This window comes from Salvia splendens, chromosome 8 (genome assembly GCF_004379255.2).
Source record: "Salvia splendens isolate huo1 chromosome 8, SspV2, whole genome shotgun sequence".
Classification (NCBI taxonomy): Eukaryota; Viridiplantae; Streptophyta; class Magnoliopsida; order Lamiales; family Lamiaceae; genus Salvia; species Salvia splendens.
The window spans coordinates 18,490,303-18,562,391 of record NC_056039.1 but is presented as its reverse complement, the minus strand read 5'-3'; the positions used below and the strand labels follow the sequence as shown (position 1 = coordinate 18,562,391).

The following is a 72,089-nucleotide window of genomic DNA, read 5'->3' as shown; positions in this document are numbered from 1 at the left end:
ATTGAATTCAAACGCGAATTCAATCGCGAATGAATGAATGAATCGCGAATTCAATCAGATTTGGAATGAAAGAATCGCAGATTTGGAATGAATGTGAATATGTGATCGCGTAAGATCGCATGTTTAAATTCATATTGTAATTTCCTAAAATACCCTCAGCATATTTTCTATAATTAAAATAAATAATATTTATTCCATTAAGATGTGTGGCTGAGATTTGTTCTCTAGTTATACACTTAAGATTAGTTATATCTTGATCACTATCCTATATATATATATATATATATATATATATATATATATAATATGTGTGTGTCCCCCGCCAAGATTTTATAGTGAAGCCTCTGCCAAGATTTATTCCTGCGTCCGCCACTGCTCCATCCCATAATAATTGTCACTTTTATCATGGATATGAGTTTTAAAAAATGTAAATGAGAGTTTGTTGGAAAAGTTTGTGGAATATGAGACCCACTTTTTTATATTAGTTTCGTAATAATACGTGAGTGAATTGAGTTAGTGGAATGTGAAACCTACTTATCATTTATGGTAAAAATAAAGTGTGACAACTATTATGAGACGGAATGAAATGAAATGAAATGAAAAGGAGTGACTAAATTCTTGAAGTAGCTAGTGTTTGGAAAATCGTGTCTCTATTGAGACACTTTTCTTTTTTTTCTACAAAAACTAAATACATATGGGTGTTAGTTTAGAGAAAAAAATTAATAAGAAAAATTAATAGAGTACATGAAAAAAAAATCAACGGTGATTTTTTCCCACTTAGACTATAATATAATATTTAATTCGTTCCACAAAAAATATGTATTTTTATTAGACACAGATTTTAATGTATAATTTATAAAATAAGATAGATAAAAAATAATTAAAGTATTGTTAACGAAGAATGAGTCTTTTGTCATTAAAAAAGACTTTCTAAAATTAAAAATTGCATACTTCTTATGTGACTAACTTAAAAAAAGAAAGAATGCATTCTTTTGTGGGATGAAAGAATAATGGAGTAGTTTGGAGGAAATATTTAATAATACAAAATAATGGAGCATATGACATGATTTTGGAGATTTGTTTATAGAATTGCAATAATCGTGATATTAAAAGATATACTCTTTCCGATCCCCAACTGAAGCCTCATACTCTCTCTATTATATAATAGATGACATACTTAGGTAATGGTACGAGATTTTAGGATACGTAATTTTGTGTGTTAAATGGAGAGAGAAAATGTATTATTTAATTATCAAAGAAAATGATTAATGATTGTTTTCTAAAAAAGAAAACTAAAAAGAGAGTATGACATCTATTATAGGACGGAAGGAGTATTTGATTGGTATGGGTTTTAAAAAATTGTTTGACTTAGTAGCGTAATGTGCTCCTACTTCTTTATATTCCATTATTTTTTCACATTGTGTTTGCTTATTATTTATAAGATCTTTCTCAAATATTTGAATGTATAAACTGTAAATAAGTATATAATTCTTCTGCATTGTAGACTGGTCGTGAAACATGCCATCACAGAATGTGGCATAGACGGTCTTTGCATAAAACAGTATTACACAATTAAGACAGGTTTTGGCTACTTAATCATGTAAAGTTGCAGTGTCGGCATGCAAATTTCATTATGTAGGAGAACTCACGCCAGTGGTGCAGTATAACATTGAATGAATCAAACAGTAGAGATAAGTCATTTTGACTATTTACTGAAAGACAAGGTCTCGGTGATTGTTATTTTTTTTATATTTTTTGACATAACATTAAGAATGCGATATTGGTTATGCACTACTTTAATTTATTAAAAGGTGCAAGTTTTTCATGATCCAAGAATCTTGATATCTTAGGTAGCGGCGATCAATATCTAGTAGTGCTAGTATTGTAATTGCAATAAATCGTGTAATGGGAGAGCCTAATATCCTCACGAGAAAGAGGTTTTATTATCTAGGAACCTTGTTGGTTGGAATTTATTCTACGAATAATAAAATATGTTTTTGAATTAGACCACCCTTGTTAAAAGATACTCCTCTATCTCATTAAATATGAAATACCATTTGTTTTTCGGAACGAAGTTTTTTATATAGTATTGTTTTGTGAGTTAATAATGATAAAATAAAATAATAACAAAAGAAAGTGGATTATGTTGGATTTAGGGTTAGCATCAATAAGGTAGGAAATTCATAAAAATAAAAGTTATCTTTATGTGTATTTCTAATAATTTATGCCCAACAACTAATTAAAAATACTTCATCCGTCCCAACTAAGTTGAGTCGTATTCTTTTTGGGGATGTCCCAACTAAGTTGAGTCATTTCCTTTCTTGATTAAAAACAAAACATCTCATCACTGTTATTTTTTCCGTCACCTACTTTACTCCCTCTTTCTTTTCTATTTTATTCACCTCTCTACTTTTCAACACAATTTCTTAATGTCCGTGCCTAAAAGTTTTCTATAACTTAGTTGGGACGGAGGACGGAGGAAGTACATGATTGCAATCATATAAAGCAAACAAAATATTAAAAAATTGCTTCCCAACAAACTCCTGAATTGAAACTAGTCCTCTTGGCAGTGGACTTAAAACTAACAAACAAAACAAGCCATAACTATAAATACCTAATGTAATTCTTTTTAGATCATATTTGATGAATGCTATAAACATTTAATTACTCTTTTAAGAGCTTTGATCTTCTCCTCTATGGGAATCTAGCAATTCCATTTTATTTTGATCTAATTGATCTTCAATTTGATTTAAAGGAATGCCTTCTGGATTGAGTGTTGCTAGATAGGTGAGCCAATTTAGGTAGATTGCTTGGTGAAAGTTGTCTCATTACCTTCATTTTCATTGGAGGAGGTCCAAAGGTCTCAAGTGGAATTCATAACCCAACACTCTGCTTCATTTTCTTTTCTGTCTCTATATTTTTTGTTCAATTTCTTTTACCTTTGTTAATTAAGCTTGGAAGTTAGAATTACATGACGTGTCGTGAAAAGTCAAATTCATGGTTCCAAGGTTCGCATCTATATTTGTATGTGCCTATACATTGTATCCTCATTATATTTATTTTTTATAGTAAAAACTTATTTCTGAAATTTTTGTCATAAATATTGTTTTCACACCACTTAGTATCCTCTATTTGATTAGTTCATTGATTGAACTAGAGCTCTACTTACCTTGGAATTATTTGTATTTCTGTGTAACATCCCAAACTTTTGTGACTTCTTTTTATGTAATTGGAATTTTGGAATTTTAGAAACGTTTGCTTCTATGTGATTTAAGTGACCTTACGTGGAATGAATTATCGTGTTTAATGTGATTGATGAGCTTGAGTTTTATACTTTTCCAATGTGGGAAAATAATTAATAGAATCATGCATTTATCCTTTCTCGAGTCGATTCATTGAAATATTCGGCCCTTCCTAATTATTGAAATAATACTTCTTCTTGTGGATTTAATTAATTATTTTGGGATACTTATCCAAATTAAATTCAAACCAAATGACCCCTAAGTTGTACTACATGAAATTCGAACTCCATTTTATTTTTCCTTGGGAGTTTCCGAAAATTCCCTATAGGAGAAAGAATTAATTTCCTTTTGATTTAATTGGTGCTTTATTGACTCCCTTCCTTTGAATTTAATCCAATTAAATCATGTGATAATGTATTTCTTCACCCAAAATAAATAGAGAGTTGGGATATTTATCCTTGGCTATTTAGCCTAGCATTTTCGGCCCCCTCCAATAAAATTGGAGAATATTTTAATTGTTTCCTAATTTGTGGGATCCCTTTTTATTCAAATAAATTCCTATGTCTAATTAATTGGGGATGTGAATATTTTTTTCTATTGTTCCTCCATATCACACGCCCCTATGCATTATTTCCTTTGTGGGAATTTAATTAATTATTGCCTTTTTATGGGAGCCTTTTTCCATAAAGAAATTACCTAATTTAAATCCTATTCTATTTAATTGGGGATTTAAATAATTTCCTTGTACAAATTTCCTCTTGAAATTTTCGGCCCCCACCATATTAACTCCTACTTGGAGATTTAATTTATTTTTGTTCCCTTGTTTATGGAATATTCACCTTTAATTCCTAATTTATGAATATTCTCTCCAAGTAAAAATTTGCTATATTTCCTTGTAATTAAATCAGCAAATTTTGGCCTCTTTTCCCTCAAAAATCACACGCCTACTTTGTCTCATGATTGTGGGATTTGTATTTAATTTATTCCTTCCACAATTTATTTATTAATTGGGTGTAAATAAATCCTAGTACATAAAATAAACTAACCCCTAACCCTAGCCCCCATAACATCACACGCTCCCTCATTCTCTCCCACACGTCTCCTCTCCTCTCCCACTCTCCCATCTCCAAGAACCTTCCATTCAAGCTTTGATCTCGCATCCGTTGAAGTTAGCTTCGAGAACCTCCGACGAATCGCTCCATTCCACGTTTCTACCGATTCGTTTTGTCAAAGGAAGGTATAATCGCACACTTTTCCTCCTCCTTCGCTTTTGAACCATGTTTTGAGTCCTACATGCATGTAGAGAGTGTAGGTTTGATAGATCGCGAGTTTTAACGGGGGAAATCGTGTGTCGTAAGAACTTGTTTGATTTTTGCAATTGTTGGTCGAATTCACGTGTGATTGGATCGAAATAATTGTGAAAAATATGAGTTGGTATGCAAATATGTGTTTGAGGAATGTGTAAGCATGATGATGTGTTTTCGAGCATGAAGAATCGGTGTTTTCGTTGTGGAAATTTAAAAACCCTATTTTCGAATTTGAACCAGAATTCTGTGATGCTCGACCAGTGATTTATGATCTCTATTCGACCCATCAAACGAATGAATTTTACTACGAAATTTTTACTGAGTAAACTTCAAGATGTTTTCTGTGTCTCGTGTGAATTTCAGCCTGTTTTATCGAAAAATGAATTTTTAATAAATATTTGAAGTCGACTGCGCAAATCTGCCAGAAACGTGAGTTCTCGCCATGAATGTTTCGTTTTCTGTTTGACTGACCAAATGAACTCCGATTGATGTAATTCTTGAACTATATGAATATTTGAAGTGTCTTCTGTGTTTTGTTAAATTTTCAGCCTTTTTGGGCATCGTATGAATTTATGGTGAATTTTTTAAATGAACTGCGCAATACTGTCAGAAATTGTATGTTCCGACCAGAGAGTTCAATATGTGATATGACTGACTAAATGACGTGATTTCGGTATGAAAATTTTCATGGATGAACTTGAATGTGTCCTCTGTATCGTGACCAAAATTTAGTATGTTTTGAGGTCGGGTGAATTTAAAGTGATTTTTACAAAACGATCGCGCAATTCTGCCAGTTTTCTGCCTTGATTAAATGACACTTAGTTTCAAGTTTAAAAGTGTTATTTGATGCATGTATGTGCAAGGAACGTGTTTAATTGTTGAAATCACTTGCGATAAGTTGAAAGGTGTTACGTGTGTTTTATACCCTTGTGATGCATGTTGGGTTTTGGGATTGAGGAGAACGATGAGAGAGAAACGATAGGACATGCATAGTGATATGTTGTTGTGTGAGACTGACTTGTGTTGTCGTTGACAAGGGTGTTGTGTTTTCGTGAACTCGAGGATCGAGAGTTGCTAGGTTGGGTTGTGATTTTGCTAAGAGAACGAGGTGGGCTTTCTTTTCAAACCTCTTTATTTTTCCGAAAAATATTATGTGGAGATACAAGGGTGGTTTAACTGTTACGTCATGCCATGGACTGTTTTGTTATGAGATTGTGTGCCTGATGCCTAGTTCGTATGAGTTTACTCCGTTAGGCTATATGGCTGTTTTATGAAACGAATTCGGGTCCGAGTAGGGCCGTAAACCCTATCGGGCTGTGTACACTGGTGGGATCGTGAGCCGTCCTTGCAAGTCGGCCGGTCTCGTGGGCGAATAGTGTGGCCACACTATCGTCGCACTGTGGTTGTGACTGTTGGATTGATGTGAAAAGTGGGGAGATTATTTGACTGGCCAGTCTATGAAACATTTTTGTGTTCTCGTGATATTTTCTTTACTGCGTATAAAACTCGAGATCACTGGTATGGATGACATAACTTGATAAATGTTTTCGGCATGAGCCCATTGAGTACAACAAGTACTCAGCCCTTCAAATTCTTTTAAAAATTTTGCAGGTTGAGCGGGATGTTGCGGTGGATGTTGAGTTGGCTAAAGACCCTAAGATACCTTGACTCTCTTGAACCTTATTTATCCGCTGCTATGTTTTAAATTGTGTCTTAAGACCTTAATCTTTATGTTTTTGTGTTTGAACATGTATGTTGGTGATGAGTTGTAAACAAGTTTTACGTTCCCCTTTTTAAAATGGTATTTTTCGAGATTTAAGTTTAATGTTTGTTTTACTTAAATTTTTAATTGATGTATTGCTTAAGTCTAACTGTTCCGTTGTCCTTTTCTTTTAAAAGGAGTTATTCTTTTTCTTATCTTATGTCTTTTCGAAAAAAAAAATAAAACCTTAAAATCTTTAAGCTATGTTGTTTTCCTTTCTTTAATTCATTCAAGCTGTTCTTTTTAATTGTAATCCATGCATGTCGGTCACGATCGCCGCGTTTGTGGTACCCCTTGTATGGGCGGTCGTGACAGAGTGGTATCAGAGCTTTGTTCTTTCGCTCTGGTCCGAGAGTCTTCTTTCACTTTAAGTCTAAGTTAGCGAACCCTCATTGACTAGAAGTGTCACGAAGGCTCAACATCCAAAGCATCACGCTCAACCAAGGAAAGTGAGGTATGTTTTAAATTGTTGATGAAATGTGTGAACGATGTATAAAATCGACGATATGATGAGGATGTTTTGGGCAAAAGAATGCATGAGCATGTAATTACGTGATGATGTGAGGTTATTTTCATGTTGAAATTCGAGAATAAATGATATGATGACATACATATGTTGAATGTGAGCACGATGATTTAAACGCGTGTATTATGGGTGAAAACAATATGAGCATGAATTGAGAAGATGATTTAAGCACGTGTTGTATGTGCGAATATGATATTGGTATAGTATGATTATGTGGGACATGAGCAAGATTGGTATGATGACTTAAGTATGTGCTATGTGTGTGAAAATGTTATGACTTAAGCATGTGATTATGGGAAGATGGCGTGTTTTACATGAAAGATGGAAATTAATGAGTTGTTTTGAGAATGTTGAATTTTTTTTTTTTTTTTTTGAGAAAAGATGAGTAATCTAAAAATGTTGTCTCAAACATATATGTGAAGTGCATGAGTGTTTTGGTTGGAATGCAAATGTGTTATGAGTTTTGCAATCTTAATGACTAGTTGTTCTAGTGGGAAAAATATTTATGTTGTGGAAAGTTGTTGGAACTTTTTGAAAAAAAAAAAAATCTTTGAACTTTAAATGAAAATATGTTAGTTCTTTCTTTTGAGAAAATTAATTGATCAATGGAAATTGTTGTGTTTATTGTTCAAAAAAAAATAAAAAATAAAAATGAGTTTTGCAAAAAAAAAAAAAAAAAATTACTTCGTTTGGAAAATTGAGCTGTGGAAGTGTGATGTTATGTATGTTATGAGGTGCGAGGTATGATGTGTTATTCTATGAAATGTTTTATACGAATGATGAAAGTCGATGCGAAACTACGATTTAGTTTGAGTCAACTTTTACTTTAAAAGTGAGATGTGGAAAAAAAAAATTTTGGAAAGTGTGAAAGTGTAAAGAAATTTTGTTTCAAAAGTTTTGAATATGATGTGAAGTTCGAAAGTGTTTTGCTATGGGATGTGAAAATGTGGTTTGTTTACCTTGAGGTATGAATGACGTAAATTAAGTAGACGATGATCTATGAGATGATGAATTGTGTTGTGAACTTAGGGTACCTAAAATAAAATGCCTAGTTGACCGCGCGAATCGTAGCTTAGAGTTGAAAACTTAACAACTGCTTTTCCGAGCAATGAAACGTACGAGAATATGAAAGTTTAGGCAAAAGCTTAAGTCAAGGTGCGAGACAAGAAGAACCGATGCTAAGAGATATTTTCATGCAACGACGAGCGATCATACTCGCGATTTAAATTAGTATAGTTTAATCTTGCGTAAGTGGAAGCACGATGGAGATGATCTCCATACCCTGCTAAGGAGCACGAGGATGATAACCATGTCCTACGAGGATAGTCATTATGACAGGCAAAGAATTTTATGAAGATATGGATTCCAACTATCGTTATTAGCGGCAATGACACGAAGAATCTCAGCGTGGAATCCACGGTTCTTAGAGCGATGTTACCAGTTTCGGCTTGCGAATGATGAACAAGGAGGTGCGACTTTAATAGCTGGAACAAACTATTCTAATCAACAGTTCTTACTTGGATTATAAGAAGTTATCTTTCAGGACCTTTCAAATAGCCGTGAGCCATTGTCTATTTAACAGTTTGTTTCATTCACCCCTTGCAAGTGATGTATATTGTTTCTTTTCCTCCATTGAGTCATAACTCACTTTCAGTTCTTGGAAAGTGGTGTTGCCTTCATAACTTTGGACACTTGGATTGATTGTAGTCTTCTTTGACCTATTATTTATACGGATCATATTTTGACTTTGTGAGCCTTTGCTATTGACCTTCATTCCTAAGATTGCTTGCAGTTATGTCCTTCAATACGATCACGTTTCGTAGACATGTTTTTCTGTGGGATATTTCTCTTGGAACTTTTGTTCAACTTTTATTTTGTCACCATGTTTGTGTCAAGTTCTTTCTTACAGAGTGAAATTCTTTTTGGTTCGGTTCATGTATCCTTTCCGTAATAGAACCTTTCTTTCTACAAAATGAAGTTAAGGCCTACATTTTGTTCCTTGCCTTAACAAACTTAATCCACTTAATTTTTGTTTTCAATAGCCCATTTGACTTTGATTGCCTTTCACAAACTTATGAACCCATTGATGTTATTCTATCAATCCATATTATGATTTTCGTTGAACCATGATCAGTACCGCCTTGTGACAAATGCCTACATTTCTAAATCCTCATGCAACTGATCATTTCTTTTCCCTCAACCCTTTAAGTCATTATCCATTGATGTGTGGACCTTTCAAATTTGGTCGAGCAACTGAATTGTCTTTTGGTAGCCTACTATGAGAGTTGACATTAATTTGATTTCATCCCATATTCATGACCTATCTTATGTTCTTTCAAGCTCCGAGGGGATGATCATAACCAATTGTTACAATTCAAAAATCGGTTCATATCCAAGTTAAGACTGTTTGACTAAAGTTTGTGTTAGGAGAGTTAGGAGTAGTAGCTCGACTTTTACACGTCATGCCTTTGGGGAATGTAGACATAATCTTGGGAATGGATTGGCTTACCGAGAACCACGCAACGATTTACGGTAAAGAGAGGAAGATTTCCTTTCAAGCCCCGGGCGAAGAGTCGACTATCTTGTATGGGATCTCCATGAACCGACGAACCTCCAAAATCTCCGCATTGCAAGCAACTACAATGATAAGGAAAGGACGTCCGGCGTATCTGGTATACTTGAATGGGGAAGAAAAGAAAGAATTGAGGGTGGAAGACGTGGCAGTGGTGCGAGATTTTCCCGAGGTGTTCCCCGAAGCTTTACCAGGACCGCCACCCCACAGACAGGTGGAGTTCACCATTGATTTAGAACCAGGATCAGCGCCAGTATCAAAGGCGCCATACCGAATGGCCCCTAAGGAGTTGGCCGAGTTGAAGGTCCAGTTGCAGGAACTGTTGGACTTGGGTTTCATTCGACCCAGTGTGTCACCATGGGGAGGGCCAGTTCTGTTCGTTAAGAAGAAGGACGGAACGATGAGAATGTGCATCGACTATCGTGAGCTTAACAAGATGACTTTGAAGAATAAGTACCCACTGCCAAGGATTGATGACTTATTTGACCAGCTACGAGGAGCGGGCGTATTCTCGAAAATGGATTTGAGATCAGGGTATCATCAACTAAAGGTCCGACGAGAGGATGTGCCTAAGACTGCTTTTCGCACTCGTTATGGCCATTATGAGTTCGTCGTGATGCCGTTTGGTCTGACCAACGCCCCAGCCGTTTTCATGGACTTAATGAACCGAGTTTTCCACGAGTATCTTGACAAGTTTGTGTTAGTCTTCATCGACGACGTGTTGGTATACTCGAAGAACGAGGAGGAGCATGGACAGCACCTACGAACAGTGTTGGAAACGTTGCAAAGGGAGAAACTTTATGCCAAGTTTAGTAAGTGTGAGTTTTGGTTGGCTCGAGTGAACTTTCTTGGTCATATTGTGACGGCAAACGGGATTCAAGTAGACCCAGCAAAGGTCGAGGCTGTACAGAATTGGAAATCGCCGAAAACGCCAAGTGAAATCCGCAGTTTCTTGGGATTGGCGAGATATTATCGACGATTCATCGAGGGATTCTCTAAGATTGCAAGACCGATGACGCAACTGCTAAAGAAAGGAATTAAGGTGGTTTGGACGCCAGAGTGCGAGGCGAGTTTCCAATCATTGAAGGAGAATTGACTACAGCACCAGTCCTAACAGTACCAGAACCCGACAAGGACTTCGCCGTCTATACGGACGCGTCAAAAGTAGGACTAGGATGTGTGTTAATGCAAGATGGGAAAGTGATAGCATATGCTTCCCGACAGCTGAGACCGAATGAGTTAAATTTTCCGACGCATGATTTGGAGTTAGCAGCAGTGGTGCATGCACTGAAAATTTGGAGACATCATCTCTATGGAGTGAGATGCGAAATCTACACCGATCACAAGAGTCTCAAGTACTTCTTCGAGCAGAAGGAGCTAAACATGCGACAACGACGTTGGTTAGAGGTCGTGAAAGACTATGACTGCGGTATTAATTACCATCCGGGCAAGGCGAACGTGGTCGCCGATGCCTTGAGTAGGAAGAACCAACCTCAACTAGCTTATTTCCTAACGCAAGAGGAAGCTTTGATTCACGAGTTCGACAAGATGAGTTTGGAGATAGTGAAAGCGCCCGAGACAGTGGGTGCAAGTTTGGCGACGCTAGTGATTGAGCCAGATTTGAAGACCAAGCTCATAGAAGCCCAGCGACGTGATGGAAAGTTGGAGGAGTTACGTGCAAAGGTGAGAGCCGAAAAGCTTGATCATTACCGCGAGGAGGCGGATAATGCTTTGACGTACGATGGACGATTGTGCGTGCCAAGCGATGAGGTGCTAAAAGAGGAGATTTTGAGTGAAGCGCACGACACGCCTTACACCGCACACCCCGGAAGCATGAAGATGTATCGGGATTTGAAGCAACGGTTTTGGTGGAATGGAATGAAAGGGGATGTAGCGTCATTTGTGGAACGATGTCTAGCATGCCAACAAGTGAAGGCCTTACACCAACGGCCATATGGGAAGTTACAACCGCTCGAAATTCCCGAATGGAAGTGGGAGCATCTAGCTATGGATTTCGTAACGGGTTTGCCAAAGTCACAGAAGGGAAACACTGCGATTTGGGTGATCATCGATCGACTTACTAAAAGCGCGCACTTCTTACCAATCAAGATTACTTATGGCGCGGACAAGTTAGCTAAGCTCTACGTGAACGAGATTGTGCGATTGCATGGAGTGCCAAAGACCATTGTATCCGACCGCGATACGAAGTTCACATCAAAGTTTTGGATGAGTATGCAACGCGAATTGGGCACACAGCTGAACTTCATCACTGCTTATCACCCGCAATCGGATGGGCAGTCAGAGAGGACGATTCAGACACTTGAAGATATGTTGCGTGCAGTTGTCTTAGATCGAGGGGAAAGTTGGGAAACGGTTCTACCATTGGTTGAATTCGCCTACAACAATAGCTATCAAGCGACGATCGATATGGCTCCGTATGAAGCCTTGTACGGCAGGAAGTGTCAATCCCCACTTTATTGGGATGAAGTTGGCGAGAGGAAGATGTTAGGACCCGACGCTATAAAGGAGATGACCGAAATTGTGCATCAAATCCGTGCAAAGATTAAGGAAGCTCAAGATAGACAGAAGTCGTATGTGGACGTGCGTCGAACGGAAATCAAATTCGACGTTGGCGACAAAGTGTTCTTGAAAGTGTCCCCGACGAGAGGAGTTGTGAGATTTGGAGTGAAAGGCAAGCTGAAACCGCGTTTTGTGGGACCGTACGAGATCATCGACGAAGTAGGTCCTGTGGCGTATCGTTTGGCGTTACCTCCCAGCTTTGGGAACGTGCACAACGTGTTCCACGTGTCGCAGTTGCGCAAGTACGTGTTTGACCCCAAACATGTGATTCATCAGGAGGAAGTGATCCTAACCCCCGACATGAGCTACGAGGAAAGGCCCGAAGCAATCCTAGATCGAAAGGTACAAGAGCTACGAAACAAGTCGATAGCGTCCGTGAAGGTGTTGTGGAAGCACCATGGTCCCGAGGAAGCTACGTGGGAGTTAGAAGATAAGATGAAAGAAAAGTTTCCCGAGCTGTTTGTGTGATACGTTTAAATTTCGGGACGAAATTCCTGTTTAGAGGGGAAGGATGTAACATCCCAAACTTTTGTGACTTCTTTTTATGTAATTGGAATTTTGGAATTTTAGAAACGTTTGCTTCTATGTGATTTAAGTGACCTTACGTGGAATGAATTATCGTGTTTAATGTGATTGATGAGCTTGAGTTTTATACTTTTCCAATGAGGGGAAATAATTAATAGGATCATGCATTTATCCTTTCTCGAGTCGATTCATTGAAATATTCGGCCCTTCCTAATTATTGAAATAATACTTCTTCTTGTGGATTTAATTAATTATTTTGGGATACTTATCCAAATTAAATTCAAACCAAATGACCCCTAAGTTGTACTACATGAAATTCGAACTCCATTTTATTTTTCCTTGGGAGTTTCCGAAAATTCCCTATAGGAGAAAGAATTAATTTCCTTTTGATTTAATTGGTGCTTTATTGACTCCCTTCCTTTGAATTTAATCCAATTAAATCATGTGATAATGTATTTCTTCACCCAAAATAAATAGAGAGTTGGGATATTTATCCTTGGCTATTTAGCCTAGCATTTTCGGCCCCCTCCAATAAAATTGGAGAATATTTTAATTGTTTCCTAATTTGTGGGATCCCTTTTTATTCAAATAAATTCCTATGTCTAATTAATTGGGGATGTGAATATTTTTTTCTATTGTTCCTCCATATCACACGCCCCTATGCATTATTTCCTTTGTGGGAATTTAATTAATTATTGCCTTTTTATGGGAGCCTTTTTCCATAAAGAAATTACCTAATTTAAATCCTATTCTATTTAATTGGGGATTTAAATAATTTCCTTGTACAAATTTCCTCTTGAAATTTTCGGCCCCCACCATATTAACTCCTACTTGGAGATTTAATTTATTTTTGTTCCCTTGTTTATGGAATATTCACCTTTAATTCCTAATTTATGAATATTCTCTCCAAGTAAAAATTTGCTATATTTCCTTGTAATTAAATCAGCAAATTTTGGCCTCTTTTCCCTCAAAAATCACACGCCTACTTTGCCTCATGATTGTGGGATTTGTATTTAATTTATTCCTTCCACAATTTATTTATTAATTGGGTGTAAATAAATCCTAGTACATAAAATAAACTAACCCCTAACCCTAGCCCCCATAACATCACACGCTCCCTCCCTCATTCTCTCCCACACGTCTCCTCTCCTCTCCCACTCTCCCATCTCCAAGAACCTTCCATTCAAGCTTTGATCTCGCATCCGTTGAAGTTAGCTTCGAGAACCTCCGACAAATCGCTCCATTCCACGTTTCTACCGATTCGTTTTGTCAAAGGAAGGTATAATCTCACACTTTTCCTCCTCCTTCGCTTTTGAACCATGTTTTGAGTCCTACATGCATGTAGAGAGTGTAGGTTTGATAGATCGCGAGTTTTAACGGGGGAAATCGTGTGTCGTAAGAACTTGTTTGATTTTTACAATTGTTGGTCGAATTCACGTGTGATTGGATCGAAATAATTGTGAAAAATATGAGTTGGTATGCAAATATGTGTTTGAGGAATGTGTAAGCATGATGATGTGTTTTCGAGCATGAAGAATCGGTGTTTTCGTTGTGGAAATTTAAAAACCCTATTTTCGAATTTGAACCAGAATTCTGTGATGCTCGACCAGTGACTTATGATCAATATTCGACCCATCCAACGAATGAATTTTACTACGACATTTTTACTGAGTAAACTTCAAGATGTTTTCTATGTCTCGTGTGAATTTCAGCCTGTTTTATCGAAAAATGAATTTTTAATAAATATTTGAATTCGACTGCGCAAATCTGCCAGAAACGTGAGTTCTCTCCATGAATGTTTCGTTTTCTGTTTGACTAACCAAATGAACTCCGATTGATGTAATTCTTGAACTATATGAAAATTTGAAGTGTCTTCTGTGTTATGTTAAATTTTCAGCCTTTTTGGGCATCGTATGAATGTATGGTGAATTTTTCAAATGAACTGCGCAATACTGTCAGAAATTGTATGTTCCGACCAGAGAGTTCAATATGTGATATGACTAACTAAATGACGTGATTTCGGTATGAAAATTTTCATGGATGAACTTGAATGTGTCCTCTGTATCGTGACCAAAATTTAGCATGTTTTGAGGTCGGGTGAATTTAAAGTGATTTTTACAAAACGATCGCGCAATTCTGCCAGTTTTCTGCCTTGATTAAATGACACTTAGTTTCAAGTTTAAAAGTGTTATTTGATGCATGTATGTGCAAGGAACGTGTTTAATTGTTGAAATCACTTGCGATAAGTTGAAAGGTGTTACGTGTGTTTTATACCCTTGTGATGCATGTTGGGTTTTGGGATTGAGGAGAACGATGAGAGAGAAACGATAGGACATGCATAGTGATATGTTGTTGTGTGAGACTGACTTGTGTTGTCGTTGACAAGGGTGTTGTGTTTTCGTGAACTCGAGGATCGAGAGTTGCTAGGTTGGGTTGTGATTTTGCTAAGAGAACGAGGTGGGCTTTCTTTTCAAACCTCTTTATTTTTCCGAAAAATATTATGTGGAGATACAAGGGTGGTTTAACTGTTACGTCATGCCATGGACTGTTTTGTTATGAGATTGTGTGCCTGATGCCTAGTTCGTATGAGTTTACTCCGTTAGGCTATATGGCTGTTTTGTGAAACGAATTCGGGTCCGAGTAGGGCCGTAAACCCTATCGGGCTTTGTACACTGGTGGGATCGTGAGCCGTCCTTGCAAGTCGGCCGGTCTCGTGGGCGAATAGTGTGGCCACACTATCGTCGCACTGTGGTTGTGACTGTTGGATTGATGTGAAAAGTGGGGAGATTATTTGACTGGCCAGTCTATGAAACATTTTTGTGTTCTCGTGATATTTTCTTTACTGCGTATAAAACTCGAGATCACTGGTATGGATGACATAACTTGATAAATGTTTTCGGCATGAGCCCATTGAGTACAACAAGTACTCAGCCCTGCAAATTCTTTTAAAAATTTTGCAGGTTGAGCGGGATGTTGCGGTGGATGTTGAGTTGGCTAAAGACCCTAGGATACGTTGTGTCGTCATACATAGGCATGATCTTTGACTCTCTTGAACCTTATTTATCCGCTGCTATGTTTTAAATTGTGTCTTAAAACCTTAATCTTTATGATTTTGTGTTTGAACATGTATGTTGGTGATGAGTTGTAAACAAGTTTTACGTTCCCCTTTTTAAAATGGTATTTTTCGAGATTTAAGTTTAATGTTTGTTTTACTTAAATTTTTAATTGATGTATTGCTTAAGTCTAACTGTTCCGTTGTCCTTTTCTTTTAAAAGGAGTTATTCTTTTTCTTATCTTATGTCTTTTCGGAAAAAAAAATAAAACCTTAAAATCTTTAAGCTATGTTGTTTTCCTTTCTTTAATTCATTCAAGCTGTTCTTTTTAATTGTAATCCATGCATGTCGGTCACGATCGCCGCGTTTGTGGTACCCCTTGTATGGGCGGTCGTGACATTCTGTCACGCCACAAAATGGAGCTTCTTTTGGGTACTCAAGAAAGAACATTATTCACAAATAAATATGCTACTTCCGTTCATGATTATAAGTCAACAATAGAAATGACACAAATTTTAAGAAATGTAGTAGAAAATGAGTGGAAAAGGATTAGTGAAAGATGAGTTCTACTTTTATACACGCTTTCCGTCCCATAATAAGAGTCGCATTTTGTCATATAGGTCTGTCTCACAATAAGAGTCGCATTTCACTTTTATCATAAATCCTAATGTCATCCGCAACGCTGTCTCTTATCTGTCTCTTAATCGTCTCATCTCTTAACTATTCATGGGCCCCACTGTACTTTTCACTACATTTCTTAACTAAGAGCCAGCACCTGCAACCCTCCATCTCTTATCCGTCTCTTAACCATCTCATCCCTTAACTATTCATTCAATTTCATTTTTTTATTTTTATTTCCAACAAATTCAATTAATAAAAACACACTTCATTAAATAAAATAAAATAAAATTACAGCTTCAAATTCTAAAAAAATTTAAAAAACATATAATTAAAATACTAAAAAAATATTAAAATTACATAATTTTATTTCTTCCGCGCACTCTACTGGTTGCCAAAGTTTGCCCAAATGTGCTCCATTAGATCATCTTGGAGTTGGGCGTGGGCGGTAGAATTGCGTGTCCTTACCCGAATAGACAACCGATCTTGCATGGACGGATGCACTCCACTGCGAGGCGGACTACTTGCTGTAGAGCTTCTCGGGGTTTCAGGGTCGAACCAATTTCCCGCCTCAGGTCCTTCGTCGGCAACAATCATGTTGTGCAAGATTATGCACGTATACATGATGTCGACCATATTCTCCATAAACCACGTACGAGCCGGGGCTTTGATATTGTTGAAGCGCGCTTGGAGAACCCCGAACGCCCTCTCCACATCCTTGCGAGCAGCCTCTTGCTTCTGCGCAAAAAGAGCCTGTTTTTCGTTCACCGACCTGTTGAACGTCTTTACGAAGGTTGGCCACTTCGGGTAGATGCCGTCGGCAAGATAGTACCCCATTTTATACCGCCGGTTGTTAGCGATGAAGTTGATGGCCGGCGCTTTACCATCCAAAACTTCGGCGAAGAGGTCGGATTGGTTGAACACGTTGACGTCGTTGTTCAATCCGGAGACCCCGAAGTACGCATGCCAAATCCATAGCCGGTAGTCGGCGACGGCCTCGAGTATAACGGTGGGGTGGGTGGCCGCTCGTGTATGACCCCCTCCACGCCACAAGGCAATTCTTCAATTGCCAATGCATGCAATCGACGCTGCCAAGTATCCCGGGGAATCCGTGCACTTCTTCGTGAAGGTGGAGCAGAAACTAACCATCTGTCATGCTAGGCTTCCGGAGAAATTTGTTGGTGAAGGCTGTCCAGACGCCTTTGCAGAAGTTCATCAAGCACATTCTCCCAGTGCTTTCTCCAATGTGGAGGTATTAGTCGAACAAATCCGCCGTTTGTCCAGTAGCAAGCTGACGGATTGATGCAGTACATTTCTGCAGCGTCGTGTGGCTGGGACGGCCAACGACGTCGAACCCTTCTTGGAAGAACTCTTCCCGGGCTTCCAATGTATTTGCGATGTGCAAAAATAGCGGTTTCCGGCTGCGGAAACGGCGACAGAAGTAGGTCTCTCCCCATACCGAGTTATCACAGAAGTAGTCGCGTACTAACCTTGCACCGGCTTCCTCCCGATCATGTAACACCCGTACCTTAAGTAAGAAATTAATGTAATGTAACGAAATAATTGATAAATTATTCCAAGATGTTGTGCTTCTCGATAAATGTGATATGGGAAAAAGTTATGGTTTATGTGTTAAATGTGAAAAGGAACGTGCTTAAATGTTTAATTTGTGAACGTTGGGAGACATGTTGGAGGTCTCGTTGAAAGAATGACGATGAAATTGCTATTCTTAGCAAGACAAATGAATTTATGTGGAAAGGAATATATGTTGTTGGATAACGATGCGCGTAAATCGAGGTTTAGTCGAAGGAAGATTATGAAAAATAAAGTACTGTTCTTTCTTGGGCTTTTCATATTTAATTAGAGTCCAATTATTTTGGATTTCTAATTATTCTCTAAACTCATCAAATAGTAGTAGTTTTTTTTCTAACTTGGGCTTCCAATTAGATTGAGCCCAAACCAAATTAAATTAGTTTGAGCCCACAACATAGAGTTTAATTATTTCAAGCCCAAAAGCCTTTCTCTTCTTCTTTTTTTTCCATGGCCGACGGCCTCCCTTCATCTTAGAGGAGACTCTCCATCTCCAACACCCTTCATCTGCTACCATTACTCCCATAAATCCAAGAGTCACCACTACTCCTTCATTACCCTCCCCACTAACTCCTCTTATCATCCACACTTCAAGAAAAAAGAGAGAGAGAGAGAGAGAACCGGCGAGAGGAATAGCCGAGAAGAAGGAGGAGTTGGTTTCACCATTTTTGTTCAACCATCATCAAAATTCAAGCTCTTGAGGTATACTATCTTTTCCACCCTCAAAGCATGTGTTGTTTTAGCTTTGCATGCCTATAGTCCTTGACTTTTCTTCCATAACCAAACTAAGTAGAAACCGACTTAGAACCTTCAAACGATCGCCGTACGTAACCGAAACTAGGAAAGAACGTAACTTATTAAGTATAACGCATGTTGCGGGACTTTTCGGAGTGGTTTCGGAGGAGGAGAAGCCGCCGCCGGTGACGGGCAGCGGCGGACAGCCGCTCTACGTCTCCCCGACGGCAGGCATCTCCATTTGCGACGGTGGACAGTGCGACATTGGCGCAACGGCGAGGCAGCAACTCCAACCGCACGGCAGCGGTGCCGTGTACCCTCCTCGGCGGCAGCAGCTTCCCGGCGGCAGCTGCGGGTAGGGACGGCGACGGCGGGCGACTCCAGAGCGACGGCGACGGGATGGGGCGGCTGTTCGTGGTGGCAGTCGGTTGGCCGAGAGAGGGAGAGTCGGCGAGGGAGAAGGAGTCGGGGAGAGAGAAAGAAGAGAGGGAAGAAAGAGAGAAAGAAGATAGAGGGAATTGGGCCATGTACTTTTTTTGTTGGGCCTTGGGTTTTTTTTAGTTGTTGGGCCTTTTTATTAATTAGTTGGAACTCTAATTTAATTTTGGGCTATTCTTTTAATTGATGGGGCTCACTACGTAATTTTGGAGGAATAAGAGGGCTAAGAAATTTAATCCCGGGCCGGTAATTAAGAGTTTAATTGGGGGAAAATATTTAAGTTTTTCCGTAAGTTCTTGTTTTAAGAGTGAATAATTTACCTAGGTATGAAATAATATTTTTTCAACGGTAAAGAATTACGAAAATTAAAGTATGCGCGTAAATAGTTTTTAGAAATTAGTTACGACGTTATGGAAAATACGAGGGGCCAACGAAGAAAAGAACGAGCATAAGCGGCCGACCGGCGTCGCACTCGACGCCTTGGGCGGCCGCCGAATAACCAAAAATGCACGGAAACCGAGAAAGAAGATTTAAGGAATTTAATTAGAGTGCATGCATTCTAATTGTCGTCGTTTCCGTGTTTTGATATGAATGTTATGTGTTTTCCAAAAAGGTGGTTCGCACGCGCGTTAACAGTCGGAACGAAGAAGTTTTTACGGAAATCCGAAGGGTTTGAGGTGGGCTTTATTACTTAAATTCTGTTATTTTGAAATTATATGTTTATGGTGAAATAAGGGTGGTTTAAAATAGTATGTCATGCCGTTTTTATGTTTTGAATTGCCCATCTGATTGTTTACTGGGATAATATCCTACTAGACTTTGATAGTTAACGAATTCGGGTCTGACTAGGGAGTGAGTCCCTACTCGGACTAGTTCACTGATAGGAATCGTGAGCCGTCCCCTAGGTCGGCCGGTCCAGTGATCGAGATTGTGGCCACAGTTTCGTTTCACATGATGGTTCAGATATAGTATATGATGGAGGATGATGTTAGTCCGCGCGGACACTTTTTAAGGAAATGAACTTTAGTGTTTCTCGGGCTTTGAAAGAAAAACCCGGGATTCACTCGATGATGGCTTGACATATCTTAACGATGAATGTTTTCGGGCATGAGTTCACTGGGTGCATCAAGTACTCAGCCCCTGCATATGTTTTCTCTATGTGCAGGTTGAGCGAGGTCGGGAGGCGGGGGATGTTGAGTGATGATTCAAGAACTGGTCCGGTTACTATTATGTCTTCATACATAGTAGTAGCTAAACTCTCAAATTGCTTCCGCTATTCGATGTCTTAAGAAACTCTGTATTTTTCTTATTTGCTAAACTCTGTTATCTCATTATGCAAACTTCGGTTTGGAAACGTTGGTTAATTTAAATGGAATTTCATCTTTGATTGTTAAGTTGTATTGCCTTGAATTGTTTTTCCCCCTTCTTCAACGCTTCTTATTTCCCCCACGGGTCACGATTTCCCGTGCTTCCTATACTTAGGAAGTGCGGTCGTGACAGAATGGTATCAGAGCAATCTTTTCTTCCGCTCTGGACCGAGAGTCATTTATTCAATCTAGTCTAGACTCGTTTCGCTAGACTAAAAGAGTATTCGCTTAACACTCAACACTCCGTCTCACCGCGCTCAACGCGAAAGAAAGCAAAAGTTTGAAACGAAGTATATTAGAAGTAATAGAACGAATGGGGTGCCGAAGGGCGCGATTTCCAAAGAATGATGAGGTGACGAGGCAAGGATAACCTTGTGAAACGCGATTGTGATAGATTGAAGGATAGACGAAGTTGCAAAAGTACCACGTTTATAAAATACGAAACATCTATCCTTAGATGATAATCAAAAAAAAAAAAGAGGAAAGAATTGTTACGACTTTTCCTTATGGAAATCGACAGATGGCGATCATGATCCACGCACCGTTAAGGGGAAGGTACGTTAAGAATGGATTGCGGGCGGTGGAAATGTATCGCGGGTTCGAGAGGGACGAGAGGTCCCCTTTGATATCTTATGTCGCCGATTACTTGACATTATGGCGGGATGCTCATGGCTGTGAAGTGAGGCACTATGAGGGAATCAAGAGATTGATTGATGGACTACCGGCACCTTGGAATAGGTGGGCCGACGAGGCTTCACGGTCATACGTCTGGCATAAGCTTCCCGACTACAGCATGCAAGGAGACATGCATGGTTTTGTGAAGGTCCTCTTGGAAGCCCTGGTCGATGCTCGTGACGGACCGCCACCCTATGCCCCACCTAGAAAGGAGACATCCTCATCGAGTCACAGCCCCTACAGCGGGGGTCGGTACGAGGGTGAGACGCCGCAACCAAACTTCCCCAAGAGGAGGAGGCTTGGGATGCGCACCTCCGCACCTCCCGCGACGGAAGTTCTTGTGATCGATAAGCATATCGACGTCGCTACTTATGGGAGGGAGAACGATGAGAAAAAGGAGGAGGATCCCATGGAGGATGAGAAAGACCCCGAAGAAGAGCCCCTTGCGAGAGAGGTTGAGGTTGAAAGCGAGGAAGGGGCGAATTACGAGAGAGCTCCCGAGGAGTAGTGTTTCTTTACCGTTTGTTAGCTTTTGAACGTTTTGTTTTGGCGAACTATGTAATAGTTTCTTTTGACGTTGTTTTCTTTCCTTGCTTCAAAGACCTTGTGGAAACACGCACTTGTTGGTTTAAAGTTAATAAAGTTTCCCGTTGTTTTATCGTTGTGTTCGTTTTACTTTGTTGTGTTCGTTTGGGAAAGTTGGTGTTATATCCTTTGGAAAAGTTGTGTGGTGTTGTGTGGTGATGGTAAAAATTGGACTTTCGTACTAACGCAAATGTTGAACAGAATGCCTCCCCGACGTGCAGCCGTTCACCACGAGAATGAGGCAAGCAACGAGACCCAAAGCAGTGTGGGTCCTGAAAGACAACCACCACCTCCACCACCGCCACAGCCGGAACGGAACATCGAGAAGGAGTTCCGAAAGGAACGTCCTCCCGTGTTTGACGGAATGGGAGATCCAACCAAGGCCGAGACCTGGATTCGGGCCATAGAACGCATCTTTAAGTTCTTAAGATGTACCGACCAGGAGCGCCTGTCGTGCGTGACCTACCAGCTTACCGGGTCCGCAGAGTTTTGGTGGGAGACTAAGCAGCGGACAATGACACAGGAACGGTTAGACACCTTGACGTGGGAAGACTTTAAGGAGGAACTGTATGACAAGTACATTCCAAGGAGCTATCGCAAGGCAAAGGAGGCCGAGTTCTACAACTTGAAACAGGGGCGGATGACTGTGACAGAATATGACCGTGCCCTGTGTGACATGTCTCGGTATGCACCGGAGCAGGTAAACACAGATGAGAAGATGGCTGAAAAGTTTTGTGCCGGTCTGAGGCACGAAATCAGGATGGCTTTGGCATGCCGTGGAAGACTCTCGTATGCCGAGTCATTGTCCCGTGCATTGGATGTGGAGGAAGCGATGCCACGGGAAAAGATAGTTACACCCACTACTCCGACACCGCCGACCCCACAGCAGAATTTCCGGGACAAGAGGAAATGGGACGGGAACCGCGCACCCTTTGACAACAAGAGGTTCCAGAGTACCCCAAACTCTTCCCAGGGAAAAGGAAAGCAAGCTGCTCCATTCCAAGGTGGAGATTTCCGCCAGAGAGCACCTCTTTGTGCCAAATGTCAGAGGAACCACATGGGAGAATGCAGAGTCGGGACCAACGTGTGCTACAAGTGTGGTGGGGTTGGACACATCGCCAAAGAGTGCCCGAGCAACAACAATACTGGAGGTGGGGGAACGCCGAACGGACCTCGAGGGAATCCTACACCACCTCAGCAGCAACAGCAGCGTCGCCAACCATACCCAACTCAAGCTAGGGCCTATGCCTTGGGACGCAAGCAAGCTAAAGCCCCACAGGGGGAGCCAAAACAAGAAAATCTGGCAGGTATGGGAACACTGCTTGACATGCCTGTTGCTGTTCTGTTTGATACGGGTGCGTCTCACTCCTTTATATCGCACTCCTGCGTGACTGCTTTAAAACTGCCTGTTGTTGAACTTGAACATAAGATGAACGTGAACTCACCGGTAGGAGGCCTTATAGACCTTTCACAATCTTGCTCGAATATAGAACTCATGGTGGGAGAACTTAGCTTAGTGGCTCACAATTTGCATGTTATGCCGATGGATAACGTGGACATTATTTTGGGGATGGACTGGCTAGCTGAAAATTATGCCACTATCCGATGCCAAGAGATGCAAATTTCGTTACAAACCCCAGGGAAGGAGCCCTCTACCTTCCACGGAATTTTGATGAATCAGCGAACTTGTGTGATATCGGCACTTCAAGCAACTACAATGATTAGAAAGGGGTGTCCGGCCTATCTTGTGTATCTACAGGGACATGACAAGAAAGAGAGGAAAGTTGAAGATGTGGCAGTGGTACGTGAGTTTTCCGATGTATTCCCGATGCTTTGCCAGGCCCTCCGCCTGACCGACAGTTGGAGTTTACTATCGATCTGGAACCAGGAGCCGCACCAGTGTCGAAAGCACCCTATAGGATGGCGCCGAAGGAGTTGGAAGAACTCAAAATCCAGCTACAAGAACTACTGGACTTGGGTTTTATCCAACCGAGTGTGTCGCCGTGGGGAGCACCGGTGCTGTTTGTAAAGAAGAAAGACGGGACACTGAGGATGTGCATAGACTACCGGGAATTGAACAAGTTAACTCTCAAGAACAAGTATCCTCTGCCGAGAATAGATGACTATTCGATCAACTCAGGGGAGCAGGAGTATTCTCGAAAATGGATTTAAGGTCGGGATATCACCAGTTGAGGGTACGAAGGGAGGACATACCCAAGACGGCATTCCGAATGAGGTATGGGCATTATGAGTTTGTAGTAATGCCATTTGGACTGACAAATGCACCGGCGGTATTTATGGACTTAATGAATCGAGTATTTCATCCATACTTGGACAAGTTCGTTCTGGTATTCATAAATGATGTACTGGTTTACTCGAAGAATGAAAAAGAACATGAGGAGCACCTAAGGATCACGTTGGAAACACTCAGAACGGAAAAATTGTACGCCAAGTTCAGTAAGTGTGAATTCTGGCTAAAGGAAGTGAATTTTCTGGGGCATATTGTGACGGCCGAAGGGATTCGAGTTGACCCCGCGAAAGTGGAGGCCGCACAACAGTGGAAGGCGCCGAAGACCCCAAACGAGATCCGAAGTTTCCTTGGACTGGCAGGATACTACCGAAGATTTATTGAAGGATTTTCGAAAATCGTCAGGCCAATGACTCAACAACGGAAGAAGGGGACCAAGATTAATTGGACACCGGAGTGTGAAACTAATTTCCAAGTGTTGAAGGAGAAGTTGACCACCGCACCTATTCTAGCCGTGCCGGAACCGGGAGTAGACTATGTGGTTTACACCGATGCGTCGAAGGTTGGACTGGGGTGTGTTTTGATGCAGAATGGTAAGGTGATTGCCTATGCTTCGCGGCAGTTGAGGCCACACGAGTTGAACTACCCTACTCATGACTTAGAACTAGCGGCTGTTGTGCACGCATTGAAGATTTGGAGGCACCATCTCTATGGAGTTCGGTGTGAGATTTTTACCGACCACAAGAGTCTGAAATACTTCTTTGAACAGAAAGACTTGAATATGAGGCAAAGCAGATGGCTCGAACTAGTCAAGGATTATGACTGTGGCATTAACTATCATCCGGGCAAAGCAAATGTAGTGGCAGATGCTTTGAGCCGGAAAGCCCAACCGCAGTTGGCTACTTTTCTCACTCAGGAAGCGGAATTGATTCGCGATTTCAGCAAGATGCGATTGGAGGTGGTGAGAGCTCCGGAGACGATGAAGGGAAAGATTGGCACCTTGGTAATTGCATCCGATCTACGGACAAGGATAATAGAAGGGCAACGTAATGATAAAAATTTGGAGAAAGTTCGACTGAAGGTGAGAAAGGGCGAACAAGAGAAGTTTCGAGAGGAGGCTGATAATGCTCTCACCTACGATGGGAGACTATGTGTGCCAGGCGACGAAGGACTTCGAAATGAAATTCTGACCGAGGCACACGAGACTCCATACACCGCTCATCCTGGAAGTACGAAGATGTACTAGGACTTGAAGGGATCATTCTGGTGGGATGGAATGAAGAGGGACATAGCTTAGTTTGTGGAAAGATGTTTGGCGTGTCAACAAGTAAAAGCTTTACATCAACGACCCTATGGGAAGCTGCAACCGTTGGAAATCCCGGAGTGGAAATGGGAACATATCGCTATGGATTTTGTGACGGGTTTGCCAAAGACCCGACAAGGGAATACGGCCATTTGGGTAATCATAGACCGCCTCACCAAGAGTGCGCATTTTATACCCATCCCTATAACGCATGGATCCGACAAGCTAGCTCGGATTTATGTGAAAGAAATCATTCGGCTACATGGAGTGCCAGCGACAATCACGTCGGACCGAGGCACCAGGTTCACTTCAAGATTTTGGATAAGTTTGCAACGAGAGCTTGGTACGCGACTGAATTTTAGTATTGCTTTCTATCCACAAACCGATGGACAGTCCGAGAGAACGATTCAAACTCTCGAGGACATGTTGAGGGCCGTGGTTCTTGACAGAGGAGAAAATTGGGAAGTTGTACTACCTTTGATCGAGTTTGCCTATAACAACAGTTTCCAGGCGACAATAAATATGGCCCCATATGAAGCATTGTATGGGAGGAAGTGTAGATCACCACCCTACTGGGATGAGGTTGGTGAAAGAAGAATACTCGGGCCAGATTCGGTCGAAGAAATGATAGAGATTGTGCGACAAATTCGACTAAGGATAAAAGAAGCACAAGACCGACAGAAGTCGTATGCTGATGTCCGGCGTACAGATTTACAGTTCAACACGGGAGATAAGGTGTTTTTGAAAGTATCTCCGTCGAAGGGAATAACGAGGTTTGGTGTAAAGGGGAAGTTGAAGCCACGATACGTAGGGCCTTATGAAATCCTTGAGAAGGTAGGACCCGTAGCGTATAGGTTGGCACTACCACCAAGTTTTGGGACTGTGCATAACGTTTTCCATGTGTCACAATTACGAAAGTACGTGTTCGATCCCAAACACGTGGTTCTTCAAGAGGAAATGATCTTGAATCCCGACTTGAGTTACGAGGAAAAGCCCGAAGCTATTATGGACAGGAAAGTGCAGGAGTTGAGGAATAAGTCAATCGTTTCCGTGAAAGTGCTTTGGAAACACCATGGCCACGAGGAGGCTACTTGGGAACTCGAGGATAAAATGAAAGAGAAATACCAAGAGCTTTTCGTTGGAAATGAGTAAATTTCGGGATGAAATTTCTGTTAAGGTGGGTAGAATGTAACACCCGTACCTTAAGTAAGAAATTAATGTTATGTAACGAAATAATTGATACAATTATTCCGAGATGCTTGCTTCTCGATAAATGTGATATGGGAAAAAGTTATGGTTTATGTGTTAAATGTGAAAAGGAACGTGCTTAATTGTTTAATTTGTGAACGTTGGGAGACATGTTGGAGGTCTCGTTGAAAGAATGACGATGAAATTGTTATTCTTAGCAAGACAAATGAATTTATGTGGAAAGGAATATATGTTGTTGGATAACAATGCGCGTAAATCGAGGTTTAGTCGAAGGAAGAGTACGAAAAATAAAGTACGGTTCTTTCTTGGGCTTTTCATATTTAATTAGAGTCCAATTATTTTGGATTTCTAATTATTCTCTAAACTCATCAAATAGTAGTAGTTTTTTTTCTAACTTGGGCTTCCAATTAGATTGAGCCCAAACCAAATTAAATTAGTTTGAGCCCACAACATAGAGTTTAATTATTTCAAGCCCAAAAGCCTTTCTCTTCTTCTTCTTTTTTTCCATGGCCGACGGCCTCCCTTCATCTTGGAGGAGACTCTCCATCTCCAACACCCTTCATCTGCTACCATTACTCCCACAAATCCAAGAGTCACCACTACTCCTTCATTACCCTCCCCACTAACTCCTCTCATCATCCACACTTCAAGAAAAAAGAGAGAGAGAGAGAGAGAGAGAGAACCGGCGAGAGGAATAGCCGAGAAGAAGGAGGAGTTGGTTTCACCATTTTTGTTCAACCATCGTCAAAATTCAAGCTCTTGAGGTATACTATCTTTTCCACCCTCAAAGCATGTGTTGTTTTAGCTTTGCATGCCTATAGTCCTTGACTTTTCTTCCATAACCAAACTAAATAGAAACCGACTTAGAACCTTCAAACGATCGCCGTACGTAACCGAAACTAGGAAAGAACGTAACTTTTTAAGTATAATGTGTGTTGCAGGACTTTTCGGAGTGGTTTTGGAGGAGGAGAAGCCGCCGCCGGTGACAGGCAGCGGCGGACAGCCGCTCGACGTCTCCCCGATGGCAGGCATCTCCATTTGCGAGGGTGGACATTGGAGACAGTGGCGCAACGGCGAGACAGCCGCTCTCGGCGTGGCGAGGCAGCAGCTCCAACCGCACGGCAGCGGTGCCGTGCACCCTCCTTGGCGGCAGCAGCTTCTCGGCGGCGGGCAGCGGCGGCAGCTGCGGGTAGGGACGGCGACGGCGGGCGACTCCAGAGCGACGGCGACGGGATGGGGCGGCTGTTCGTGGTGGCAGCCGGTTAGCCAAGAGAGGGAGAATCGGCGAGGGAGAAGGAGTCGGGGAGAGAGAAAGAAGAGAGGAGAGAGATGGGGAAGAAAGAGAGAAAGAAGATAGAGGGAATTGGGCCATGTACTTTTTTTGTTGGGCCTTGGGTTTTTTTTAGTAGTTGGGCCTTTTTAGTAATTAGTTGGAACTCTAATTTAATTTTGGGCTATTCTTTTAATTAATGGGGCTCACTAAGTAATTTTGGAGGAATTAGAGGGCTAAGAAATTTAATCCCGTGCCGGTAATTAAGAGTTTAATCGGGGGAAAATATTTAAGTTTTTCCGTAAGTTCTTGTTTTAAGAGTGAATAATTTACCTAGGTATGAAATAATACTTTTTCGACGGTAAATAATTACGAAAATTAAATTATGCGCTTAAATAGTTTTTAGAAATTATTTACGACGTTATGGAAAATACGAGGGTCCAACGAAGAAAAGAACGAGCATAAGCGGCCGATCGGCGTCGCACGCGACGCCTTGGGTGGCCGCCGAATAACCAAAAATGCACGGAAACCGAGAAAGAAGATTTAAGGAATTTAATTAGAGTGCATGCATTCTAATTTTCGTCGTTTCCGCGTTTTGATATGAATGTTATGTGTTTTCCGAAACGGTGGTTCGCACGTGCGTTAACAGTCGGAACGAAGAAGTTTTTACAGAAATCCGAAGGGTTTGAGGTGGGCTTTATTACTTAAATTCTGTTATTTTGAAATGATATGTTTATGGTGAAATAAGGGTGGTTTAAAATAGTATGTCATGCCGTTTTTATGTTTTGAATTGCCCATCTGATTGTCTACTGGGATAATATCCGACTAGACTTTGATAGTTAACGAATTCGGGTCTGACTAGGGAGTGAGTCCCTACTCGGACTAGTGCACTGATAGGGATCGTGAGCCGTCCCCTAGGTCGGCCGGTCCAGTGATCCAGATTGTGGCCACAGTCTCGTTTCACATGATGGTTCAGATATAGTATATGATGGAGGATGATGTTTGTCCGCGCGGACACTTTTTAAGGAAATGAACTTTAGTGTTTCTCGGCCTTTGAAAGAAAAACCCGGGATTCACTCGATGATGGCTTGACATATCTTAACGATGAATGTTTTCGGGCATGAGTTCACTGGGTGCATCAAGTACTCAGCCCCTGCATATGTTTTCTCTATGTGCAGGTTGAGCGAGGTCGGGAGGCGGAGGATGTTGAGTGATGATTCAAGAACTGGTCCGGTTACTATTATGTCTTCATACATAGTAGTAGCTAAACTCTCAAATTGCTTCCGCTATTCGATGTCTTAAGAGACTCTGTATTTTCTTATTTGCTAAACTCTGTTATCTCATTATGCAAACTTCGGTTTGGAAACGTTGGTTAATTTAAATGGAATTTCATCTTTGATTGTTAAGTTGTATTGCCTTGAATTGTTATTCCCCCCTTCTTCCCCGCTTCTTATTTCCCCCACGGGTCACGATTTCCCGTGCTTCCTATCCTTAGGAAGTGCGGTCGTGACAGGTCACGATGGATGTAAGTCCGGGATCGTCGTTGAGGCGGCGCGGCTTCCTCCGCCTCCCTACGGCGATCTTCTTTAAGCGATTCTTCAATTATTCGACGCATTTGCTCAAATGGATCCATGAATGGATTAAATTTGGGAGAAGAATAAAAGAGATGATTTGAGATGAAGATTGGAGAGGAAAGAGAGATGATTTGAGAAGAATAAATGTGTATTTGTGTGTGTGAAAAGAGGAGTATTTATAGAATAAAAAAAATATATATATATTTTTTTAAATGACCGTTGAACTGTCAAATTACCGTTTTTTAATTTTTAATTTTTTTATATTAAATTCATATTTAAAAAAATGATTTATTGCGTCAGCGTGACGAAGCCCACTCGTGGGCCGGTGAGTGGGCGTCAGCGCGCGCCACGTCGCGCGGGCGCGTGGCGAGCTGGCGCGCCAGCCGTCTCTGTGAGACGGTCGTCTCGGTGAGAGAGGGACGAGACGGGACACTGCAACGCCTCTCGCATCCATCTCGTCTCGGAGGGACGAGATAAGAGACACCCGCGGGACGCATTGCGAGTGCTCTAAGTAGATCAGACAATCTACTAACTCACTTCGTTGACATTTTATTAGAAGACTCATATTCCACTCACTTTTCTAATGCACTATTTTTACATTTCTTAAAACATTATTAAGTACTTATTAGTTTAATAATGAAATGGGAGTGAAGTGAGATAAATTAGTGAAATACTCCCTCCGCCCAACTAAGTTGAGTTGTATTCCTTTTGGGACGTTACAATAAAGTTGAGTCATTTCCTTTTTTGACAAAAAAACAAAACATCCAATCACTCTTACTTTATTTCATCACCAACTTTATTCTCTCTTCATCTCTCCTACTTTTGTCCTCTCATATTTATTTTTATTTTATTTAATTTATTTAACATAATTTTTTAATCTCCGTGCCCAAAAGTTTTAGGAGAGAGTATGAAATTCATTGCTAGAAATAGTAAAAAGTAAATGGAGTATTAGACGGAGGTAGGCATGCACACGGTTCAGGAACCGCCGGTTCCGGTTCATGAACCGCCGGTTCACGGTTCATGATTCCCATGAACCGAAACCGGCCCGCCAAGGGTCCCGGCGGTTCCGGTTTCGGTTCAAAAAACCACCGGTTTACGGGGCGGTTCAAAACCACCGGTTTTTTGCCTGAACCGCCGGTTCCGGGCCGGTTCGGCGGTTCGTCCAAAATTTTTTTCATTTTTTTTATTTGTTTATGTATGAAATTTGCGTAAATAAAATTCAAAAAAACACGATGAAAGTTACAATTTTATTGAGATTACACGTTACAACAATTACAAATCATAAAAACCTTGAGGTTTTGAAGAATTAAACAAAAATTTAAATACAACGAGTCTACTAGTCAACAAAGAAGATAATTACAAATTACAAAAAAGACTTAGAAGTTCTTATAAAAAAACTTATAAGTATATATACTCTTAGTAGGCGAAGAAGATTTTTCTACATAACTAAATTGAGGACACCTTTAACAATTCAACTTTAAATGTTGAGTTTAGTCTAACAATCAACAATTATAGTAGAATTGTCAAAAGTTTCCCGGATTTAGCCTTATAGAGAAATCTACTTCATCGACTAGAGTATATACAAATACAATTATTGAATTGTATTTGCATATTTTAAAAGTAGGAACAAATGGAAAAAAAGAAATAAAGAAAAAAGGACTTGAGCTCAACTTAAATTTAAAATTTAAGTTGAGGTGCCTACGTATCCCCAATGCTCATTTGTAATAGGGAATCAAAGCCCACGTAGTTCTCTTACCTTACTTACCTATTTGGCTTGGCCGGCGGCGGTTGACGATTGGCCTACAATTCATCCTCGGTGAATTCATCTTGTGATCCCTCCTGACCATCATCCCAATCATTTTCTTGTTCTCTGACATCAGCTTTGGCCCAATCATCAAGTAATATCACGGCTTCCATATTTTTCGCGGAGAGCTTACTTCTTGATTCATCCAACACACGCGAGCCAACACTAAAAGCGGACTCGACGGCGACAGTGGTAGCCGAAACAGAAAAAATCTCCTTGGTCATTGACGGAAGTATGTGAAAATCTTTCTCGTGGGTTCCCCACCAATCGAGGACGTCGATTTGGGCGGGAGGAGTAGGACCTTCATCACCAAAGGAAAAGAGTGAATCGAAATATAAATCTAATTTACTTACCATACCTGAGGACCTTCCGCCGGTGTTGTAGCTGTATAGGTCGGATAATTGGGATTGCGCGTCGGGGTCATCAGAATCGGCTTGTAATGCGAAGCCATAGTTATGTTGTGGAGGAGGGGGGGTCTTCTGACTTGGTGGGTACTGTTATACTTTGTTTCATATTCGGTGTAGAGAGCATGCAAGTTAAACTCGAAGGTTTGTTAGATAATTGACCGATCCGGGAGGGTTATTTGAAATGTTTCTGAGATGTCTACTCCAAATTCGTCAATGGTATCCGATTGCACTGCTTGAAGTGGACGAAGATCAATAGAACTCAAATTGTTATAATAAAAATCTAAAATCCTGGAGGTACCGGTTAATTTCCATTTTGGATCCAAGACCTTTGCAATCAAAAACACCGTTGGAATCTTACTGAAATACTTAAGCCATTTTTCAATCATATAATATAAAACACACATCAATTCAGGTGAAGAGAAAGCATTTTTCATTGCAGTTTTAAAACCAAGTGATATGTACATGCAATGCTCTAAAACACGAACAAAAGTGCAATAATAAACACCCGATAATTCAACAGTAGCATTTTTGAAATATTTGAACAATTTAAATAAAGCCACGCTATGTTCCCAACAACTATGCGAAAGATATAATCATGAACGTGATAGGTTCTAAAAAAATCACATAAAGAATCTTTATGCGTCAAAGTAGAATTCATGCAATCATATGTCGAATTCCATCTATGAGACACATCCATAGTAAAATTCGTATATCTTACATTCTTTTGATGGCAATATTTCTTCCAAGCTTTGCCAATAGCTGGCTTTTGATGGATTAATCTAACTGCAGTTCTAATATGACCAACATGCTTTTGCCATAATTCAAGCGCATCTTGTACACATAAATTTAAAATATGACATATGCATCTTTGATGAAAATACTTACCTTCAATTACCGGAGCACAAACCGCAATCAAATCACTAATACTTGCGGTGTTAGCAGTTGCATTATCAAAACCAATAGAAAATATCTTATTGAATAATTGAAACTCATTCAAAACTTAATAATTAAAGAAGCAATTTCGGGTGTAGTGTGTGGTGTCTCAAATTCTCTAAAACCAATTAAACGCTTGTTCAAAGTTCAACTATTATCCACAAAGTGAACTGTAATGCCCATGTATGAATTTCGGTTAAAACAATCAGTCTATACATCTGAGCAAATGTTCACTTTGTGGCCCAAGTTAACTAAATAACGTAATAATTCAACCTTTTTCTCTAAACATTGTCTAACGGTATATCGTTGAACGGTCATTCGACCTATTCTTTTGATAGCTACGTTTAAACCACTTTGCACAGTAACCTCAATTTTTTTGTCATCATAAACATTAAAAGGAAAATGCTTCATTGTAGCCCATCTAGTCATAACGTCAGAAAAAAAATTTTGATCATATTTAAAAAGAGGCGTACCTGACGAACCTGAGCCACCGGGTTGGAAGTTTAGTTGGGTTTGGGTAGAGGTAGTGTCACATTCTACCGGATGTTTTGTCACCAAATGACGACGGAGGGTGCCATATCCCCCACCACTCGCAAATTTGTAGACTTTATCACAATAGTTATAATATGCATGAAACGTCGATGTCTCTTCTTGAGAGTGCGGATCATGAAGACTTGAAATCACCACCGGGACCTTCTTGTAGTGTTTAACAAAAATATCAGATTTCAAAGCTTTTGTAGTATTAGTGGGTGGAGGGGGAAGAGGCAACTCCTCATTTCCGCCGGTGCTAGACGGAATATGAGAATGAGATCTATCATAATTGTTGTCCGAGTCCGACGATATAGACACGTCGTACTCGTCATTTTGTTGGGAATCATCGCCCCCGCCCCACCTTGATGCATTTCAGCGAGTAGCTTGACCATCCTATGATCTTCTTCTATCTATAAATATAATATAAATTGAAGTTTAATTAGGAACACAAAAAAATTTAAAAACTCAATCTTATGAAATTATGAATTGTAAAAATAATTTTAGTTTTCAGAACTTACTTGCAGGCGTTCAGCCGCCACTTGGGAAACCTCTTCCGTAACTCCTCGACGACTAGGTCGCCTTGATTTTGAGGGACGACTACTTTGATCTTGGGCAATTCCTTTGCCCCGATCACCACGTCCCGGTCCACCACGAGAAGAAGACATAGTGATAAATGAAAGTAGTATGGATGGAATATGGAATATGGAATAAATGGTAAATTACGAACACAACAACAAATATAGTAGTAAGTAATAACTAGTAAATAACTTGAGCAATTAGAGAGAATGTGGAGAGAATAGAGAAAGGGAGACTGAGAATGAAATCCTTGTTAACACAAGAATGTGGTGAGTAAAAATGAGGGGGAAGTGAGGTATTTATAGGAGTAAAATTGGAAGAAATAAAAAAAATTCAAATTTCAAATTCGGCCGGTTTACCGCCTGAACCGGCGGTTCAGTCCACGGTTTCTGACCGGTTTTCAGGCCTATACACTGCACTCTATGCTCTGCCACCTGAAAAAGCACCGGAACCGTCAGAAACCGCCGGTTATTCTGCAACCCTCGCCTGCAACCCTACGCCCATAGCCGGAATCTGCCCGTTGGGACCGTTGAACCGCCGGTTCACGGTTCATGATTTTCGCGAACCTAAACCGGCCCGCTTGAACCGCGAAACCGCCGGTGCCGGTTCAGGTTCATGAACTGGCGGTTAACCGCCGGGCCGGTTTCGGATTGTGCATGCTTAGACGGAGAGAGTATACTTTTTCTCTCTTTCTTTCTATCTGTGCTTCCCAACACTTTCTTGTCTAGTGTCGTGTAGCTCCCAGTTTTCCCACCTATGTTCCTCATCATCACCCACTTTCCTCTTCCAATTCGCACCTTCACTCCAATTTCTGAGCCTCTGGCTTGATTTGCAACGATCATGTCTTCTCACGTCAAAGATGGTATGCTGCTTTTCTTTCTCTATTGCTTTTGCTTTTGCTTTTCCCCCATCTCCAATGCTCTTTCTATCTTCTTCAATACTAGATTTCACCAGAATTTGAATTCAGTCTTGTTCAGTTGGAAACTTAATTTGATCAAAATATGATTTTTAATCACTGGTTACAGGTGTGTGGAAAGGCACAGTTGTTTGAGTATTTCAGTGTACCAATTTACCTATTTTAGGGCTGTGTGTTTTTTATTAGGGTTTCGTTTTGGGAATTGGGGGAAATTCGGAGAGATGCAACTAAAATGCATAGTTTTGGTTGTTTAATCACTAATTTTATTTGTAAAAAGGAATAAATATATCTGGTACTATAATATTTAATATTGGTTTAATGAATGAACTGAATCTTGCAGCTGCTGATGGAGATTTAGGGAAAGTGTTGGTTAGCCCAAAACAAAGCCACAATCCTTTGGCAGAGACGTCGCCCGCACCATCACCATCTTCGTCTACTGCCCCAGCTCTTGTTCTATCGAATTCAGGGAAGCGGATCGACCAAGTTGGGAGAAAGAAGTACGTGAAACAGGTGACTGGCCGCCACAATGACACGGAGCTGCATTTGGCAGCTCAAAGGGGTGATCTCGCAGCTGTGAAGCAGATACTCGGAGATATTCATTCTCAAATGGCGGGGAGTTTAAGTGGTTTGGAATTTGACCAGGTGGTTGCAGAGATCAGGGCATCACTCGTAAGTGAGGGAAACGAGCTGGGAGAGACAGCGTTGTTTACTGCAGCGGAGAAGGGGCATCTTGATGTTGTTAAAGAGCTGATCAAATACTCAAACAAGGAAACACTTGCCAAGAAGAATAGGTCGTTGTTTGATCCTCTGCATATAGCTGCAAGTCAAGGACACCGTGGTGATTACATAATCTTGGATCGATTCATATATCTCCATTTCCATCTGTTGCCATTATGTTTCTTGATAGTATTAAATAGATTATAGACCTCATGAAGAACCGTATTTCTATAGAAATGTTAAATTATATTACTAGCATTCGACTGCCTGTCGTTATGTTTGCCAAGCTACATGTGGTAACCTATTATAACACGATGATGTTAATTGTTTAAGCTCGTCAATAGTGCTATGCTGCTGTGCCTCACATCAATGATGGTTTAATTTTGTAGCAATTGTGCAAGTACTGTTGGATCATGACCCGGGGTTGAGCAAAACAATTGGTCCGTCAAATGCAACCCCTCTTATAACTGCCGCTACTAGAGGTCAGAGTGCTGTAGTTGATGAGCTTTTGTCGAAGGACTGCAGCTTGCTAGAAATTGCTAGATCAAATGGGAAGAACGCGTTGCACATGGCTGCTAGGCAAGGGCATGCGGACATTGTCAAGGCATTGCTCGACAAAGATCCACAATTAGCTAGGAGGACGGACAAGAAGTGGCAGACAGCATTGCATATGGCCGTTAAAGGGGTTAACTCGGAAGTTGTTAAAAGTCTCTTAGATGCTGATGCAGCTATAGTTATGCTCCCGGACAAGTTTGGTAACACTGCTTTACACATAGCTACGAGAAAAAAGCGAGCAAAGGTAGTATGTTTTGTCTCATATTACCTTTTAAAAATCTATTATGCTGACAAATTCAAAAAGACTTACTATTTGGTTATGTTGTGTTCCTCGTAGATTGTTAATTTGATATTACGCCTGCCAGACACCAATGTGAACGCACTGAACCGAGATGGCAAGACATCTCTTGACATTGCGGAAGAACTTCCGCTATCGGAAGAGTCATCTGAGATTAAGGAGTGCCTTTGTCATTATGGAGCTGTTAGAGCTAATGAATTGAATCAGCCAAGAGACGAGTTGCGAAAGACTGTGACTCAAATCAAGAACGATGTCCACATCCAGCTCGAACAAACAAAGAGAACAAACAAAAATGTCAATGGCATTGCCAAAGAGCTAAGGAAACTCCACCGAGAAGGCATCAACAATGCCACCAACTCGGTGACTGTCGTTGCGGTCCTATTCGCAACCGTTGCATTCGCAGCCATCTTCACTGTGCCTGGTGGAGACGACAACCACGGAATGGCCATGGTAGTCAGTAGCGTCTCCTTCAAAATATTCTTCATCTTCAACGCGATTGCTCTCTTTACATCGCTAGCTGTTGTTGTAGTTCAGATCACACTGGTTAGAGGCGAGACTAAGGCTGAAAGACGCGTTGTAGAGATCATCAACAAAATGATGTGGTTGGCCTCTGTCTGCACCTCTGTGGCGTTCATGGCATCCTCCTACATTGTGGTCGGGCGTAAGCATCAGTGGGCCGCGATACTGGTCACAGTTGTCGGAGGAGTCATAATGGCTGGGGTTCTGGGGACCATGACCTACTATGTGGTGAGGTCGAAAAGGATAAGGTCGATAAGGAAGAGAGAGAAACAAGCCAGGAGCGGCTCAAACTCATGGAATCATTCTGATTTTTCTAATTCTGACATTGACAGGATGTATGCACTCTGAGGTATCGAAATCTCTCTTGCAGAAATGGCGAGATTAGGTCGCAATTTCTTGTTGTCGAACTGTCTTGTGCCTACATATATGCAGTATCTGTATGTTTCTGGGCATAAGGTATGTTAACTGTTCTTGGTTGCTGATGGTGCTACGTACGTAGTTCGTAGAGAGGCAAAGAAGCGTCGTGGAAGCACGATTTCTTTGTCTGTATAGTGTGCTGCTAGAGATTTTGTAGAAGAGACACCAGGAATTTCTAAGACAGCTTACTGAAATTGCAGATTAGATATGTATTCTTGTTGCTGCTTTTGGAAGCCAAATGATTCTTCTATCTAATGTATCAAATTGATTTGTAGACAAAGGTCAGATTATAAATCTTGTGCCTTTTCATTACGTTTTGGTCAATTTCCTTAGAAGATGGTGTTGGTTGTTAACTCAATATCCATTCGCTACATATAAATGGGATTATAAATTGCTTCAATCGTTGGCCACATAAAAATTAGCTTATGAATGCCGGACGGAGTACTTAGTAATTAATGATTCGCATATGTTAGTTGTGCATTACATTGAATCGTGTGTTTTATAATATTCAAAAGAAGTGTTATGAAAATAAATTTATTATTAAAAACTGGGCGGTTGAAATTTGTTCCCTGAATAATAAATAAGATTTCAAACTAAAAAATTCATTAAAAAAGATATTAATTTAATTCATAGTCTATAGTAGACATAGAATTAATTAATAGATTTAACATCTTAGGCACGAGAAATATTATAAATTAACATGGAATCCAAATTTCTTGTAATTTTGAGATAATAAATAAGATTCCAAACTAAAAAACTCTTTGGAAAAGATATTAATTTAGTTCATGCTCTATAGTAGACATAGAATTAATTAGTAGATTTAACATCTTAGGCATGAGAAATATTATAAATTAAAATAGAATCCAAATTTCTTGTAATTTTGGGATTGAACGGGCAGCACATATTATTCTCTATAGTGATACAATATAATATTCCATTTGATATAGATTATATTATGGGTTAATTAATTTAACTAGCATATTTCAAATGAGTGAGCCCAAGTCCAACTTCCATGAATCCCTAACCTAGCCCGTACATACATGACTTTGTATATAAGGATAGAAGTGAAGACGTCTTGCCCTAGAAGCCTAAAAATTGGTGCCTACTATCAACAAAGAAAAAGAGAATTTTTTGAAGTCTCATAATTCATAGGAGTTGATCTTGATCCAATTCTCTAGTTTTTCGTATTTTTGGTTCACATCTTCACATATATCAATTCATATTCATTAATATGAGATTTTCCCACGCAAATAGATCAACGTGAGTTTGGGAACAGGTTAGAAGGTCCGAGAGTACAGACTCTACACGAGGAGAAGGTGCAAGCCACGTTGATTTTTTGGAGAATCAAAAGATAACAATCACAAAATACACTTAATTTACATAATTGCATCCGAATTATGTCTGTATCATAGATGCATAAGTTTTACATGAAAAGTGAATAATCCACGTAATGACCTAAATAGATTCATTTTGAATTTATATAATTTGCAATTTTTGTACTATCATCGGCTTGCATTCGCTAAGGATATTTGCATACTGCATTCCATCCTTTTTCCTTTGCTTTCTACCACCTTGTACTGTCTAATGGCATTGAAAAGTAATAGTAGTCTTCAAATGCAATTTCTCATCAAATTTTATCCTCTCATGCCCCCTCTTCATTTAGGGAGAGGACGAAAATATTCTAAACCATGATGCACAAATTGTGAAACAGTCCATGACTATCAAGGCATATGGCCTTGGTGTATCCAAATCCTCTTCATCATTCGATTTATCACTCATATTTTCTTATCCTTCAAATTCTCATCCGATTCATCACTCATATTTTCTTATCCTTCAAATTCCTCTTTTGACGGTGTACTACGTAAATCGGGGCCACCACATGGGACATCTTCTTTCTCAACCTCTTCCTCAACATCTTCCTTAACATCAACCATATATTCTCTATGTCCCACTCAATATGTCCACCTTTCATTTTTAGTTTGTCTCACTCAAAATGTCCACTTTCTATATTTGGAAATAAAATTCCTCTCTCCTCTCGCTTTATTAAAATATTTTACTACCTTTTTTCTCTCTACTTAATCTACCTAACAGCTACTCCTAAAATCTCGTGCAATTGAACAACATGAACATCTTGAGTGGGACGGAGGGAGTATGTTGTATTCTAGCTCAAATACATGCGACCAATATCTACTTGTGAATTATGATATTTCTCCCTTACATTACTAGCGGATCTAGGGGGGCAGGAGGGGGTGGTCGCCCCCTCCCGGCCATCAGAGAGCATGTTTATATTTTTATTAACGAAGCTAGTGCTACTTAAATATTAATATAATATTATTTAAATATTAAATTCCGCCACATATGTACAAATATCATATGGTTGATACTGTCGACCCCTAAACCCAACATCATGTGTGGCAAATGACTGTGACTATTGTTGGTTATTCGGGAATATTTCTGACATACAATTCGATTATATGAGAAATACAAGCCTCATCGAACATCATCTGCATGCACATTTGAAAAAGTCTTCCAACTACATAAATATATATACATATCCCAAATTTATAAGACGTCTACGTTCTATCACACTACAGTTAGCTCATTCACGCTTATTCCAATCCTTTACACTACAGCAAATCAACAAGAACTTCGTAAAAACACTTCCACTAAACATAAAAATCCGTTATTGTAAGGGGAATCATACCTAACACTCAAATCACACCCTACAAAATAGTGTACGTGGGAGAGAGAAGACAGAAATGAACAAAATAGCCCATATTTTGAACTAAAAATAAATAAATAATGTAAAAGCTATTACATTAAAATTTTAAAACGTGCAAATATATTTTTTTGGGGATTTGACAATCAGTGTTCCAAACCCGTCGTTCGAACCACCAATACTGTTCGATCAGATTTGCGCAGCAGTAGAATATATAGTACCAAATCAATTGACCCATACAGATTTTGGACAATTCTGTAGATAAGCAAAATGAACAGATTTTATTTCTATAATAATACCAAATACCCACACCCATTTCAACTAACCTACCACCTCCACTTCAAAGAATGCACTTCCTCCCAACCAACTCTCTCCCAAACGAGGATTCTCAGTCGACCTAGCAATTGAATCCCAAATATCAAGTCTATTGGAAAGCCTAAGCAGGAAAGAAAATGTAAATGTTGAATGATGGGATTTACACACTATCATCAACAAACCAAAGGGGTGCAAGGAAAAGTAGCCGTCCATAATTACAAAGTCTTACAAGCAGCCAATACTGGACGACGAGCAGCAGTCAAAAACATTCCTCATAGAATTTCATCAAGTCCATGTGCAACTGTGAATGGGTTCTACTTGAACAAACTCGAATCGAATAGGCCAAAACACAAAAGCCATTAAGAGATGATAGGGTATGATCGTTATAAAATCGAATTGTTTGCACAAGTCAGTGAAACAAAGGAAGGCCCCATTCTTCAGTCGACACCAACTTTTTTGTTTCAGGAAGTAGAGCATGGAGCAGCATTTGGAAATTTCGCTCAAAGCATTTCTTGAGACCTTCTTACGCAACGACTAACTTTCTTCTTGAAATCATCCCTTCGATCTCTCCATTCCTTCTGCAGTAATCAACCCAAACACAGACATTGGTACAAGATATCAACTAAAATATTCCTTCAAAAAGATTAATATCAAATAATCAAAATAACAAAAAACCATCTTATCCACTTGGACTGGTTTTCTATCAAATAAACTGACTTCAACCAAAACACCAAATAGCAAAGCCATATTTGCAAGTAAAATGAGTGTGTGTGTGCGCGAGAGAGAGGGAGAGATCGGTTTGTTCAGGAAAATTGAATAACCACGAAAATTAGCAAAATCTAGCATCTTCACTTACAGCAGCTTCAACATTAGCAGGAGACTCATCATTAGGGCTTGAAAGCATCGATATGATGCTAAGAACTATACTCTCCACCTGAAAATAAAAACTTTGGATGAACTTATGTTTGACACAGGAATTGCATGAACAGCTGATAGACATAGTGATAATGTTACAGAAGAATACTTCATAGAAATTGTGATTTACAAAAAGCATTCAGATTCAAAGAAAATCATAATGTTCTTAATTGAAGGGACAAAACCTACACTAAGTTCTTTTACTCATTGGAACTGCAATCTAAGCAATGCAAAAAAGCATAGCCAAATTATAATCCACACAAGAATTTATCGCTATTTGCCAAACCAATACCTTTCATTTACCACGTCAAAGTTCTCCATAAATCAAACTCCCAAAATGTAGGTGATGAAGACCAATGATCAAATACCTCCTCTGTCCGCCATTAATTGTTCCAATTTGCCATTTTTGTCCGTCCGTGAATATTGTCTTTACTACTTTTGGTAATGGACCCCGCATTCCACTAATTTTATCTTACACATATTTTATTATAAAATTAATACTCCCTACATCCACGAAAAATAATTTCATTTTTGCCATTTTGGGGTGTCCACGACAAATAGTCTCATTTCTAAAAATGGATACTTTCTCTTACTTTACCAATTTCTCATTAAAACTCATGTCGTATGCAAATGGGAATATTTTTCATGGAAGACCCACCTTCCACTAATATTTTCCACCTACTTTCCATTACATTTCTTAAAACCCGAGCCTAGTCAGAGTGAGGCTCTTACTTGGCGGATCAGAAATTATTTACATAAGAAACTCAACTAAAGATCCTAAAGTACTAGACCCTTTACATTCTAGAGATCAGAAATTATTTACATAAGAAACTTAACCTAAAAGAAATCATTTCAGACTAGCAGATTAAGCTATAGAAACTCAGTTTCTGAACCTTAGAAACTAAAACCACTCACGATCTCGAAGAAAGGTTTAATGGTTATTCACAACACAGGACAACCAAAAAACTCTGAGCACATATATATTTAACTAAAATTTCACTACATACTCATCTCTTAGTTTTCCACTCCAATTGTTTATGGCTAAAGTAGAAGAATTGAGATCTACAGGGTTTAAGACATTTAATAGAGTGCCATCAGTGTATGCAATGTTTATTCAGACAGATGTTTGATCCAGAATCACTTCTGATAACATAAATATGACAAAGCAAGATTCTTGCTGACCATACCGTGTGGACAGGTGACCATCGTTCACTAGCAAGCTCATAGCCGTTTGGATCATCCCCAGGAGGGTGAAGAATCGAAATGCAAACCTTTCCATCAGCATATACTGCACGTCGCATTTTTCAAAAATCAAACCAATGTAAAGTTTACAGCTGAACCTACCAGGCAAGGTAAGCATCATATATGTACAAGAGTACTTACCATTGGGATGCCAGACTTCTGAGGTAAATCTTACTGTAGGAGGACTGTTCGGGTAATCTGATGGGAAGCTCATTATAGCATTGAAGAAACCTCCTTCGCTGCATCATGAGTTTCAACCCGTAAGAATCAAGCTCGAACATAAGTGAAAAATTTCCAATATCAAACTTATTAAATGCAACGCAATGCAAATCAAATGAGAAGCTATGGGAGGATTTTTTCTTATGCACTAATAGATGTGCCCTACTAAAAAACATATACTAATACCTTGAAACAAAATAGACTATTCTTATAAATACTTGCTATGTTAAGATGTAATCTCAAGGACTTGTCATTTGGAACATTTGGCCATTATGTAGTCCTAAAGTCTATCAACAAACCAAACCAAACAAATCATAAAATCATTCAAGCTGGATAGGGAAAAGTTTTGAACCTTTTTCAATGAAATAATAATCAAAATCACAAAGATATGAAGTTGAAGAATCATATAACAAGGGAAATCTCCACTTACCATGATTCTTTATAAAAGACAGGTAAAACATTTTCCATTCCAATGCAAAGCTTGTAATAAGTTTTCAATCGATTGAATCGTATCATCATAATACCAACTTTCAAGTTTCTTCCCAAAGATATGAAGTTTAAGAGCATCCGCAACGCGTCTCGCCCCCGTCTCGGTCTCGTCTCGGAGAGACGAGACGGCAGCGAGACGTCGATGCAGCCCTCCGTCTCGTCCCCTGTCTCATCCCGTAGGGTGGGTTCACGAGACAGCTCGCCACGCGTCAGCGCCACGTGGCGCGCGCTGGCGCTAGGCGTGACACCCACTCGCCGGCCCAAGAGTGGGCATCGTCATGCTGACGCAATAAACCATTTTTTTTTAAATTTGATTTTAATAAAAAAAATTAATAAAAAACAGTAATATTACCGCTGAATGATAATATTTTTTTTCTTTTTTTATTCTATAAATACTCCTCTTTCTTTCTCATTATACACACAAACACACATTTATTCTTCTCAAATCGTCTCTCTTTCCTCTCCAATTTTCATCTCACCTCTCCAATTTTCATCTCAAAATGTCCGGCGACGGAAACTCTGTTGGCTCCAGCGGACACGTTTGGTGACTAGGGGGCATGTACAATGTTTTGGGTGCTTCCGGTTCCGGTTCGTCGACGCCGGCGGCATACCAACCACCCTATTTTGACGTGAATGCATACTCTCGTCCCCCCGCCCCGAGGTATGGTCAATCGTAGGGATTATCCCAAATTAGGGAGGATTTTCCGGCTGAACCCACTCCGAAAGGAGGACGAGGCGGTGGAAGCTCCGAGGGTCGCGCATTCGACGCCGTGGAGGAAGAGGAGGTCGAGGAGGAGGATGTAGGCCGTCATCCATACAGCCGCAGAGACACGATGACTCTGTTCAACGCTTGGGTCAGCGTCTCGTACGATCCCATTGTCGGGAATCAACAAAGCCGCAAGTGTTTTTGGGAAAAGGTCACCGACGCCTACAACGAGAACAAGCCAAAGGGATCCCACCGCCGCACCATGAAGACGCTTCGCACTCATTTTGACCGAGTCGACAGAGATGTCAAAAAATTTTGCAGGATCTACAAGAATGAAACGGCTCATTATCAAAGCAGAGCCAGTGGAGCCGACATTCTGAGAGCGGCTTTGCGAGTCTTTAAAGACAACAACAGCAAAGAATTCAAACATGTCGATGTTTGGGAGGCGGTCAAAGACGTTTAAAGGTGGGCTGGCGGTGTCCAGTCCAGCACGGGCTCGAGCTCGAAACGCACGAAGCACACGGCGGGTGGTCAATACTCGTCTAGTGAGGGCGGGTCAGGCAACGCCTCACAGGAGGTTGAGGGCACAGCCACCGATGCAGGGGGCTCCTCCAGTGGGCGCCGTCGGCCGCAAGGGACCAAGGCGGCGAAGGCGGCTAGAGGTCGGAGGGGCCGAGGCAAATCAAGCCAGGCGGGCTCGGGCTCGGGCTCGGGCTCGGGCTCGAACAACCTAATGTCCATGTACTTGGTCGCCACGATGGGACACTTCCCGCATGACGCCCCTCCAATATCAAGCCCATCTTGCCTGAATTGAGTATCTGGAAAGACAAATTGGTATTCCGCCTCCAGGTAGCTTGAGTGCACCGCCACTGCCTTCGGGGTATGATTCGGCGGCGGAGTAGTTTTAAAGTGTGTAATTTTTAATTTCTAGTATTATAAATTATGTCTTTTTTATTTATTTTTTTAGATTTTAATTATGTGTTTTTTTTATTTTTTTAGGATTTTAAATTATATTTTTATTTTATTTAATAAAGTGTGTTTTTAGTAATTGAATTTGTTGGAAATAAAAAAAATGAAATTGAATGAATAGTTAAGGGATGAGATGGTTAAGAGATGGAGGGATGCAGGTGCTGCCTCTTAGTTAAGAGATGGAGTGAAAAGTATAGTGAGGTCCATGAATAGTTAAGAGATGAAACGATTAAGAGACGGCGTTGCGGATGGCCTAAGAATCAAATAACAAGGGCTATCTATATTTGGCATGATTCTTTAGTAAGACAGGTAAAACCTTTTCACTTCCAATGCACAGCTCCGAATAAGTTTTGCTTTAATCATACAATCATAATCATAATACTAGCTTTAAAGTTTCTACGCAAGTGACAAACATATAAAATGTTAGAAAACATAGAACAGTCATTTATGATGACATATAATTTCATTAAAACTTGGTAATCAACTTTACTAGACAAATTATGAGTATTACAACAAAATATCTCCGCTCAAGTAGCTATGAGTACAAAACTAATAACCTGTCTAAGCAAATAATTTCTAATTATGAGAACCAGATATATTTCTAAGCAACAAGGAGCTTACATTAAAACAGTCTTGTAACATAAGCTAACCAAAGTCTATTAGCATATAACCATAATACATATCAAAAGACAAATATAGTATCATATGAAGTTAAATATTTACTCTAACTTCTAGAGAACATATGGTACCCCAGCGCCAATTTGCCAAAACCAAATAAGTGTACTTACATGTTTTGCACTTCAGTTCTATAAGTGCATCTAGTTCAAACCTTTGTGGAGATATTAATATATTCGGTAATAAAACAAAGTAGGATGCATTGTACGTACACGACACATTTATCATGAACCTAAAGTCCTGAATTAGATCACTCAAAATTCAGTGTTCCAAACAGGTAAAGATAAAATGAATGGTTCCCACTGCCACAAAACCCAATGAATCGTAAGTGCAGAGCATAAACAATGTAATAATCCATAATCAGTATATGATGCCATAAGTCATTTGAGATTGTGTAAGCATGGCATAATCATCAAGCCAACCAGAACTCCACACAACATAGAAGAAAATCATTCAAGTTCAGCATGAAACCCAAAAAAACACAAGAAGATGAATCAAACAAAAACAAAAATACTAAAATCAAAACGATACAATACAATTAAACCTAATCCCAATTACAGAACCCTAATTACACAAGATTGGGAACATGACAAGGCGAAATACTCACTACAGAGTATCAGGAGGCCCAATAATAGTAACACTCCATTCAAATAGATTGGTCTCATCCAACAATCCGGCCGAAAATCCGTCCACAGGGTTTTTGCACAGATCTGCGAGTGAAAAGCATAGATCATTAAAACCCACAGGATTTAACACAAACCCTAAAAAAAAGATAAATCCCATTCACCGACAGAAAATAGCGAAAACAATTAAAATTAACATCGGGAAAATTACCTTTGAGCTGTTTCTGAAGGAGGAGACTGGCTTGAGAGGGTGAAGCCATTGAAAAATATAATATTAAAAAAAATGAAAACTGAAAGGGAGAACAACAGAAATTGGGGGAGAAGGGCTGCAGGGAAAAAAATATAAATGCGTATATATACAGGGGAAAAGCAGCCCGTTTAAAGTGCTATATCATTAGTCGGCGCTTTTCCTCACTTTTTTCCCTTTTTTGCGTATGTAAAAATCTTGTCGACCAAATTTACTTACACGCTCCTTCCGATAAAAAATATTCTCTTTTGTACTATGATGTCAACAAAAACTATAAAACTCTCATAATTTTTTATCTTTAACTCTCTTTCCATATTTCTTAATTTTTTTCTTATTTTCTACAGTACTTTACAAATAATGCAATAAAATTCATCCAATTCACAAATACTCCCTCTGTATAGACCAGCAACCGCGGTTCATAGCCCGGAATCGAATCGCTGTTGTGGTTCGGACGATTGGGTTTAGGTTTAAGAATTTGAGAAACCGGAACCGCCGGTTCAACGGTTCAAGTAGGTTTCAAGTGTTGCAGAAACAGAAACCGTGGACTGAACCGCTGGTTCCGATGGTAAATCGGCCAAAATTGCAAATTTTAATTTTTTTTTTAAAATCCGATTTTTTCTAATTTTTCTCTTATAAATACCCTCTTCCCCATCATTTCTACTCACTCTTATGTTGACAAGGATTTATCTTCTCAATCTTTATTTTCTACTCTCATTGTCATACTGAAATTTCAATGTCTTCTTCTTGTGATGGGATATGCATCCTCCTCCTCCACCCGCACTATAAAGCAGTAAAAAGTCTAAGTTATCATCAACTATGCCTATACTTGTTAAACGTTACAAGAAGGTCTCAATAGTGTCTAGTAGTGCTGATCCGCTATCTCAAGATATGACATCTGAGTTTAATGCATGTTGTAACTATTGCAACAAAGTCTACAAATTTAATGATGGTGGGGGATATCGTACACTCATTCGTCATATGAAAACAATTCATCCGATCGAATATGGGCATGCCCCTACCGCCAACTAGGTAAGTTAGGTTAAAGAACTACGTGGGCTTAAGTTCCCCAATGCAATTGAGTATTGAGGATACGCATGCACATCAACTAAATTTTATATTTAAGTTGAGCTCAAGTTCTTTTTCCTTTATTTTTTTTTCATTTGTTTCAACTTTAAAAATATGCAAATACAGTTAAATAATTGTATTTGTATATACTCTAGTCGGTAAATGAGACTTCCTTGTACACTAAATCCGGAAAACTTTTGACAGTTCTACCATTATTATTGATTGTTAGACTAAACTCAATATTTAAGGTTGAATTGCTAAAGGTGTCATCAATTTGGTTATGTAGAAACATCTCATTCGCCGACTAAGAATATATACTTATAAATTTACTGTACAAACTTCAAGTCTTTTTTTGTAATTTGTAAATAGCTTCATTGTAGTCTCGTTAAAATTTACAAGTATATTTAAATTTATTATTTACGACTTCAAGTTTTTTGTAAATTGTACTCCCTCCGTCCGCGAATAGAAGCCCCGTTTTTCCATTTTAGTCCCTCCACGTATAGGACTCTGGTTCATAATTACTATAAATGGTAAAGAGGTCACACATTCCACTAACTTATTCCATCCACATATCATTTAAAACTGTTATACATAAGTGAGACTCATATTCCACTAACTTTCTTCCACCACTTTTCTTAACATTTCTTAAAACTCGTGCCGAAAGCAAATGTGACTCCTATTCATGGACGGAGGGAGTAATCGTTATAAGTTGTAAGTTTTAACTAGTAGTCTCACTGAAATTTATATCAATAAAATAAAATTCACAGTTATTATTACATATTTTATTAGCACTAATAGCCTGTAACTAGATAATAAAATTATACTACTAGCTAGCACAAATATCACATCCACGAAAACTGATAGTAATCCTCTAAGTATAAAAATTATACATCTAACTTTATTTAGACCACAAAAGGTTAGTTTGATTTTTATAGCTAAGATATAATTTAATAAAAACAATAACTATATTATTGTTTTTTTAGGCAAAGAAGAAAATTGTAGGTTTTTTTTTATTTCTTTTGGCTCTTCATATAATTTTGTTTAAAAATCCAATATTGTGATTATAACTCATTGTTAGCATTGTTATAAAACAATCATGTTTCAGACAGTTTGCAAAATATTTTTATCCAAGGTGAGAAGATTGTTTTTAAAATCTTGTTTCATGATTACATTATCACATTATGCATTTATTTATAAGATATTTTTCAAACATTAAAATGTACTTCATCCATCCCATAGAAATAGATCATATTTATTTTTTTGTTCGTCCCATAAACATAGTCTATATCCATTTATGGTAACATTTTTCTACCTGTCTTTCACTTTATCATTTGTGAGTCCCACCACCATTACACAATTTGAACTACTTTTTATCTCTCTCTCTTACTTTACCAAATTACACATTCAAACCCGTGTCAATCTTAAATGCCCTATTTATATGGGACGAAGGGAGTAGACGAAGCAAATAAGTTGATACGACCACGCATGGAAGGCCCGTGACAAGATCCATGAAGACACGGCTACACGAAGGACTCTCCACTTTAATCCAAAAGGCAATGCAGGAGGAGTCGATGAAGACCGAGGAGCCAACGATGAGGAACGTGCTGAAAAACGGGGACCAGGCGCACTCATCCGGCAGGCGCACCCACCTGGCCGGATATTACCCCGCTGGAAGAACCATGACCACGGCTTCACACCCGGACGGGTACCCGTCCAGCGCACACGACCACCTGCGCGGGTGGCCAACTGCAAGCATTGCAGAGTCAGGAATTCCCACCCGGACGGGTGGCCACTAGGCAGCCACGCCGCCCGACCGGGTGACACGCCGAGGGCAACTAGGAGTCAGGAGAGAATCACCCGACGTATGATTATTGATCGATCAGGCTATTGGGGTTGGCAGCGGAAGCATAAATAAATCAGAGAATAAGATCTATTTATCAGATTATTCAGACAAATTCTATTCGTGCAATTATCACATTTATCATGCTCATAACTTGAATTAATACATGTTTTTCATTAATTGAAACATAAAACATGCTTTTCTACGGACAAAATTATACCTTATTGATTCTCCAAAGAATCGTAGATGGCTCTCTACTTCTCCACGTAAAGATCTTCGATACTCGACCATAAATCTTCTGACTGGTTCCCGAACTGTATTCCAATATTAGTGTGGGCTGATAGCATAAACACATGTCTTGCTGTAAGATCCGTTCGGTGTTATACCACACCAATGTCATCTTATTTCGGTAAGACTTAGAAGTATGAGGACTGGCATTACAACCTTTCACGATAGGTAGTCTAAGCCTATCTAGGTTGTGAGATTCTTCTTTTCCTTTGTTCAGAACTGACCGTGTTACCTTAAAGTAGACGACGCCCACAACCGGTCTACTAAAACAAAATCTTAGACTTTGTTAAGTTTCTTATACATTTAAATATGTAATAATAACATAACAAAACTCTAAAACATAACAACAGTATGACAAAAATAATCTGTTTTATTTCTTGAAAAATAAAATAAGAGTTTTTACAATATTCAATCACTCGAAAGGTGATTTCTAGTATACAAACTCTAATAGAACAAATCTCTCAAGAATATAATTTAAATCATCAACTAACTAGAAAATGAGAGTAACGTCTACGAAGGAGATGATGAAGATCTTGGAGGAGATGTTAGAAACCATCGACAACAAGCAAGGTACATCTAATTAGGCGATTGTTTAATTTTAGAATGCAAGAGAGAAAGCTGGTGCAGCAACATCTCAACGAGTTCAACATGATTACATCTCAATTGAATTCAGTTGATATACAATTCGCTGATGAAATTCATGCCCTAATTTTGCTATCGTTCGTGCCTGAGAGTTAGGCTGGCACAGTGACGATAGTCACTGGTGCAGAGTAAAACCTGACGGTTGACAGAGTAAGAGATTTGATGATTGGTGAGGAAGTTCACCGGAGAGAATCATGATCTTCTATTTCTGGATCAGTACTGAGTACAAAGTAAGAGATCTGATGATCGTGTACTGGAAAGTAATCTAATTTCCAATTATTAAATTCTTGTGTTAGAGGAAAATATGAAAAGTAATATAATTCTCAATTATTAAAATTCCCATGTTTGGTGAATTTATATGAAAATAAAAAAAGTATATTGATTCAAAAAATTGAGGAAACTTATGTACTCCTTCCGTCCCAGAAAAATAAGGTACTTTCCTTTTTCATATGTCCCAAAAATTATCCCATTTACATTTATGGAAAGTTCCCCCAAACTTATTATCAATATACATCAATTTATTAACAACTATACCAGGACCCACCGTTAAACATTAACAATAATATGAGTCGCACTATCCACTAACACTATTTTAACTACCTTTCTCCTCATCTCTCTTACTTTTATTAAGCTTTAATTCTCGTGCCGTTCTAAATGTCCTTATTTTTTTGGGACGGAGGGAGTAATAATTAAGGATTCTTTTTCATCCCCTAAACCCAATTATTCTTTTTCCCATAAATTTTACAAATGTTTCTCTGTGTGTGTAACGTATTTTATTTCCTCCATCTCTTTCTCAGTATTTTCTCTAAGTGGAGAAGGCAATCTAAAGAAAAATAAATTGATCACATTCTTTCAATTAATAATCATCTACATATGGTTACATTAGGGTCCTATAGCCCCCTTAGTGTTAAGTATCAACTTAATATTATCCATTGGATCAAGATTCTGGACAGATGAGATGTATATGGGATGTAATGTACCGTGTTGCATTATTAGGGGTATAATGTACATTATAAGAGTACAATTGTAAACACTGGAATTATATCAGCAGATTCAAAACTGCAAGTGTGGAAATTACGTGAGATAGTTGGACCGACGATTGACATACCCTTCTCACTCCATCATTCCGCTCTCTCTCATCAACCATGTCCCCTCAATTCGTCTCTCCACAAAAAACCTAGCCTCCCCAAAACTGGCGTCGAGAAGAAACTTCCGCCACCGTCTGTCGCCGTAAAAACGTGGTCGAATCATCGGTCATCTCCAAATCGAGGGCTCCATCCGCTGAAGTAATGTAATCGTCAGTTAAAACTCACCGGGCATCTCCAAAATGATGGCTTCGTCCGCCGCAGTATGGTAATCGTCCGTTAAAAATCACCAGCTCCGTCCGCTGAAGTAACGATTCTAGTTCATGAAATTGATGTATGCAATTAGTGTAAATTCGTATTCAAACTTGATGGATTAATTAATTTACTATTTGATGAAATTGATATCTTATCAATTTGTTTCAAGCGGTTTATACATTTTGTGAATTGGAGTGATTCGTTGATTTTCTTGTGTAGTACCTTGATTTTTAGTCTAATTTTTATCATAACAAAGGTAGTTCTGTTATCAATTTGGCTTATGAGCTTTTGATTTTCCAGATTTCGTTTTCTGGTTTTAGCTTGGTTTATGCATCTAAAGGCAGTTTCATTTCCAAAATATAGGTGATTGAATGTGTACATTAATTGGTAAATATACACATTATTTAGGGCAATTTGTACATTATTTTATACTCTTGATTAATTGGTAATGTGATATGTACATTATTTAGAGCAATTTGTACATTATTTATATAATAAATTACATTACTTAAATTATGCAGGCATTTATCACACTATTCGTCACTGCTTTGTTAAATTATTCTGTTTTGTTGTAATTTAACATTCAAGATGGCTCGCTTTGTTATGGAATATGCGCCATGGTTGTACATTTATTTAACATTTCAACTAATCTATGTACATGTTTCCTAATAGGTTCAAAGTTTGCAAGGATAGAATACGATGACGACTTTGACGAGGTCATTCCCCTTGCATATGCGCATCAGTTTCGACAAAAGTTGGCTGCACATAAGGAGGCTGATAAAGTGCTAGCCAAAGATGTTGCAGCACCTAGTCGAAAGACAACAACATGTACTTCAGGAGGTGTCCAACTGATCTGAAATAGATTTGTAGGGTATTTTGTCTAGATTTATGATGATGTAAAGCACTTGGGATGGTTTGAATTCAATTTCCTTTCAACATTATTCTCTTCAATTTGTACATTATTCACTTATCCGAATGTACATTATTAGATACTATTGGTACATTATTTACTGTACCAAATCTTAGACGCATTAAAAATGAAATTTAATTCATGTGGTGGTGTTATAACCTAGCCCCATGGGTTGCTAAACCCCATGGGGAATGATTCAAACTCTGTGATGGTTCCGTTTGTGAGTGGGTACTACAACCTATCCCATAGATTGCTAAACCCAAATGGCAAGAAAACAATTTCCTTTCAACATTATTCTTTTCAATCTGTACATTATTCCCTGATCCGTGCACATTATTAGGTACTATTGGTACATTATTTACTGTACCAAATCTTAAACGCATTAAAAAATGAAATTTAATTCAAGTGGTGGGGCTATAACCTAGCTCCATGGGTTGCTAAACCCAAGGGGAATGATTCAAACTCCCTGCCCTTTGTGATGGTTCCGTTTGTGAGTGGATACTACAACCTAGCCCCATGGATTGCTGAACCCTTTGGGGAATGAATTTTGATTTATGGGTTAGTAATATGCCCTAGCCCTATGGATTGCTAAACCCTATGGGAATGGCTCTAACTCTCTTCCCGTAGTCAAGGTTTTGTTAGTGAGTTGGTACTATACCCTAGCCCCATGGATTGCTAAACCCTTTGAGGAATGGATTTTAACTTTGTCACACATTAAATACATTGTAATCTACATAATATGTCAAAGTCATCTAGATCTAACAATTCTGACCAAATACAAGCCTTAAACTCCTTACTAAACTTTTCTCTATCAGAAATAGATTTAGGTCTCTTCTCAAACAACTTGCTCATAATATGCCACATGCACAAACGATGTCTTGTACCAGATAATACCTTCTCAATTGCAAGCCTCATTCCCCAATCTTGGTATGTGATTATGATCCTTAGAGCAACACCCATGCATTCAACAAACACAGTGAAAAGCCATGAGAATGCATCACAATTCTCACTAGATACGAAACCAGCTCCATATGCAATAGGACACCGTGATTGTCTTTCCCGGTAAATGGACCAAACACCATACGATACCCATTGAACAAATAGATCAACACAAAATATCAACAAATATTTAATAATAACCAATGTCAACTACAAATATATCCTATGTCAACTACAAATGTATCATATGTCAACTACAAAGTTATCTACGATACAAAGTACAAATGTATCCTATGTCAACTACCATGTCAACAACTATATCCGTCAACTATCATGTCAACTACTATGTATGTCAACTACTAAGTATAATAAATAAACTACCTGTTTGTCGAATATGTTAATGTTTCCGAGACTCAGCATCAAACCAAAATAAGCTCACTATCTTATTAGCATCAGGTGATAATTGATATTTGTAAAAAAAGCCTTCACAAATTCTCTTCTTCTCTTGCATTTGATTTAACATCATTTGAACATCCACTTCTTTCAGTTTCTCTTTAATATCACGAGAACAATTCCTAACATCATTCAACGTACACCCAACAACATCATAACCACCAAAAAACTCCTTTAATAAGTTGAAAGTTGAACTAGGACCAATGTTAGCTTTGGTGCAATCTTCAACAAACTTGTGATGAACATCATTCATACTGCGATTTCCTTTCATAAAGCGCTTATGATCTTTGTCAACCATAGCATGATTGTATTCCTCATTGAATTGATGCACAAGATAATATTTAACACCAGAATTAGAATAAAACTTGAAACTGATCCCCGCTCCACATCCACACCTTTTTGTGCCACGTATGCGTTTCTTCTTTGAAGTTATTTCTTCATCATCTGACACATTCCCTTCCTCAGATATACTTATATCGACATCCAACGGATCAACTGTATGAAAACCTTGTCTGTTGCAAACAACATATTGAAAAACAACAACACCACCACTAGACCTATTTCCAAATCTTCGACAATTAAAACGAGCCTCTTGAGCATACTTTTCATAAAAGGAAATTCTCTCCTTAAGTGAAGAAAATTTTTGACCTTTATAAAGCCTCAACTTAGCATTGCAAATTGGAATAACAAATTCTACAACATAATGGCAAAATATGTCAACAAGCTGAAACAGATAATGTCAACTAGCATATCTTAACTGACAACATAGAGGGTTTCCAAAATCCAGAATCAAAATCTCAACACTACATCTCAAAATATGAAGCACCAACACACCAGCACCAATATCTCAGACATCCTACCATGGACTCTCAACCCTATCCATAACCCCTTCCTCCACCCACAAACACTACAACATGGGCTCTTCAACCGGGGGTGCATTTTGGATACGACTATTTTGTATGTCAACAAAGAGTAGAGATACATAGAATATTTAACAGGTAACATACAACATGTCAACAGATTTGCATTTATGTCAACAGAACATCAATTCAAATATCAACAGATTTGCATTTATGTCAACAGAACATCAATTCAAATATCAACAGATTTGCATTTATGTCAATAGAGTATAATTCACCAACAAAGTACAAAAAAGTCATGTTAATGAAAATCAAACCAAAATACCTTCAATAGTTGTCGACGTCGACTCGGAATAAGATGAAGAATCCATCAGATAACACCTTAGGCGTTGATTATGAAGGGAACTCGAAGTTAAAGATGAAAAAGCAAAAAAAAACTTATTAGGAATAAATTTGACTGGGCATCAACAAATAAAGCATAAAAAAAGAATCAAAGTCGATAAAATCAACCTAAAAACTTCAGATTCAACCAAACTTCGTCGAATTAGTTGTCTGTTTTTTGAAAATTTATCAATTTTCGGATGAATTCTAAGGAATCGTTAAATCTGAGAGAAATCTCACAGAAATTAGAACACATAAATTGTTGGAATCGATTGAATCAGAGATCTCACAGAAATCGCGATTGAATCAGAGATCTCACAGAAATCGCGATTGAAAGCTGAAGAACCCTAAATTAAAACACGAAATTACCATTCTGCCCTTTTATAATTAATTAATCTAAATATTTTTTAATGTGGTAAAATCTAGACCACTCATTTAATAAAAATGAGTAGCTGATAAAACATCTCAATTCTCAATTAAGCTAAAAAATCTCAATTGATCACAAACCCTCCCCTATATATATATACAGAGAGATTATCAAAGTATAACTAGAGAACAAATCTCAACAATTATATCAAAATGATCTAGTTCACTATATGGGCGATTTAGTTCACTATAAGAGTGTGATTTAGTTCACTACAGGAAGGAGTGAACCAAAACACCATTATAGTGAAGTATTTACTTCGTGAAGGATTTAGTTCACTATAAGAGTGATTTAGTTCACTACATGAAGGAGTGAACTAAATCACTCTTATAGTGAACTAAATTCGTGTTCTCTAGTTATGCATTTAAGTAGTGGTTTCACTATATCACTACTCTCTCTCTCTATATATATATGTATATATAGGGTAGTGAATATATATATATAGGGAGATGATCAAAATAAGTATGTGTTTAAATCCAGAAATGCAGACCAAATCTCACCCCTAGGATTAGATGATCTAATGGTCAATAATTAACCAAAAACACGGAAGGTCATAATTAAGTAATTTTAGGTCATATTATAATATTTGGATTTAATGTCATACTAAGATCGTTTTAGGTCATGCTTTGTTAGCATGACCGACAAATTACCTAATTATGACCTAAAAGTGCCCTAATTATGATATTGTTCTGCGTTTCTGTATTTAAATCCAGTTTTGTATAGATCAAAACCCTATATATATATATATATACATATATATATATATATATATATATATATATATATATATATATATATATATATATATATATATATATGGTAGTGTTATTCTCCTTTTCCCTCCTTAGTGTCTATTTCATTCTTAATATCAACCATTAGATTAGAGAAATGGGCGATCAAGATCAAAATTGAGTAATTAATCCCGTGTTGCATTATTGGTCCTATTTTGTGCATTATGAGGGTACAATAGTAATCCAATAATGGCTGGAACGTGTTTCAAAACGGAAGTTCCGATAATTAAGCGGGAGACCTTCCATCTACTGACTCCATCCCATAAACCCTCGATCAAACCTTTCTCCCCTAATTCAAAACCATGAAACCCTACCCGCCCCTAAACACCGACAGAAACCACCTTCACCATCGATTCTCACCATGAAAAGCTCAATCAATCACCGACAGAAACCACCGTCAACACCGACAGAAACCACCTTCACCATCGACAGAAACCACCTTCACCATCGATTCTAAGTTCGCGCGCGCCGTCGGTCGTCGATTCGGTTTCTCTTAACCAAAACGGTGTGCCTCTAAAGGCCAGATTTTTAGTTATAAATACTCCTATTCATCGATTGTCGACTTCTAGGAGGCGATATAGTAGACGATTCACATTTTTTAGTGTTTATTTGAAATAATGCTCATGAAATTTGGTTGATGTTTATAAAAAGTTGAATTTTTTGGCGTTTGATTTAGGGTTTTTTACATTAATGAAGTATTTAGTTGATTTTGGAGTTATATTTGGTTTTCTGTGCGAATATTGTGGTTGAAATCTTACTGATGTTGTCGATGTTCCTATAAATCATGCGTGCATGCATTATTTGTTTGATGTGGGACATAATTGACCAGATTATTGCAGGACCCTGCTTTGGCATATTTCAAAATTTGCAGTATAATAACTACTGTTTGATGATTGAGGTCTTGTTCTTGCAATCTGAGTCCAGTATTTATGTTGTATTGTTGCATTATTTGGTTGGTGAGGTACATTATTGTAGTATGAGTGAAGAGTGAATGTTTATTTTCTAAATGTACATTATTGGGTTAATGTTATGCATTATTAGGTTGATGTTGTGCATTATTTAACTATTTCTATGCATTATATACATGTTTCATGCATCAAGTGCCTGCTGTTATACATGGGTTAAAGAGTGAATAGACTATTTTTATGTTCATAACTAGCCTGAATCTGTACATTATGTAGCTATTTAAATGCATTTTTAATCCTGTTTTATGCATCATTTGACTGCTGTTGTAAATGAGTCTAAGAGTGAATGAAATATTTTTATATGTTCATTACTTGAGTGATTCTGTTCATTATTTGGTCATTTGAATGCATTATTTATCCTGTTTTATGCATCATGTGAATGATGTTGTGCATGGGTCAAAGAGTGAATGGAATATTTATATGTTCATTACTTGACCGGATCTGTACATTATTTAGTTATTTTAGTGCATTATTTATAATGGTGTATGCTTTATGTGACTGTTGTTAGACATGGGACAATGGGTGATTGCAATATTCTTGGTGCATTTGTTGATTTATTCTTAACATTATTTGATTATTAAAATGCATTATGTACAAGTTTTTAGGTATTATTTTTATGCTTCTGTACAAGAGTGTATAAGTGAATGTAGTATAACTATCCACATTATTTTATTCAGTTTGTACAGTATGTAATTAATTGTATGTTATTATTCTGTATGTTGTACAGCATCAAAGCAGCTTAGTTTGGACATCGACAAGGTGGTCGATGATATACTGCCAGTAGGAATTGCCCAAAAATTCCGGGAGCGATTATCAGAGGCTGGGACTAGTACAGCTCCGGAAGCGACGGAGGATAGGAAACCAAGGGGTAGGAACGTTGACCATCTGTATTGTCGACGAACCCCTACCGAGTTTTTGAATTGTATAAAGAGTTTAACTCTACGGCAGAAGGAAGCCGTCACGGAACTTGTGCATGAGTCTAAGAGTGAATGCAATATTTGTACATTATTTAGCTATTTCTATGCATTATTTATCATGTTTTATGCATCATTAGATTGCTGTTGTACATGAGTCTAAGAATGAATGCAATGTTTGTATGTTCATTACTTGAGTGATTATGTACATTATTTGGCTATTTGAATGCATTATTTATCTTGTTTTATGCATCACGTGGTTGTTGTTGTACAAACTAGACCCTAGCCCCTAGGCTTGTTAAACCCTTAGGGAAAACAAGAAACGTGCGCCAAACATCGAAAAACGGCACAACGTAAATTAAATGGGCCAGGATAAATATTTATTCCATATTACAAATAATGCATTACAGAAACTAAACTACGCATTATACTATACTAAAATGTACATTATGTATGTCTGTTTTAAAAAATACCTACGCGCTATGCATGTGCAACCCAAGATGAATTACTGCAGCTCGTGTATTTGGACAACATTTTTTAGACTTATAACACACTACACCCTAGCCCCTAGGATTGTTAAACCCTTAGGAAAATCAAGAAACGTGCGTAAAACATCGAAACATGGCACAACCTAAATTAAATGGGTAAGGATAAATGTTCATTACATACTACAAATAATGCATTACAGAAACTAAAACTATGCATTACACTACATAATATGTGCATTATGTATATCTGTTTTAAAAAATGCCTACGCGCTATGCATGTGCAACCCCAGACGAATTACTGTAGCTCGTGTATTTGGACAAAATTTTTTAGACTTAGAACATACTACACCCTAGCCCTAGGATTGTTAAACCTTTAGGGAAAATAAGAAACGTGCGTAAAACATGGAAACACGGCACAACCTAAATTAAACGGGTAAGGATAAATGTTCATTACATACCACCAATAATGCATTACAGAAACTAAACTACGCATTATACTACGCAATATGTACATTATGTATATCTGTTTTAAAATATACCTACGCGTTATGCATGTGCAACCACAGACGAATTACTCCAGCTCGTGTATTTGGACAACATTTTTTAGACTTAGAACATACTACACCCTAGCCCTTAGGCTTGTCAAACCCTTAAGGAAAATAAGAAACGTTCGCCAAACAACGACACATGGCATAACTTAAATTAAACGGGTCAGGATAAATGTTCATTACATATCACAAATAAGGCATTATAGAATCTAAACTACGCATTATACTATACAAAATATACATTATGTGCAACCACAGATGAATTACTGCAGCTGGTGTATTTGGACAACGTTTTTTAGACTTAGAACATACTACACCCTAGCCCCTAGGCTGGTAAAATCCTTAGGGAAAACAAGAAACGTGGGCCAAACATCGAACCACGATACAACTTAAATTAAACGCGTCAGTATAAATGCTCATTACATATCACAAATAATGCATTACAGAAACTAAACTACGCATTATACTATACAATATGTACATTATGTGTACATTATGTGGATCGACGACCGAGTTCACGTTCACCAGCACTTCAAAGTCCCCGAGTTGAACCATTAAACTCACCAGCGCAACCTCTTCTACCACCGCGTTTCGCTCAACCTCACCTCCCTCCCGTCGCTCGAGGACTCCGATTTCACTAGCCTCTCCGCCGGCAAAAAATCAAACGACATCGTTTTATCGCTCGACGACAATCAGACGATCCACGACGATTTCCTCAGCGCGAGAGTCTCGTGGCTGAATTGCTGCAACAATCAGTTAACGACTGACCTGTTCATTAAATTCTATAACATATACAAAAAACCCGCTCATAAAACCTATACATTGTCGTTCACATATCATGCATTATATAATCAATACCATCCATTATCTATTAACATTTGGCGCATTATTTGTAGCGGTTTAAACTACTAACCTAGCCATACCGAAAATTATATCCTAAAGGAATGCCTCATAACCATTTGGTGCATTATATGTATCCAGTTACTACCCTAGCCACGCCGAAAGCTAAACCAAAACCCCAAATGAATGATTCATAAACGCGTTCACTCGTTATTTACTCTATCCTAAACCTTGCAGTTCCCAGAGTACGCATTATATAGTCAATAACATTCAGTATCCATTCTCATTTGGTTCATTGTTTATACCGCCATAACATGAACCCTAAACGGCAACAAATCAAAACTGGACATAATGTTTAAACATGATTTCACAGTACTCGACATACATGCTCCATAAGTAGCATATACAAGGAATGATCTGAAATGGTAGAAAGACATCCGATACATAAACAAATACACGCATACGAATCAAAATCGCTTGCCTTACCTTCTTCCATTAATGAGAGAACAACAACTGCTGCAACGCAGGCGATAAACGATTCTAATACCGAGGATCCGGTAACCAAGAGGCTTGAATTTCAACGTGTAGAAACTAATAGGAAAATTGCAGAGATAGTTTAGGAAGAAGATGCGTCTGGAACGCGTGACAAAACTCCAAAACCGCAAGATCTTGAAGGGAGGAAATCAAGGAAATTTCCATAACCACCAACATAATGTTTCCCTATTATGACCTTGTACGCTCACTAATTGAATAAAATAAACTGATTTAATTGAATATTTTCGTCCACAAGATGGGGATAATCAACGGCTGAGATGAAGAAGGAAATAGGAGGAATTATGGAAAAAGGAAATGAATACATCCATATATATATATATATATATATATATATATATATATATATATATATGGTAGTGAATATATAGGGTAGTGAATATAATGAAAACCATATATCTAATACAAACTCAAAACTTTAATCCTAGCCACTAAATATTACTAATCAACGATTATAATGTTTCCATTTGAAAATATCAATAACTTCTACTCCCTCCATCCCATTAAATATGCAAAATTTGGAAATCGGCACAAGTTTTTATGTAGTATTGTTTTGTGAGTTAATGAAGAGAGAGTAAAGTAAGAGGGATGAAAAAGTAGAGATAGAGATATTTTCATTTTAGGAAACGTTTCATTTTTAATGAGACAATCCAAAATGGAAAACGTTTCATTTTTAATGGGACAGAGGGAGTATAAATATGTCAACAAGTGGTATAATAGACACTTTCATGATTTGGTGAATCATTTAATTATCGAATAATTATGTAATTCCGATTTCATCGTTCTCTCTCCTTCCACTATTCACGTTTTTAGAATTAGCATAGAATCAACACGATTTCACCACAAAATTCAACACCAGCAGAACAAAAGAGTCAACACAATTTCATCGCAAAAAAAACAACAGCAGAATAAAAGAATCGACGATTCAACACGAAATTCAACATCAATAAAGCTTCAACGCCATTTCAACATAAAATTCGACATCAACAAAGTGTCAAGGATTCAGCACGAAATCCAACATCAACAAAGATTCAACGCCATTTCAACACAAAATTCAACATCAACAAGGAATCAACGACACAGTGTCAACGCAAAATTTAAGTAATTTTTTCGACGAATCAGCACATGATCAGAATTAGCTAGGGTTTTTTACTGGAAAAATTTAATTGTTGAGAATAGGAGATGTCAATTACAATGGTGAAGATCCTCGCTAAAGATGTGAATATTTGTAGTTTGAAAAGTGGGAGATTAGCAGCGATGTGAATATTTGCAGTTTGGAAAGTGGGAGATTAAATAGGAACGCATAAACCGCTGATCAAATTAAGTTACAAAATTACTCTCTGTTGACAAAATATATGCTCTTGTTTACATAAGAATTGAACACCATATTATCCACAAATCTAATATAATTAGTGGCTAGGATTAAAGTTTTGAGTTTGTATTAAATATATGGTTTTCATTTGATCACAACCCTATATATATATATATATATATATATACCTATATATGGGTGCGTTAAAATGACAACACCTCGTAAAGTAACACCATACTATCTGTCACGACCGCCCTTTAGGGTTATTAAATACGGGCGATCGTGATTAAAAGAATTTAATGAAACGGACGAAAAGAATTAGGGTTTCAACACAAGTTGGACCAACAATTAATATCCAAATAAATAACCAAGAGTTTAATATTATCCAACAAGGAATTCAGAATATCCATTACCCCAACAATTAAAGTTGTCGGCCCAAATAAATCATAATTTAAGACACGTCACAGCGGAAACGACCAAGAGAAAGAGTGACGCCATGTGTGAAGACACAACGACACTCAAGGTTCAAAGACATCAATAATATATTATATTCATTTGCTCAACACCACCACATCCTCGTCGCCGCTCAACCTGCACATAGGGAAAACACATGCAGGCCTGAGTACTATAAAATATACTCAGTGGGCTCACGCCGAAAACATTTTCAATAAAAGTTGTCAATTTATCATGCCACACTTAAGTAACCGTCGGGGTTTAGCTTTAGAAATGCCCGAGGCACTAAAATCATTTTCCCATAGTAAAAGTCGACTGATCAGTCATTTTCCCATAGACGTTAGCCATATCTGCCAATACATGACTTGGAATGTGGCCACAAACCAAGCCACTAGACCGGCCAGCCCGTAGCTAGCACACGATCTACCATAGGTGTACACTAGTCCAGGTAGGGTTTGCGGCCCCACGTGGACCCGAATTCGATTTATATAACAACGGCACATAGCCATACCAGATAGGCACGTAAAACACAAATCACGGCATGATAAAGTCATTTTAAACCACCCTTATCTCTCCACGGTCATACGTAAAAGAGTTTAGTAAAATAAAAACCCACACGTAGGGCAGGGTAGAAAAGAAGCCCACCTCGAGTGCTTATTCCAAAACTATTTTCTTTCCTTTGCGATCACGATTCCCTTGCGAGATATCACCTTTAGAATTAAAATAACACATAAATCAACACACTTTCAAATTAAGTAAATAAAATGCATGCACCCTAGTTTAAATCTTTTATCTCCCCTTTTTTTTTCTCGATTTTTCGATCGTTCGACGGCCGCTTACGCTCCCAATTTCCACCGTTGGCTCCCCGTATATTTTAATGATTTAGACTTAAATCCTAATATTTAATTAAGCCCATGAATTCATTATCGAAAATATTTCCCTCGCAAAACTATCTATTTCGAACATAGGATAAAAATTATTAAACTTCCACATTATCCGGAAATTATTTGAATAATTCCCCATAATTAATTTATCGGCCCAAAACTTAATGAGCCCAAATGAAGAAAACCCCCTCCCTCACCTACGTGTAACACACCTTCTTCCCCCCCCCCTTCTCTCTATCTCTCGACCAAAACTGCAGAAAATTTTCCTCCGATTTCCATCGGCTTTCTCAAATTCCGTCGGCCCCCCCCGTCTCATTCACGACGGCGACCTCACCGTCCCCTCGCTCCGAGTCGCCGTTCACGATTCGCCGCTGTCCGCAGTCGCGCTGCTCCCCTGGACCGCTGCCGCTGCTTCTGCCCGTCGCCGGAGGGAGCCCGCCGTCGCCGCCCGCCGTCGCTGCTGTGCGGCTCCAGCTCCGCCGCGAAGGTTGCCGCCATCGGTCGGCCCCAATTAACCCCGATTTCACCCGCAAGGTAAGTTCCCATTAGAAACAAAAACGTTTCTTTTCATTCCTATTTGGTTGCTACGGTTATCCGATCAGAGAGGATTTTCAGATTTCATAATATTTACAAAATGTAAGCAATTGCCGAGGGGAGTTGGTGCTGGGAAAGTAATGTATGGATGCAGCATGCGATAAGTCATGTTCCAAATCTGGGTAGGAAATTACCTCCGTGAATTGGATTTGGGTTGTGAAGTTCACAAGGCTGAAAGGCGAGTTCTTGAAGCTGGAGGAGTTTGATTACTGCCGGAAGCAACAATTTGATGTTAGATTTTGAAACAGGAGAGAATTTAGATACAAATGATAAATCATAGTTTACCTTGGATAGAAGTTGAAGATGATTCTTGCTTGCAGAGACGATAGGTGAGAAAAGAAATAATGGCTGAAGATTTAATATAGAGGAAAGGGGTTGGGGATATGGGAGAGATTCATGGGATTGAGGGGAGGCGGTTTCAACGGGGTTGAGGGAGGGATTCAATTTTTTTCTTCTTTTCTTTTTTTTTCTTCTTATTTTTGAATTAGTTGAATTTATTTGGTATTTTATTTGCAGGTTACGGAGGAGGAAAATTCCATCACGGAGCAGGAAAATCTACATAAAATCTTTAATTAAGATTTGAATTAAAGATATTTTGTCTTAATTAATTTAGTTTAATTCGCAGCCCATTGTATTTTATCACGGACTAAACTTTTATATTAATTATTTAATTTATCGGATCCAACACGGAATTGAGTCCAATAAATATTCCTCACGGACAGGAGTTAATTAAATTCTCATAATCATTTATTTCACAAATCCCCAATTAACAACAATTAATTACCAACAATCAATTCACGGACTTCGCAGAGTTAATACCATTAAAACAAGTAATTTAGGTTCACAAAATAGGTTTAGAAAAACGGGGCGTTACATCCTATCAACCTTAGCAAAAATTTCGTCCCGAAATTTGTTACTCTCAAGTAAAGAGTTCGGGGTATAATTCCCTCATTTTGTCCTCATTCTCCCACGTGGCTTCTTCATGCCCATGATTTTCCCATAGTACTTTCACACAAGCAACACTTTTATTTCTCACAATTTGGATCTTTCGGTCCAGAATAGATTGGGGTCTCTCTTCGTAGCTTAAGTCCGGATTCAACGCGACTTCCTCAAAACGGATCACGTGCTTCGGGTCGAACACGTATTTTCGTAACTGCGACACATGGAAAACGTTGTGAACATTTCCAAGGTTTGGTGGTAGCGCCAAACGGTATGCAACGGGGCCTACTCCTTCAAGAATTTCATAAGGCCCAATAAATCGCGGCTTCAGTTTGCCCTTGACGCCGAATCGTGTTATCCCTTTTGATGGGGATACCTTCAGGAAAACCTTGTCGCCAGCTTGGAATTGTAAATCTGTGCGTCGGACGTCCGCGTATGATTTTTGTCTATCTTGAGCTTCTTTTATCCTTTCCCGAATTTGCCGCACGATTCCCACCATCTCTTCAACTGCGTCAGGTCCAAGTATTCTTCTTTCGCCAACCTCGTCCCAGTAGAGCGGTGATCTACACTTTCTTCCGTATAATGCCTCATACGGCGCCATGTTTATCGTTGCCTGGAAGCTATTGTTGTAGGCGAACTCGATCAATGGTAGTGCTGCCTCCCAACTTCCTCCTCGGTCGAGTACCACGGCTCTCAACATATCTTCGAGAGTTTGGATCGTTCTTTCGGACTGTCCATCGGTTTGAGGGTGAAATGCTGTGCTGAAGTTCAATTTGGTTCCAAGCTCCTTCTGTAGACTTATCCAAAATCTTGAGGTGAATTTCGGGTCACGGTCGGACGTGATAGTCACTGGGACTCCATGCAATCGAACTATCTCCCTTATGTAAATTTGAGCCAGTTTATTGGACCCATAGCTTATGAGAATTGGTATGAAATGCGCACTCTTGGTAAGTCGATCTATAACTACCCAAATGGCGGTGTTCCCCCTTAAAGTCCTTGGCAAACCTGTCACGAAATCCATGGCGATGTGCTCCCATTTCCACTCGGGGATCTCTAGTGGTTGTAACTTCCCATACGGTCGTTGATGTAGAATCTTCACTTGCTGACAGACTAAACATCTCTCGACGAATGACGCTATGTCCCTCTTCATACCATTCCACCAAAAGGACTTCTTCAGATCTTGATACATTTTCGTACTTCCCGGGTGAGCGGTGTAAGGTGTCTCATGAGCTTCACTCATCACCTCGTTTTTGAGCTCCTTATTATCCGGCATGCATAATCTTCCTTCGAAAGTAAGGGCATTGTCACCTTCTTCACTAAAGTTCCCAGACTCGCCGGTGATGGAGGTACACCCAAGCTGATCAACAAGGACAAGAAGATGGATCCATTAATCATTCAAAGTGGACCAATTACAAGAGCTAGAGCTAAGAAGATAAAGGAGTCCATGATGCTTTTAGTTGATGAAATAAAAGCCCAATTCCAAGACCATTCAACATTGGGCCAAATGGTGAATATTATTCAAGTTAGTGGGCAGCCCAATGCATGAAGTTTTGAGTCAATATATATCACATTTTGGAGGCCCAAATTGAAGATACATGATGCATTTTCGTCCAAGTTGGAGCAACCAAAATGAAGAGTCATTGTTAAGTTACTTTTTGAGTTAAATAAGTGACTTTAGATATCCTAAAGTCACACCAATAGTTTAGGAGTTACTTTTCACTTATTATAAGTCATTCTAAAGGTCTTAAGTTGTACTAATGATATGAGACTTTCAAGAGTCCATTCTAGCCTATAAATAGGCTTGTAAGCATGTCATTTGAGGACATCATTGATCAAATACGAAAATAGAGTTTGTCTTGTGAGTTGAATTCTCTTTGTAGAGTTTTTCACTTGTTTGGAACTTATCAAGATACTTTGAGCAAGTTCTTGTGGCGTTCAACCATACCGAGGTTCTTGGCTGATTACATAGCCAACGGGTCGAGGTTTTCCAAGCTCTGGAAGTGGATCAAACCAGATTATCAATCAAGGAAATCCGCTGCCAATCATTATACGTGGGGTTCTTGGATCAATATATCCAACGGGTCCTTCGTCGTATCCCAATCCATATCATTTGGTATCACGAGCCAACTGGTATTGATCTATCCATAGCTTTATCTTACATTGTTTATCTTTCATATCCTTGAAAAAAAAATCCAAAAAAAAAAAATCCAAAAAAAAATCCGAAAAAAAAATCAGAAAAAAAATTCGAAAAAAAAATCCAAAAAAAAAAATCCGAAAAAAAAACCCCAATACATATTTCACCTCATATTTTCTTGACCATTTCCTTTCATCCTTCATTCAAGGGCTGAAGTTTGGTTGGTCGTTATTAGTTCTTGTTTTGTTTTTGATTTGTTTTTTTACTTGTGTTATCTTTGCAAAAGAGAAAGAGTGGTAAAAGGCTTGAGTGGTGAGGTTATTTGAGGGGAGGTAAAAGCCAACGAGTGATATACACGAGTGTTTTGTGAGGTTTAATTTAGTGTGATACACGAGTGAACTGTGAGGATGGATTCTACTGACGATCATATTCCAGTTGATCCTACGTTGAAAGCCATGCAACAACAATTTGCAAGGTTTGCACGGATTCTGGAAAGTGTTTCAGGGCGGTTGGAGAGGCTAGAAGTTCAGGCAACAAATGAAAATAATAACGAGGAGGAAGAGAGTGGAGGAGAAGATGATGCTTCATATAGGCATCGAAATGAGAGACGTGGAAACGGTAGAAGAGGGCGTACAAATGAAGTGGATGGTGATTTGAGAAGTATCAAACTGAAGATCCCAACATTCCAAGGAAGGAGTGACTCCGAAGCTTATTTGGAGTGGGAGAGAAAGGTGGATCTCATCTTTGAATGTCACAACTATTCCGAGGAGAAAAAGGTTAGACTTGCTGCTATTGAATTCACTGACTATGCTATAGTTTGGTGGGATCAATTGACAACCAGTACAAGGCGATACGGAGGAAGACCAGTTTCGACTAGGGAAGAAATGAAAAGCATAATGCGTAAGAGATTTGTACCTTCTCATTATTTTCGTGAATTGTATCAAAAATTACAATCTATGAAACAAGGTACTAAATCTGTTGATGAGTACTACAAAGACATGGAGATTGCCATGATTAGGGCAAATGTTGAAGAAGATAGAGAAGCAACTATGGCTCGATTCTTATGTGGGCTGAATAGGGAGATTGCAAACATTGTGGAGCTTCAACACTATGTGGAGTTGGAGGACATGGTTCATATGGCCATGAAGGTGGAGGGACAATTGAAGAAGAAGGGAACAATCCAAAAGAATTTTTCAACAAGTTCTCATTCTTCAAGGACAAAAGAGTGGACTTCAACCAAACCCAATTTTGGGGCAGGTTCTAAACCCCAAAATGAGGCGTCGACATCCAAGTCCAAAGAATTTGAGAAGGGTAAAGGTATTTCTACTTCTACTTCTACTCGAAATAGAGATATCAAATGTTTTCGTTGTCAAGGTGTTGGACACATTGCATCTCAATGTCCAAACAAAAGGGTGATGATTTTGAAGCCAAATGGAGAGATAGAATCTGAAAGTGAACGTGAAGATGATGATGAGGAGGAGGAGGATAAACAATTGGAGGAGATTGAACCAGAACATGGAGAACTTTTGGTGGTTCGAAGGGCTCTAAACATGCAAAACAGAAACGATGATCAGCAAAGGGAGAACATCTTCCACACAAGGTGTTTGGTCCAAGGTAAACTTTGCATAATGATTATTGATGGTGGTAGTTGTGCAAACGTTGCAAGTTCTGAAATGGTGGAAAAGTTGAGCTTAACAACGGAAAAACATCCTAATCCGTACAAGCTACAATGGCTTAATGAATGTGGAGAAATTCGAGTGACTAAGCGAGTTCTAATTTCGTTTTCAATTGGCAATTATAAAGATGATGTTCTTTGCGATGTTGTGCCAATGCATGCTAGTCACATTCTTTTGGGGAGGCCATGGCAGTTTGATCGTAGAGTGACTTATGATGGATTTCACAACCACTACACCTTCAAGCACAACAACAAGTCTATTATGCTTGTGTCTTTAACACCTCAACAAGTTCAAGAGGACCAACAGAAATTGTCACAAGCAAGGAGAGCTCGTGAGGTTGAGAGGAAAAGAAGTGAGAGCATTGAAAAAGAGTCGAGTGAAAAAAAGAGTCGAGAGAAAAGTAAGAATGAGAGGAAAAAAGGTGAGGGCATTGAAAAAGAGTCAAGTGAAAAGAGTCCGAATGAAAAAAAGAACTTTTATGTGGGAGCAAGAGAAATAAAGAGTGCAATAGTTGAAAAAAAGAGTGTTTTCATCTTAGTGTACAAACAGTCTTTGTTTACCACTAACGAATTAACCACTTCTTTGCCAAGTGCTTTTGTGTCTCTTTTACAGGAATTCGAAGATGTTTTTCCCGTGGAAGAATCGAGTGGATTACCGCCATTAAGAGGTATTGAACACCAAATTGACCTTATTCCCGGGGCAGTTCTACCAAATCGACCAGCCTATAGAGCCAATCCCGAAGAGACTAAGGAAATTCAAAGGCAAGTGCAAGAGTTGTTGGACAATGGAAAAATCCGTGAGAGCATGAGTCCATGTGCTGTTCCGGTAATTGTTGTTTCTAAGAAAGATGGATCATGGAGGATGTGCATCGACTGCCGAGCAATCAACAAAATCACGGTAAAGTATCGCTATCCTATTCCTAGGCTAGATGATATGCTTGATGAATTGCATGGTTCTGTTGTGTTTAGTAAGATCGATTTGAAAAGTGGTTATCATCAAATTCGAATTAGAGAAGGAGACGAATGGAAAACAGCCTTTAAAACAAAATTTGGTCTATATGAGTGGTTAGTAATGCCTTTTGGTTTAACTAATGCACCAAGTACTTTCATGAGGTTGATGCACCATGTTTTGAGAAAATTCATTGGAAAATTTGTGGTTGTTTATTTTGATGATATTCTTGTCTATAGCAAAAATGTGAATGAACATCTTAACCATGTGCGTGCAGTTTTGGATACCTTACGAAAAGAATCATTGTATGCAAATCTCAAAAAGTGTTCTTTTTGCATGGATAAAGTTGTTTTTCTGGGTTTTGTTATAAGTGCTAATGGGATTGAAATGGAAAAAGAGAAGGTGAAAGCTATTTTAGAATGGCCAATTCCTCAAAATGTAGCACAAGTTAGAAGTTTTCATGGTCTTGCTAGTTTTTATAGGAGGTTTGTCAAGAATTTTAGTACAATTGCTGCACCTTTGAATGAAATTGTGAAAAAGGATGTTTGTTTTTATTGGGGAGAAAAACAAGAACATGCTTTTAATCTCCTTAAAGAAAAACTTACAACTGCACCAATTCTTTCTTTGCCTAACTTTGATAACATGTTTGAGCTTGAATGTGATGCATCTGGGGTAGGCATAGGAGCTGTTTTGTTGCAGGATAGGAAGCCAATCGCGTACTTTAGCGAAAAGTTGAAAGGAGCTCAATTGAACTATCCAACGTATGACAAGGAGTTATATGCTTTGGTTAGAGCTTTGGAAACATGGCAGCATTACTTGTGGCCTAGAGAGTTTGTAATTCACACGGATCATGAATCTCTCAAGTACTTGAAAGGTCAATGTAAGCTTAGCAAGAGACATGTTAAGTGGGTGGAATTCATTGAATCATTTCCCTATGTAATCAAATACAAAAAGGGAAAAGAAAATATTGTGGCTGATGCATTATCTCGGAGGCACATTTTGATCACTACTTTGAGTTCTAAGTTGCTTGGTTTTGAGTTGATTAAGGAAATGTATGATAATGACCCGGACTTTTCTTCTATCTATTTAGCTTGTGAGCATGCTGCATTTGACAAGTTCTATAGGCATGATGGCTATTTGTTTAGAGAAAACAAATTATGCATTCCTAAAGGTTCTATGCGTGAATTGCTTGTGCGTGAAGCTCATGGTGGTGGTTTAATGGGTCATTTTGGAGTCCATAAGACAATGAATGTTTTGCTTGAACATTTCTTTTGGCCTAAAATGCGTGTGGATGTTGAAAGAATTTGTAAAAGATGCATAACTTGCATGCAAGCCAAGTCTAAATCACACCCACATGGTTTGTACAAACCGTTACCAATTCCTAGTGCACCTTGGGAGGATATTTCAATGGACTTTGTTGTTGGTTTGCCAAGAACAAAAAGAGGTAGAGATTCAGTTTTTGTGGTTGTTGATAGGTTTTCAAAAATGGCACATTTTATTCCATGTCACAAAACTGATGATGCATCTCATATCGCTGATTTGTTCTTTAAAGAAATTGTCCGTTTGCATGGTGTTCCTAGATCAATTGTGAGTGATCGAGATGCTAAATTTGTGAGTCATTTTTGGCGAGTGTTGTGGAATAAGTTGGGAACTAAACTCTTGTTTTCTACTACTTGTCATCCACAAACTGATGGACAAACTGAAGTAGTTAATAGGACTTTGTCTCAATTACTACGAACTTTAGTTAAAAAGAACTTGAAAAGTTGGGAGGAATGCTTACCTTTTGCTGAGTTTGCTTATAATCGAAGTGTCCATTCTGCTACTAACTTTTCCCCATTTGAAGTTGTGTATGGTTTCAATCCATTGAGTCCACTAGATTTGATTCCAATACCTATTGAAGATCGTGCAAGTCTTGATGGAAAAGCTAAGGCTGAAATGGTGAAAAGATTGCATGAAAGGGTAAGACTCAACATTGAAAAGAGGACAGAACAATATGCAAAGCAAGCCAACAAGGGTCGGAAACAAGTCATCTTTGAGCCGGGAGATTGGGTTTGGTTGCATATGAGAAAGGAGAGATTTCCTTCGAAAAGAAAGTCCAAGTTGCAGCCAAGAGGAGATGGACCATTCCAAGTGATTGGAAAAGTCAATGATAATGCTTACAAACTTGACTTACCTGGTGAGTTTAATGTAAGTGCTACTTTCAATGTTTCTGATTTATCTCCTTATGTTGGTGAATTAGATTCGAGGACGAATCCTCTTGAAGAAGAAGGGAATGATGGAGGTACACCCAAGCTGATCAACAAGGACAAGAAGATGGATCCATTAATCATTCAAAGTGGACCAATTACAAGAGCTAGAGCTAAGAAGATAAAGGAGTCCATGATGCTTTTAGTTGATGAAATAAAAAGCCCAATTCCAAGACCATTCAACATTGGGCCAAATGGTGAATATTATTCAAGTTAGTGGGCAGCCCAATGCATGAAGTTTTGAGTCAATATATATCACATTTTGGAGGCCCAAATTGAAGATACATGATGCATTTTCGTCCAAGTTGGAGCAACCAAAATGAAGAGTCATTGTTAAGTTACTTTTTGAGTTAAATAAGTGACTTTAGATATCCTAAAGTCACACCAATAGTTTAGGAGTTACTTTTCACTTATTATGAGTCATTCTAAAGGTCTTAAGTTGTACTAATGATATGAGACTTTCAAGAGTCCATTCTAGCCTATAAATAGGCTTGTAAGCATGTCATTTGAGGACATCATTGATCAAATACGAAAATAGAGTTTGTCTTGTGAGTTGAATTCTCTTTGTAGAGTTTTTCACTTGTTTGGAACTTATCAAGATACTTTGAGCAAGTTCTTGTGGCGTTCAACCATACCGAGGTTCTTGGCTGATTACATAGCCAACGGGTCGAGGTTTTCCAAGCTCTGGAAGT

General features: G+C 38.8%; 3 protein-coding genes across 4 annotated transcripts; 1 reads left to right on the top strand and 2 right to left on the bottom strand.

Annotated features, from left to right (window-relative positions):
* Positions 1–34,146: 34,146 nt before the first annotated feature.
* Positions 34,147–37,184, top strand: LOC121743124 (ankyrin repeat-containing protein ITN1-like). 2 transcript variants are annotated; one of them, XM_042136315.1, is made up of 5 exons: positions 34,147–34,292; positions 34,687–35,184; positions 35,453–35,862; positions 35,956–36,369; positions 36,451–37,184. In XM_042136315.1, exons 1-5 carry the CDS (start codon positions 34,271–34,273, stop codon positions 36,781–36,783), a joined length of 1,677 nt encoding a protein of 558 aa, XP_041992249.1. In that variant the 5' UTR covers positions 34,147–34,270; the 3' UTR covers positions 36,784–37,184. The 2 variants fall into 2 exon arrangements, with proteins under 2 accessions (XP_041992249.1, XP_041992248.1); XM_042136314.1 differs by having other exon boundaries at positions 35,956–37,184.
* Positions 37,185–39,833: 2,649 nt separating this feature from the next.
* LOC121743479 (ubiquitin-conjugating enzyme E2 7-like) lies at positions 39,834–46,094 on the bottom strand. The gene is made up of 6 exons (XM_042136782.1): positions 45,936–46,094; positions 45,709–45,811; positions 42,185–42,282; positions 41,989–42,089; positions 40,743–40,820; positions 39,834–40,464 (listed from the first exon to the last, which is right to left on the bottom strand). Exons 1-6 carry the CDS (start codon positions 45,982–45,984, stop codon positions 40,387–40,389), a joined length of 507 nt encoding a protein of 168 aa, XP_041992716.1. The 5' UTR covers positions 45,985–46,094; the 3' UTR covers positions 39,834–40,386.
* Positions 46,095–53,392: 7,298 nt separating this feature from the next.
* LOC121745875 lies at positions 53,393–54,303 on the bottom strand. The gene is made up of 2 exons (XM_042139819.1): positions 54,283–54,303; positions 53,393–54,172 (listed from the first exon to the last, which is right to left on the bottom strand). The coding sequence occupies exons 1-2, from the start codon at positions 54,301–54,303 to the stop codon at positions 53,393–53,395; spliced, it is 801 nt and encodes a 266-aa protein (XP_041995753.1).
* Between the last annotated feature and the right edge of the window lie 17,786 nt (positions 54,304–72,089).

Excerpts from the sequence above, each read along its gene's own strand:
- LOC121743124 (XM_042136314.1), top strand. The coding sequence starts at position 34,271 with ATGTCTTCTCACGTCAAAGATG. Across the intron at positions 35,185-35,452 it reads TGCAAGTCAAGGACACCGTG|CAATTGTGCAAGTACTGTTG; the intron begins GTGATTACATAA and ends TTAATTTTGTAG. Across the intron at positions 35,863-35,955 it reads CGAGAAAAAAGCGAGCAAAG|ATTGTTAATTTGATATTACG; the intron begins GTAGTATGTTTT and ends TGTTCCTCGTAG.
- LOC121743479 (XM_042136782.1), bottom strand. The coding sequence starts at position 45,984 with ATGGCTTCACCCTCTCAAGCCAGTCTCCTCCTTCAGAAACAGCTCAAA. Across the intron at positions 42,283-45,708 it reads GGGCCTCCTGATACTCTGTA|CGAAGGAGGTTTCTTCAATG; the intron begins GTGAGTATTTCG and ends CTCATGATGCAG. Across the intron at positions 42,090-42,184 it reads AGAAGTCTGGCATCCCAATG|TATATGCTGATGGAAAGGTT; the intron begins GTAAGTACTCTT and ends TGCGACGTGCAG.
- LOC121745875 (XM_042139819.1), bottom strand. The coding sequence starts at position 54,303 with ATGTCTGAGATATTGGTGCTG. Across the intron at positions 54,173-54,282 it reads TGTCTGAGATATTGGTGCTG|CTTGTTGACATATTTTGCCA; the intron begins GTGTGTTGGTGC and ends TATCTGTTTCAG.